Below are 72,089 nucleotides of genomic sequence, written 5' to 3'. Positions count from 1 at the left end.
ACACCATTCTTCTCTGATTGGCAGTTTCTCCTGGGAGTTTGCCTAAATTTGGTTAGTTGTGAGTATTGACTGGAACATAGGGTGTAAAAATTCCAAAGCATACATGGATATTTCTCCCACTGAACACTACAAACAGGGAACGAGTAGTGTGCCAGCATGTCTTCTGTTTATCCTGTCCACTGCATTGCACATCAAAGCTAGAAGCAGGTTACTTGATTAATTGCAATGTAGCAGAATTCTTTGCTAGTATGTGATCAGAGTCAACAAGATAAAAGGATGTTCTTCAGTATGTGTTAGTTGGTGGGTGCAGCATTCAGCATTCACAAAGCTGGGGGGAAACTCTACTTCCTGGCAGGGTTGGTAAGTGACTGGTATTACAGAAGTGAAAAGATGCTACTTCTGTTCACTGTCAGAACTTCTTCAGCTTATGAGGAGATAGGCCAAAATATGGGTATCAAAATGTGGTGAATATATTTGCACTTTATTTTTAAACACTTGTAATTAATGGGAATTAATGTACTTCAGAAATTTAAAATATTTCACTGGACTAAGAATATTTTATAGGACCCTTTCAAGGTCAAGGTATGAAGAGACCTGTTAGAGAACTATATTTATTTACTTATTTTCAAGAATACCCCAAATATATGTGGTATTTTATGGACAAATTAAGACAATATGATACTCTGGAAAAGCTTATTGTCACAGTCTCAGAATGAAAGAATATATTCCAACCACCCCATCATCCATCCTCCTTCTCCTCCCCCAACTTCCACAGCTAGAGGTTTTGAAAAGTGGCCACAATATACGCACCATGCTGGGAGCTGCTGAACCATCCTAAAGCATGGCCATGAAGAAAGTCTGACCCATTTCATACTTTTATTAATATGGGAACTTTGTAGGGAGTTTTCTGGCACCTTTTCCTGTCCACTAAGTTTATAAATCTAACAAAATCAGCAACGTTGGCTGGGCTATCCTTTGAGAGATGTTCTATTCCATGCCTGGTGAAAAAAACTGACCTTCTTCAGAAGGAAGAAGAAATGGTCAAGGGAAAACACATCTTCAGGAGCTTAGAATTGGGGTCCACTAAACAAGGGAGCAGAAAGAGTGCATGCTGAAGGAGAGGCAGAAGGACTAGGAAGTGCATAGGGAAGTCCCTATGATGTAGCTTCTGAGACAGTGCAAACTGATGCTGCAAAGCATAATGGAGCCAAGCTCCCAAATAGAGCTGGTCAGAAACTTTCTGATGAAAAATACCAGTTAATTGAACCCAAAATGTGAGTCAGCTTCGACAAACTTTTGTCTAATCACAGGCAGGATTCAACAGAACTCTGCCTAGTTCCTTGCCAGCTTACCTGTCAGGCCCGGGTTTTCAGGGTCTGTGGCTCTGGGGCAGACTTGCCATGTGGACTGTGCTGGGGCCGGGGCCAGGAACCCCACAGCTTTCAGGGTCCACAGCTCCAGGGCAACCCCACCATGCCATGACTTCCAGGTTTCCACTTTCCCTGCTGTAGAGCCAGGCACCTGAAAGACCTGGGGGCCCCAGCTCTAACTGGGGCTCGGCTCCTGACTCATCAACAGGGAACTGGGAGCCTGGAAACTGTCTGGGGGCTGTCAACATTTCCAGACTCCCTTCCAGAGAGGTGGGTCCTGGGAAGGGCTTCCAGGATCCATGGCTCCAGCCCTGCCATGCCAGGGCTTCCAGGGTTTCCAGGCTCTGTGCCATGGAGCCAGGAGCCTGGAGCTCTGGCTTTTACAGCAGGGCTCTGAGTTCTGCAGCCAGGTCTCTCAAGACTTCCAGGCGTACTGCTGAGGAGCTGAGATCCTGGAGGTCCTGGGATGGGCTTCCATGGTCTGCAGCTGGGGGCAGCCTCGCCATATGCCTTAAGATTTCCAGACTCCTGGGGCAGATGGCATCCTGAGCTGCTCGACCTCCAGCTCCAATCCATCAAAACACTTACGTACAGTTAAATATGTTCTTAAGCATGTGAATAATCTGATTGAAGTAATATGTAAAGTTAAGCAAATGCATAAGTGTTTATTGGATCATTGGTAAGGAGATCACGAAGTAGTACATTTTACAAAACTATGTGTAGATGCCCAAGAAATGCTAACTCCTTTTTCAGGCAGGTTTCCTTTGCATTTTACAAATACAAATATCTGCTAGGTGATGTAGTATTTAAAATGAAAAACAGAATTGCTGAAAGCTGTAGCAAAAATCCCTAAATTCTTCTGGTGTTCAGCTGATTATATAACATGGCATATTGTTCTTCAAAGCTAGTGTGTTACCCACCTGGAGTACTTAGATCTGCAGTGGACAGAGCCAGGATCCTGCAAGCAAATTTGTAATCGGAGCGGGGAGGGGAAGGGTGGGTAATAAAGTGGAATGAAATCCAATTCCCCTACATTTTACCTATTTTTATCTTGAATTGTGCCTTTTGTGACAGGACTGCAATTAATATTGCTTATAAAATAGAAGCCTCTTACCATTAGTCTCATTATGGCTGTTCAGCTTGTGTGACACTGTTAAAAGGGATTTCCCCATTATCGCTGGCTGACACGTATTCCTAATCAACCAGGCCAATTCTGCTTTGTCACACAAATGACGATAATATTTATTCAGACTTGTACTGTTAGCGTAAAAAATGTAGCTTGTGCTCCAGACACAAGCTTCTGTCACAAATGGCCATGGGGTGTATTTATTGAGGTGTTTCCCCCCTTTACAAAAGCAATATTAAATATAGGCTACATTTGCAATCTGTACTTGGAAGCAGGCTATTTCATTGCTTCATAGGGGATAACTATGAAATGAAACTTAAATGCGTTATGAAGAAATCTCACTGGTTAACAATTTCAGGGGCAAAGCTTCACATCAGTTCATAGATTAATAATAATAATAAAGCCCCTCAAAAATAATTTAGAAATGTAAAATTCAGTTAACACACACTGTCCCCCTTTCTAAAAGGTCCTAATATTTATTACAATACTACATCCTGTGTTGAAAGTATTAATAACAGTTGTATTCTTTTTATAGTTCATACTACTGCTAAATTTATCAGGGATACATAAAGCTTATTATTAAAATTATTGATTGAAAATTAGTTAAAACATTGACCCTTTGCTACATTTATAAATTGGTTACAGCATTTCCATTTTGTTAGTGTGAGGCTCAGAAATATCTAATACTATAACATATATGTATAGATGTTATAATGTTATGGGAGTTTTACTTTTGCAAGGGAATGTTCATAGTTCTATTACAGCGCATAGGCAGGCTAGTGTCTGGTCTTAACAGAAGCCTACTCAGATTCTACAAGACTAGGGTTCTCTCAGTTATAATACTGCTGGATATGGAAGTTAGATGGCAGGGTGCTAGCCAAGGGCTTCTTCCTATACACACATTTTCCAGGCGTGCTGAATCTTTGCAGTTATAAGTATTATGGCAGTCACAAAGAGCGCGTAAAGTTGTGTCAGCACTTAGAACATTGTATGTGGTTATATTGTATCCTGCAAAGCCTGGGTGCTGTAAAAGTGGACGACATAATGGAACACACAGAACTATGAACAATCTGGGAAGGCCAACCAAGATCTGGGGGGCAGCTGTCGCTTCTTGCCCCCTAGCAAATGATGCCCCTGATTGCATTCATATATGCTTAAAGCATGTTGAGTTTGAGAGCTATCATATGACATCAGAAAATATCATGAGAGAGGATTCAGTTAATTGTCAGCCAAAGTACAATGTCACTGTGCTGCTCCCAGTAAAAACATATTGCAGTTTTATCAATTTCTGGAACTGCAAGTATCATATGATTAATTCATAGGATATATTGATCAATAATAAAAAAATTAAAACCCCAAACAGAAAATAATACTAGTAACACAAAGGCCTTGGCTACACTTGGGGATTCAGAGTGCTGCCGTGGCAACGCTGTGAAGCGCTAGTGTAGTCGCACCGCCAGCGCTGCAAGAGCTCTCTCACAGCGCTGCAAGTACTCCACCGCTCCGAGGGGAGTAGCTAGCAGTGCTGCGAGCGAGCGTGCAGAGCTGCAGGCGCTGATTATGCTGGCGCGTTACAGCGCTGCGCTCGGGGGGGGGAGGGGGGGCGTTTTCACACCCCTGAGCGCAGCAAGTTGCAGCGCTGTACAGCGCCAGTGTAGCCAAGGCCAAAGTAAGGTGAGGTCGCTAACAATGCAAACGGTGTCCTTTTGCCTCTGCAAACTCATCTCTCAGTAGCTTAGTTTCAGTAGCTCTGATTGTTGCATGAACTTCTAACATGCTGTAACTTAATAGTGAACAGCTTAGTTTAGCACTGTATTTGTTTATTCATAACTACTTCAGAGTTATTAGGTGAAATATTATGAACACCAACATTGTGAGTGAGCAGATGGTAACATGGAGCTAGTCATCTGATTAATAATTTGCTAAGAAGCTGTTGGTTTTGCACACATAAATTATTGGTTTAATAAATACTATTTGAGATAATAGGATGCTGCTGTTGTGGGGGTATTTTAAGCACTCCGAAGCCTAGGAGTACATCTAGTTCTTATATAAATGACTGAAGAAGGGGGCACGTGTAAACTGCAGGTCAGATGCTGTTTCAGAGCTCAACTCTTCTTATGTTTTTAAACTCTCGTTTGTGCTTGTTATGCAGTTTGTCTTAGGGACTCTGTAAGCAATTGGCAGTGAGAACGCAGAAAAGCAAGGTTCCTTTTCCTGCACAGGGCGCTTGTCTCTCCCCCATAGTACTGAAGCCTACAGTGGAAAAATCTGTTGGAGCTAATAGAGGCACAGTGAATACCTCAGGTTCCTGGATCTTCAGCAGACCATGTTCCAAAGCATGAATTTGATCCACAAGACTTGACTCCCTGCAGGAATCTCTGAGCAAACTAGAACAACAAATTAGAAGCCTTGTCCTTAGGGATTCAGACTATGGAGAATGAATATCTGCCTAGAAATCTTACTTGTAGAGAGACTGCACATGTGGATTATCCCACAATAGTGGACCTGGAAAGATAATTTTGTGTGGTGGATTAAAAGAATTTAGTAAAGTGGAGAGACTGGGATCCTGTCATGCCTATTCCCAGTGCTAAAACCACTCACACACATATGGTGCGTACATGGTGGAATATCTGTTGGATCTGCCTTACTGAGAACAATTTTAATTGTTCTTGAATCATTGAATAACAGAAAAGCGGTAAGAGAAGTGGAGAACCTAGTGTTTCAGCTGCTAAAACTGGTGGCTTCTGGGATTTTCAGATTAGACAGTAGCTGCATGAGTTTGGATAACATGACTGTCCTCCATGGTATCCTTGTAGTTTATCAGGTATCACAGATTCCAGTCAAACGTCCAAGAGAAGTGTGGTCATTCTCTGGAAAAACAGACTGTTTGCTCCCTTTTTGGGGACTGGAGGAAGAAGAAATGGGGATGTCTTAAAACCAGCTACCTCATTCTATGATACTGAGTTCAGTTTTAACTGTTTGGTTACAAGGATTTCTTTTTTAACAATTGTACAACACTATTTCTGTATTTTTCAGGAAAAATCTGTTAAACTGCCAGCTTTTGTTTTATCTTAAAGTACTCTGGCAAAAATATATGCTATGCATGTGAGAACTTGCAGGGGGCAAGACTGATGTGTTTGGCACAAAGTGTGACCTAGAATGTGTTCAGTGACATTTTCAGGAGATTAGATGGCAATGGTAGAAGCTAAACCCAAGTTTTTATGTTCTGAAGTAGACTAGTCAAATGTTTAAAGAAAATACTTCAGATTTGTGGCTAATCATGCAAATACAACAGGTGTTAGAGTTTGTGTTCTGCTCATCTTCTTGACAGGTGACTCTTTAATCTCATTCTAGAGGAACTTGAAAACTATTTTTAAGTATGTTTATCGCATGAGAAGTGATTTCTTAGTATGCCCAGCTCTATATACAGAAGTGCTCCTTCACTATCTATTCTAAATGTAAGCCTGTTGTGAATTTTTACAAATGAAAATCCTGAAGGATTAGCAATAGAAGACTTAAGGCCAAATTTTCAAGGACTCAAACTAGCCTTCATCAGTTCAAACATTGCTATATATAGTTATGTATATAGTTGATGGGTTTTACACATGTAAATTCTACCATCTGCACCTGGTTTTAGAAGTTAGTGCTTGAAAAATAAGGCCCTGATTCAGCAAAGTACTTACATACTACTCACATATTTAAAGTTAGGCCCTGATTTCAGCAAGGCACATACCTAAGTGTGCAAAATGGATGGCCACTCTTTGAAAATGTGTCCTTTTAATTCTAACATCATTACAGTTATCACTGTGTGGTTTGAAGAGTAATTCCATGTCTACCTTTAAGTACATTTTATTGTATAGCTATGATAGTATTAAAGACAAAACAAAATATGCAACTCTATATATGTGAATGAAATAAAATAGCCCATTATATTTGAAAACACTGTTTCATGTCTATTAAAGTGCCTTTTTTCTATTTCTTTTCATTACTTTTGAAGGAGCTGTGTATCTGAAGTATGTTTGTTTTTAACATCTAGCCCTTAATTTCAAACACCAATGCAAACGTGTATCTCAGTTCATATTTTCTACTTCTTAGTTTATATACTGGGTTACACAGTGTCCTAGTAGGACAGTGATATTTAAAAATAACTTTATTGTTACAATACATTTTCTATTTAAAGATGGTATTTGTCTAATAAATGGATTCATTATTTTTTCCAGCAGCCACTGACCATCAAAAAGGAATTTTTGTGCATTTCTGTGAATGGGTAGCTCACTGCTTTCATATTGGCTCTAAGCCTAAGGACCAGCAAGTGTATGATCAAATATACTAGAAAACTCCTTTGTCCATTGCTAAACCTTATGAAATTGTAGATCAAAAGAAGTTTCCTATCTTACAAAGACTATGGTACTATTCATGGACTAAAAATGACTGTCAAAGTAATAAAACACCACTTGTTGTCACTGAAAGATTAAAAGTAACAGCTGGATTGTACGCAGCCAACTTAAAAATCTTTCTCTAAGGAAGGTAGATGCTTTAGAAAACTATTGGGCTTTTCAATTTATGTGCTGTAATTGGCAGCCCCATAAACTGCTATTGGCACAAGGAACTAGCAAAAGAAAGAAGCCTTTTCTTTTTCCATTAAGAGAATATGCTGCTCTTTACCTTTTCCCAAACTGGCTTCTGCATTTGGAACAGTGATTTTATACAGATACTAGTGACATTGATGGGCCCCAACCTGTACTCTGTCTTATCCACCTTACCCCTTCTTTCTTTCTGAAATCATTCTGTCACTAGTTTACATCTGAAACCTAAATCTATAGCCTCTTTGCTGTTTTGGCCTTTTCCTCATTTTTTGTCTTCCTCAACCTCATCACCTATCAACTCTGTCATAGTTCTCTTTAACTCAGTGTATCTAAAAATGATTTCCATGTAATTTTAGCAAGATCACAGTCAGACGAAACTCTGCCAACTCCATCTATTCTCCACCCAAATCTCACATTTATCCTTGCTGTCAGGAGCCCCAGTTTTGTACTGATCCCTAAACACCTCTCTGCTACATTTCCTAGTCTTGCAAATGAAACACTACCTGTACAAAGTTGCTATTGACTGCTTCTTTGCTGAATTTCTGATTCAAGATGGCATCTCTTCTCATTTTACTGTCATCATCATTTATAGTTTTATCATTTATAGTCCTCCAGACTTTCAAGTCCTTTTAAACCTCTCTTCTATTCAGGATAAACTAGCTCATCTTTCCACCTGAACTGGGAAACAGGATTATTCTCCCTCCACAGCCATTCTTTAGTAGCTTCTCATTTATTCTTGAATACCTCACAAAACTGCTCTCCAAGTCTTTAATATCTTTTGAGCTCTTGCTTCCTGTGTATCTTTCACTTAGTTCTGATCCCTATTCTCCTCAGATATTGCACTCTTTTCTGCATTAATCTGATATTTCAGAGGATGGTTTATCCTCCTTCCATGCTGACGTCATCATCTAGGGGAAAAAAGTCTTTGTCTAAATGGCTTATTGACCCTTTTCATATCCTGTATTAAGACCCATTTTTTTCTCCCTGGCCTATGACACATAACTGGCTTTTTGATGTATCATGTCCTAATCTTGAGACCCCCAGTTTGCTCATGCATGATCATTGTACTTCTTTTCACTCCTGCTTGGTTACATTAACAGATATAGAGTCAAATTCATCCGTGGTGTAACTCCAATGTTCTCTAATGGAGTTACAGAAGAGGTGGATTTGGTCCATATTGTCTTCAATCTATGTTGGTCCTTGTGTCGTTTACCTGTATTTGGGTTTTGTAAGTATGAATAGGTATGTGTATTGCATAGTAATGTACTACTTAGGCTTAGTAGGGGTGGCCGAATCAGGCCATATTCCACTATCAGGTTTCCAAAATGGAACTCTTACTTCTTGTTCATGCCACATTAGGAGTGGAACACACTGATCTGCTTATCGGGTAACATCAACATTCCAATAAGTGTTCTTTTGGATTGTTAGTTTTTCAGATGGAAAACTTCCGTCAGAAGCAGCGTTATCTTTTGCCTTCCTGATCGTGCTTCAATAAACATGCTGAAAAATGCAGTGTTTTAAAAATGTGTGACAAATGAAATAATTCAAAGCAAATTAAGTACAGAGAGAAGAAGTGTTTGACAAAATTGCCTGCATGAGTAGAGGGAAAGGAGGCACACCCAATCTGCAGTTACAATGCACACAAACTTTCTTTACGTGAATATGTAACAGATATCTGGAAGTCGGCATTTTCCCTTTGTGTTACAGGACCCTACAGCAGTACAAGACCTCATTCTTGTTCATTGCTGGTAGTGGACCCTCAAAAAAAGTGTCAGAATGAGTTCCCATCTGTTTCAAATCTTTCTGAAGGAGAAATAAAGTTAAAAACTAAGCTCTTTGTGACTGATTTATTCACTATCTACTTGAAAGGCAATGGGTAAGAATTAAGGCATTTTTTTGGTGCAGAGGAAATGTGTGGGATGCTGGCTGTGAGCCAATAGCTATTGACATCACTGCAGCGCTTGGAATGCTGTTGAATGAAGTGGGTGTGCACCTTGGAGATCATGTAGTAGAGTTACCTGTATGAGAGGCGAAACTGATCAGGTCAGACAGAAGCAAGAAAATATTGAGTAAGATAAGTTGGTCTAACTGATTTTTCCATGAGAGAACAATCTAATGTACAAGAACTGACTCCCAGTACAAAAGAACATTTTAAAAATTGCCGGCCACACCATTTTCATTCTAGTGGGGAAAAGATGTGCATGCTCCTAGGTATGTCTTTACATCTTCATCTTCTACTCTCTCCCCTTTATACATAGGACAGTCATGAAACAAATGTAAACGTTTTGAAAGTTTGAACTTCGGCTTGGTCTACACTACCCCCCCTAATTCGAACTAAGGTACGCAACTTCAGCTACGTGAATAACGTAGCTGAAGTCGAAGTACCTTAGTTCGAACTTACCTTGGTCCACACGCGGCAGGCAGGCTCCCCCGTCGACTCCGCGGTACTCCTCTCGCCGAGCTGGAGTACCGCAGTCGACGGCAAGCACTTCCGGGTTCGACTTATCGCGTCCAGACTAGACGCGATAAGTCGAACCCAGAACTTCGATTTCCAGCCGTCGAACTAGCTGGTAAGTGTAGCCAAGGCCTTAGTCTTCTTTGCAGCCACAGTCTTGTTTTACAAAAAAATACAAAAAAGCTGTAATGGTGCAGGTATTCAGAACTATGTTGAATGTTTTTCGAGAATATAATTTATTCAGACATCAGTCTTGCTTGATTCCAACTGAATATCCTCAGGAAAAAAAACAGATTTCTGACGTTCTCCTGTAGAGACTCAGTCACAGCCTTCTTAGTATTATCAGTCTTGGTCACATAGTTTAGCTGTTCCACAAATCTGATATGGTTGAATAAGTCTGTCAACAATGGTTCTATCCATTGTAAATCTAATTACCTTTTTGTATATAAACTATCCTCAGAACAGCATGCCTCCTTGCAGATGCTTCCAAAATAGTTGTTTTCTCTTCCACTTCCAAAAGTCTGATATCATAAATAGCAAACTTCTCATCCAAAAAAAAGTTGTCTGTTAAAAGGATTTCAGCCTATAGTAAATGTTTTCATTAGATAAAACTGCCAGTCTTCTTGTCATTCTGTAGACTACTAACTAAAAGAAGGTTTAGGGAATGCTTCTGGATTTCTTGCTGATATTAATGTAGCAGCATCTGCAAGTAACAATTTGTAACATCTTCACTTGGCTAGGAGGCTCCATCCCAGCCTGATAGATGATGACCTGACCTCAGTTATATATGTATTTCCCACTCCCATGTAGGCTACCTGGACATGAAGCTATCAGCCCTTTGAACTAGTAAAGAATGCTTCAGCATGTCTCCTTAGCAATACAGGCTACTGTATGTGCATCCCTCCCATTCTTCATTCTATACACTGCCTTTTCATAGAATATCAAGTCAAGTTCAAGGTCTCGGTCCTTATCTTCAAAGCACTCAGTGGCCTGGCCCAAGCTCCAGTATGGGGACTATGATTGACAATTTTGCTGCTCAGACACCAGGGAATTTTCTGCCATAAGGATACAGCTCATCTGTGCAGGAGACAGAGCTTTCTCAGGAGCCAGCTACAGCTAGTAGAACAAACTCTCAGGAACTAAGGCCCAGCACAAAACCTCACCACCTTACTCTCCATGTACAAGATGCGCTTCTTTGACCCTGCTTTCTCTAACATAAACACAGAGTAGCATGTACATTTAAAAAACAAACACCACAACCCTATTGAAGCATAACGCTATGCTTTCCATACAATTTTCTTGTGGGGGGAGAGGGGGGAGGTTGAGAGAGAAAAACAAACACAACATATGACAATTGATAGTTTTATCTGAGCACCTTTCATTGATACAACAGTGATGAAGTCAGTATAACACCCTGGAGAGCAGAGGAGTAAAGAGTAAATTGGCTGCTTTACTGCAATGAGGCTTCCTATTGGCCTGATAAACTTACTAAAAAATCCCATTCTTTTACTGAAGTCACCCTGTCCCAAGCAGCTAATGCAAATCCACAAAATCAGCACTGAAGAGAAACTACACTTTCTATGCAGAGTTTAAAAGTTTAAGAGATGTCTAAAGTAGGTTTTTAAAGAAAAACAAAATATGCTTCAGAACTGAGAGTTCTTAAAGCCAAGTTATAAACCTCTGAAAACAGGTTTCAGAGTAACAGCCGTGTTAGTCTGTATCCGCAAAAAGAAGAACAGGAGTACTTGTGGCACCTTAGAGACTAACAAATTTATTAGAGCATAAGCTTTCGTGGACTACAGCCCACTTCTTCGGATGCATATAGAATGGAACATATATTGAGGACATATATATACACACATACAGAGAGCATAAACAGGTGGGAGTTGTCTTACCAACTCTGAGAGGCCAATTAATTAAGAGAAAAAAAACTTTTGAAGTGATAATCAAGCTAGCCCAGTACAGACAGTTTGATAATAAGTGTGAGAATACTTACAAGGGGAGATAGAGTCAATGTTTGTAATGGCTCAGCCATTCCCAGTCCTTATTCAAACCGGAGTTGATTGTGTCTAGTTTGCATATCAATTCTAGCTCAGCAGTCTCTCTTTGGAGTCTGTTTTTGAAGTTTTTCTGTTGTAATATAGCCACCCGCAGGTCTGTCACTGAATGACCAGACAGGTTAAAGTGTTCTCCCACTGGTTTTTGAGTATTTTGATTCCTGATGTCAGATTTGTGTCCATTAATTCTTTTGCGTAGAGACTGTCCGGTTTGGCCAATGTACATGGCAGAGGGGCATTGCTGGCACATGATGGCATATATCACATTGGTAGATGTGCAGGTGAACGAGCCCCTGATGGTATGGCTGATGTGATTAGGTCCTATGATGATGTCACTTGAATAGATATGTGGACAGAGTTGGCATCGGGGTTTGTTACAAGGATAGGTTCCTGGGTTAGTGGTTTTGTTCAGTGATGTGTGGTTGCTGGTGAGTATTTGCTTTAGGTTGGGGGGTTGTCTGTAAGTGAGGACAGGTCTGTCTCCCAAGATCTGTGAGAGTAAAGGATCATCTTTCAGGATAGGTTGTAGATCTCTGATGATGCGCTGGAGAGGTTTTAGTTGGGGGCTGAAGGTGACAGCTGTGACGTTGTGCAGTCTATATGGTTTTATAAAAACTTGATAATAAATCAATATAATGTAACTGAGATGGTTTTAGAGAAAATACGGTAATAAGTGAATGTAATGTAACTGGGATATGCTTCATGCAAAAGGTCTCTTGTAAGGTATCATTAAAAAGCTTATAATCTACTGAGTATGATCATCTGATTTGTATAAATGTACCACTCTTGTATCCAAAACTAGAAATATAAAATGTAACTCTGAGGGCCTATTGTAATTGTGTAAAGTGTGGACCATTAATGATGATTTGGAATCTTGATGACTCCCATTGTCTGCAGATGGCTGTATTTACCTGTGAGTCTTTCTGTATATGTGTGTGCTGGCAAGTGAGTAATGAAGTCTTGCAGTGACATGTGATCATGTCACCTGAACTGGAATCCATCTTTAACCTGGTGCTTTTCCAGTGAGGTGGGGGTGGAAACCCAGAGAGACAAAGAGTTCCCGCCTTATGCAAAAGATATATAAAGGGGTGGAAGAGAACAAAGAGGGAGAGGAGCCATCATGAAGAATCCCCTAGCTACCACCTGAGCTGCAACAAGAGCTGTACCAGGGGAAAGGATTGTGCCCAGGCCTGGAAGATGTCCAGTCTGAGAAAAACTTACTGAAGCATCTCTGAGGGTGAGATTATCTGTATTTAGTTTGATTAGGCATAGATTTGCGCATTTTATTTTATTTTGCTTGGTGACTTACTTTGTTCTGTCTGTTACTACTTTGAACCACTTAAATCCTACTGTCTGTATTTAATAAAATCACTTTTTATTTAGTAATTTACTCAGAGTATGTATTAATACCTGGGGGAGCAAACAACTGTGCATATCTCTCTATCAGTGTTATAGAGGGCGAACAATTTATGAGTTTGCCCTGCATAAGCTTTATGCAGGGTAAAACGGATTTATCTGGGTTTAGACCGCACTGGGAGTTGGGCATCTGAGTGCTAAAGACAAGCACGCTACTGCGAGCTGTTTTCAGGTAAACTTGCAGCTTTGGGACAAGTGATTCAGACCCTGGGTCTGTGTCTGGAGCCAGACGGGAGTGTCTGGCTCAGCAAGACAGGGTGCTGGAGTCCTGAGCTGGCAGGGAAAACAGAAGCAGGGGTAGTCTTTGCACATTGGGTGGCAGCTCCCAAGGGGGTTTCTGTGATCTAACCCGTCACAGTGTTCAGTGATGTGTGGTTGCTGGTGAGTATTTGCTTTAGGTTGGGGGGTTGTCTGTAAGCGAGGACAGGTCTGTCTCCCAAGATCTGTGAGAGTAAAGGATCATCTTTCAGGATAGGTTGTAGATCTCTGATGATGCGCTGGAGAGGTTTTAGTTGGGGGCTGAAGGTGACAGCTAGTGGTGTTCTGTTATTTTCTTTGTTGGGCCTGTCTTGTAGGAGGTGACTTCTGGGTACTCGTCTGGCTCTGTCAATCTGTTTTTTCACTTCGGCAGGTGGGTATTGTAGTTTTAAGAATGCTTGATAGAGATCTTGTAGGTGCTTGTCTCTATCCGAGGGATTGGAGCAAATGCGATTATATCTTAGAGCTTGGCTGTAGACAATGGATCGTGTGGTGTGTCCTGGATGGAAGCTGGAGGCATGTAGGTAAGTGTAGTGGTCAGTAGGTTTCCGGTATAGGGTGGTATTGATGTGACCATCGCTTATTAGCACAGTAGTGTCCAGGAAATGGACCGCTTGTGTGGATTGATCTAGGCTGAGGTTGATGGTGGGATGGAAATTATTGAAATCATGGTGAAATTCCTTAAGGGCTTCTTTTCCATGGGTCCAGATGATGAAGATGTCATCAATGTAGCGCAAGTAGAGTAGGGGCGTTAGGGGATGAGAGCTAAGGAAGCGTTGTTCTAAGTCAGCCATAAAAATGTTGGCATATTGTGGGGCCATGCGGGTACCCATAGCAGTGCCGCTGACTTGAAGGTATATATTGTCCCCAAATGTGAAATAGTTGTGGGTGAGGACAAAATCACAAAGTTCAGCCACCAGGTTAGCTGTGACATTATCAGGGATACTGTTCCTGATAGCTTGTAGTCCATCTTTGTGTGGAATATTGGTGTAGAGGGCTTCTACGTCCATAGTGGCCAGGATGGTGTTTTCTGGAAGATCACCGATGGATTGTAGTTTCCTCAGGAAGTCAGTGGTGTCTCGAAGATAGCTGGGAGTGCTGGTAGCGTAGGGTCTGAGGACAGAGTCTACATAACCAGACAAGCCTGATGTTAGGGTGCCAATGCCTGAGATGATGGGGCGTCCAGGATATCCAGGTTTATGGATCTTGGGTAGCAAATAGAATACCCCTGGTCGGGGTTCTAGGCATGTGTCTGTACGGATTTGTTCCTGTGCTTTGTCAGGGAGTTTTTTTAGCAGATGGTGTAGTTTCTTTAGGTAATCCTCAGTGGGATCAGAGGATAATGGCCTGTAGAATGTGGTGTTAGAGAGCTGTCTAGCAGCCTCCTGGTCATATTCCAATTTATTCATGATGACGACAGCACCTCCTTTGTCAGCCTTTTTGATTATGATGTCAGGGTTGTTTCTGAGGCTGTAGATGGTGTTGTGTTCAGCATGGCTGAGGTTATGTGGCAAGTGATGTTGCTTTTCCACAATTTCAGCCTTTGCACGTCGACGGAAGCAATCTATGTAGAAATCCAGTCTGTTGTTTTGACCGTCCGGAGGAGTCCATGCAGAATCCTTTTTTTTGTAGTGCTGGTAGGGAGGATTCTGTGGGTTAATATGCTGTTCAGAGGTATGTTGGAAATATTCTTTGAGTCGGAGACGTCGAAAGTAGGATTCTAGGTCACCGCAGAACTGTATCATATTCATGGGTCTGGAGGGACAAAAGGAGAGGCCCCGAGATAGGTCAGACTCTTCTGCTGGGCTAAGAGTATAGCTGGAAAGATTAACAATATTGCTGGGTGGGTTAAGGGAACTACTGTTGTGGCTGCTTGTGGCATGTAGTAGTTTAGATAGTTAACCTGTCTGGTCATTCAGTGACAGACCTGCGGGTGGCTATATTACAACAGAAAAACTTCAAAAACAGACTCCAAAGAGAGACTGCTGAGCTAGAATTAATATGTAAACTAGACACAATCAACTCCGGTTTGAATAAGGACTGGGAATGGCTGAGCCATTACAAACATTGACTCTATCTCCCCTTGTAAGTATTCTCACACTTATTATCAAACTGTCTGTACTGGGCTAGCTTGATTATCACTTCAAAAGTTTTTTTTCTCTTAATTAATTGGCCTCTCAGAGTTGGTAAGACAACTCCCACCTGTTTATGCTCTCTGTATGTGTGTATATATATCTCCTCAATATATGTTCCATTCTATATGCATCCGAAGAAGTGGGCTGTAGTCCACGAAAGCTTATGCTCTAATAAATTTGTTAGTCTCTAAGGTGCCACAAGTACTCCTGTTCTTCTTTTTCCTCTGAAAACAGAATTTTATAATGGAAATACAGAGATCATTAACTATTGTAAGTAGCTCTATGAATGACACCTTGATAGTAAATTAAATTCAAATTAATATAAAACTATAAAGATTCTTTGACAGCTTTGATTATGTAAGTTGATTTTAGTAGTTAAATGTTGACTTTCTATAATGCGTTCTCCAAATATTATACTGACTGATGGATCATATATTACAATTACCTTGTCACAATGCTATTTTGTGTAAATTAAATTATTGACAGCAATATAATTCTGTATTCACTTTATTATTTTGATTCATTCTTCTGTCAAAACACACAATGACTCCTTACTAGATTTAGAAACAAGAAAAAACTCTTTAGATGCTAACGTATTATTCTCCATGCATTATTTCCCCCCACTCTGTAATAAGGATGGGGGAGTGGGGAAGAAAGCAGCATTTTAATCCTTCTGCAACATTAAGTTTATTTTATACGAAGTTGTCAACTTTAAATTGCATTATAAAGAGAGTGCTGATCAAAAACACATTATCTGCGGACACTTCTAAACACTGGTCAACTTCTCTGGGCATTCTGCTTGCTCTGCTTATAAGCTTTGGTATTTTTATTAACCTGAATTTTCTAACAGATTTTATGACACAAAGGTTACTTTTAAAGAGAGGACTTCAAATAGCAGGTGATAAAAATGTTCAATAATTATTCTTAATGTGTTTCTAATAGATTTTTATAAAATTCTGATTTGCTATTCCTCTGCCTTACTTCTGTCTCTTTCCTTCAATTGTGACATTTCAGGGCAAGATTTAATCTCTTTTTGAATGTCTGTAAAATGCCCAGCACATCATGGATTCTACATAGAAAACATTAATTACTATTATTAGTAACAAAGCTGATGCAACCCTTGTTTAAATGCACAGCCCACCTGCTGTTTGATCCTGCACTTGCAGTTATAATGCTGAATTTGTGACATCACAATAATTTCTATGACAACACACTGATGTTGCAAGTACAGGATTATGACTTCACTATATGGTTAAGCAGAATCATTAATAGCAAGAGGGAGACATTTGAGAGTATGTAAGGAATAGAGACCGTAACAGTCATGTATACCCTTTTTATATTCTTTTTTTTTTAAATTGTTCAAGCATGCAAGAATCTTTGACACTCAGGCCTGGTCTACGCTATGACTTTAATTCAGATTTAGCAGCGTTAAATTGAATTAAGCCTGCACCCATCCACACAACAAAGCCATTTATTTCGAAATAAAGGGCTCTTAAAATCGATTTCTGTACTCCACCCTGACGAGCGGAGTAGTGCCAAAATCGATATTGTCATTTCGAATTAGGGTTAGTGTGGATGCAATTCGATGGTATTGGCCTCTGGGAGCTATCCCACAGTGCACCATTGGGACCGCTCTGGACAGCAATCTGAACTCGGATGCACTGGCCAAGTAGATAGGAAAAGCCCTGTGAACATTTGAATTTTATTTCCTGTTTGCCCAGCGTGGAGAGCACAGGTGACCACAGATTGCTCATCAGCACAGGTAACCATGCAGGCCGATAATCGAAAAAGAGCACCAGCATGGACCGTACGGGAGGTACTGGATCTGATTGCTATATGGGGAGAGGATTCAGTGCTAGCAGAACTTCATTTGAAAAGACGAAATGCCAAAACTTTTGAAAAAATCTCCAAGGGCATGATGGAGAGAGGCCCCAATAGGGACTCAGATCAGTGCCACGTGAAAGTCAAGGAGCTCAGACAAGCCTATCAAAAAACAAAGGAGGCAAACGGTTGCTCCAGGTCAGAGCCGCGGACATGCCGCTTCTACGCCGAGCTGCATGCAGTTCTAGGGGGGGCCGCCACCACTACCCCACCTCTGACTGTGGAATCCGAGGCGGGGGTAATCTCATCAGCTACACCTGAGGATTCTGCGGATGGGGAAGAGGAGGAGGAGCTTGCAGAGAGCACCCAGCACTCCGTTCTCCCCAACAGCCAGGATCTTTTTCTCAGCCTGACTGAAGTACCCTCCCAACCCAGTATCCAAGACCATGACCCCATGGAAGGGACCTCAGGTGAGTTTACCTTTTAAAATATAAAACTTGTTTTAAAAGCAAGCGTTTTTTAATGATTATTTTGCCCTGAGGACTTGGGATGCATTCGCGGCCAGTACAGCTACTGGAAAAGTTTGTTAACGTGTCTGGGGATGGAGCGGAAATCCTCCAGGGACATCTCCATGAAGCTCTCCTGGAGGTACTCCAAAAGCCTTGCCACAAGGTTTTTGGGCAGTGCAGCCTTATTCCGTCCTCCATGGTAGGACACTTGACCACGCCATGCTTGCAGCAAGTAATCTGGTATCATTGCATGACAAAGCCTGGCAGCGTATGGTCCCGGTGTTTGCTGGCATTCAAGCAACATCCGTTCTTTATCTCGCTGTGTAATTCTCAAGAGAATCGCTCATGGTAACCTGGTTGAAATACGGGAATTTAATTAAGGGGACAGAGGTGGCCATTCCTACTGGGCTGTTTGCCTGTGGCTGAAAAGAAATCCTTCCCTCCAGTTAGCCAAGCGCGGATGTGTGTGGGAGAACTGGCCCAGAGCTTTTCACGTTTGGCTAGCAGGGATCTTCCCTGATACCAGCCATGTGGTGGGGGAAGGGATAAAGCGATCATCCAGAGAATTGGATGGGGGGGGGGGGTTTAGTTTGTTTTCTGCTGCTGAAGGTTAACAGGAAAACCTCAGCACTTAATGGGCTTTGCTTGGTATGTGGGAAAGGAGGGCGCAGAAGCCGAAAGACAATGGCTTACCATGGCCGCATGCAAGCCGAATTCTGTTGCCCGGACCTGCGTCTGTGATCTCTAGCAGCAAAGCCACAAGCGCTCAATATTAAGAGGCAAAATGCGACCTTGCACAGAAATCACATGTGCTATGTAATGTGAATAGTGTTGGTCACCTTGAAAGAGTATAAGCATTGTTCTGCAAAATGTATCTTTTTAAAAAATTCTCTCCTTTTTTCCCTCCCTCCAGCAGCTGCAAATTTTTCAAGCCTCCCTCCTCCGTCCTGAAGGCTATCTCAGATAAGGCGTCGGAAAAAGAAGACGTGAGACGAGATGTTCGCAGAAATCATGGAATCCACCCGCGGTGAAAGAGCTCATCTGAATGAGTGGAAGGACACGGTTTCAAAGTATAGGAAAGAAGCCAGTGAACGTGAGTACAGGAGGGACCAACGTGAGGACAGAAGGGACCAACGTGAGGAGAGGAGAGACGCTCGAGATGAGAGGTGGCGGCAGGAAGATCAGAGGAGGCAGGATGCAACGCTGGGGCTACTGCGTGAGCAAACAGACATGCTCCGGTGTCTGGTGGAGCTTCAGGAATGGCAGCAGGATAACAGAGTGCCACTACAGCCTCTCCCCCCCCACCATGTTCCATAGCCTCCTCACCCAGACGTGTAAGAACGCGGGGGGGGGAGGGGCGGAGGTTCCGTACACCCTCCCATTCTACCCCAGTGGACAGCCCAAGCAAAAGGCTGTCATTTTTTTATTGGCCTTTTCCTTCCTGCCGATCCTCCTCCCAAACCCCACCCGCGTTCTCTCCCTCTTTTTATAATCAATTAATAAAGAATAAATTATTTTTAAACGATAGTGACTTTATTTCCTTTGAAAGCAAGCTGGGGGAAGGGGGAGGGTGGGTTCCTTACAGAGAATGAGTCAATAAAGGGGGCGGGTTTTCATGAAGGGGAAACAAACAGAAATTTCACACTGTAGCCTGGCCAGTCATGAAACTGATTTTCAAAGCTTCTCTGATGCACAGCGCTTCCTGGTGTGCTCTTCTAATCGCCCTGGTGTCTGGCTGCGCGTAATCAGCAGCCAGGCGATTTGCCTCAGCCTCCCACCCTGCCATAAAGGTCTCCCCCTTACTTTCACAGAAATTGTGGAGCACACAGGAAGCAGAAATAACAATGGGGATATTGGTTTGGCTGAGGTCTGAGCGAGTCAGTAACGATCACCAGCGACCTTGTAAACGGCCAAATGCACATTCTACCACCATTCTGCACTTGCTCAGCCTGTAGTTGAACAGCTCCTGACTCCTGTCCAGGCTGCCTGTGTATGGCTTCATGAGCCATGGCATTAAGGGGTAGGCTGGGTCCCCAAGAATAACTATTGGCATTTTAACATCTCCAACAGTTATTTTCTGGTCCGGGAAGTAAGTCCTTTGCTGCAGCTGTTTAAACAGAGTAGTGTTCCTGAAGACGCAAGCATCATGAACCCTTCCCGGCCAGCCCACATTGATGTGGATCACCACTTGTGATCCACAAGTGCTTGCAGCACCATTGAAAAGTACCCCTTGCGGTTTATGTACTGGGTACCTTGGTGCTCCGGTGCCAAGATAGGGATATGGGTTCCATCTATCGCCCCATCACAGTTAAGGAATCCCATTGCAGCAAAGCCATCCACTATGACCTGCACATTTCCCAGAGTCACTACCTTTCGTAGCAGCACCTCAGTGATTGCTTTGGCTACTTGCATCACAGCAGCCCCCACAGTAGATTTGCCCACTCCAAATTGATTCCCGACTGACCGGTAGCTGTCTGGCGTTGCAAGCTTCCACAGGGCTATCGCCACTCGCTTCTCAACTGTGAGGGCTGCTCTCATCTTGGTATTCTGGCGTTTCAGGGCAGGGGACAGCAAGTCACAAAGTTCCATGAAAGTGCCCTTTCACATGCGAAAGTTTTGCAGCTACGGGGAATCGTCCCACACCTGCAACACTATGCGGTCCCACCAGTCTGTGCTTGTTTCCCGGGCCCAGAATTGGCGTTCCACGGATAGAACCTGCCCCATTAACAACATGATCTCCAAAGCACCGGGGCCCGTGGTTTCACAGAATTCTGTGTCCATGTCCTCATCACACTTGTCGCTGCGCTGCTGTCACTGCCGCCGCCTCACCTCGTTTTTCTGGTCCTGGCTCAGCATAAACTGCACAAGAACACGCGAGGTGTTTACAATGTTCATGACTGCTGTCTTGAGCTGAGCGGACTCCAGGCTTGCCATGGTATGCAGTCTGCAGTGTTCACCCAGGAAAAAAGGCGCAAAATGGTTGTCTGCCTTTGCTTTCATGGAGGGAGAGATGAGGCTGTACCCAGAAGCACCTGTGACAATGTTTTTTTTGCCCCATCAGGCACTGGGATCTCAACCCAGAATTCCAATGGGCGGGGGAGACTGCGGAAACTATGGGATAGCTACCCACAGTGCAACACTCCGGAAATCGATGCTAGCCCCGGTACATGGATGCACACCGCCGAATTAATGTGCTTAGTGTGGCCGCATACATTCGACTTTATACGATCTGTTTCCAAAATTCGAATTATATAAATTCGGATTAATCCCGTAGTGTAGACATACCCTCAGGCTCAAATTTACATGTCTTTGCACTCTGTTTACTTACTTATCTGATATACATTCACAAGTAATGAGTTCTGCATATGCCTGGGTATAGTAGGTGCGTGTGAAAATCCTTGATTTACACATGGCTATCAGGTGCTGCAAGCAGTCTTCAAAACATGAGCCCTTATCATAGACAAGCAATAGCTGTTTTTGTGGTGGTAATAAATAGCGATAACTAATATTTTAATGATGAAATATGCTCATTCTTTATAATATTTCACAGTGTATTTAATACAATTAATATATTTTGTATTTACAAAACACACAAATTTGCCCCCAGGAAACATGCGCTCAGACTGGAAGCGGTCCAAACAAACATTTGCCAGTCTCTCTAAGGTTTTAGCAAATTTCTGTTTTTGACTTATTTGCTTCTGTACTATTTATTTTCGGATTAGCCTCATATTTGTGCATGCCTGTAGATGGGCAGTCATACAAGTGTCTGATGTTTGTACACAAATGTGAAGTTTTGCTTTTGCAAACTAATGTGGACACAACAAAGGAAACTCTATAAAAAAGTGACCCTTTGTGTGGGCTACTTTATAAAACTGAATGTAGTCATTAGTCTATGTAAACAATTCTGTAATGATGGTCCAGCATTGTTACTAGTCTTTATCGCCTGTTTGGCAGTTAGCAGTACAGTCTTTCTGTAACAATCTCACTTTTTGTTGTCTTTGGCATAGGAACTGTAGTATCTTTTGCATACATCCTTCCAAGCATAATGTCTTATAAAATGCAATTTAATATTTGATCATGCATCAAAGACAGGATTTCAACAGAACCTTCTTATATAAGACCAGCTAAGTAGGTTTGGTTCTTTTAGTAGCACGTGGAAAAAATTCAAAGCCGTGATGTCTTTCCCCTTTGATCTCATTTCTCGGCTGGTTTACCAAGCTGTTCCTAGAAATAAGAGATGGAAAAGACCTCCTAATGCCATTTACACTCCATCTCCCTGGCATGTAGCATTGGTCCCTACTGTACATTTACTAGAATTTTGTCCTCTCTCATTTTAAATGCTCCAGCCTAATACGTCATTGTCGGAGAGTTATAGCTTCCTGACTAAAAAAGCTCTATCAAGTATAGCTAACTAAAAATCCACTATAGAAACTTCACAGCACAGCAACATGTGGTGGCATGTTTGGGTTGGTATAAGAAGACTTGGAGAAATCAAGTTATTAGGTGAAATTATTCTTCCCAACCTTTTTCTATACTTGCCCAGACTAGTGGACTTTACAGCCATATCAAACAACAAAAGATGTGTGCCTTCAGCATCCTACTACTGAGCCAGAAGATGCAACCACATTTAGTTTATGGTGCTGAACAAATATACATCTGTCTTGGATGATTCTACAGTCTTAGTTTTTATGTTGCACTCATCCCCATGGCATGTGAGCACCAAACCCACGTTTTGGCGATGGTCTAGTCTGCCAAACTGGAACCCCAGAAAGATAGGTTGCCAAGTTGTAGACAGGAATGACCACAGACAAGTAGAATTAAAAAACAAATGAACAAAAACTAATAGTTAATTAAGCCATCCCGAGAATTTACTCATTCTTGGAACAGAGAAGAACCTATGATGTTTGTTAAATGGTCTATTTTGTGCATACTACCATTTAGTCTTACAGGCCTACCTTCTCCTTGATTTGTACTTGCTAGTGGAAAGCAGTTTGAGAGATTCTGCTGTAGTGTTTTCAAAGAAAAATCACAGGGACAGCTTGTTCCCACATTATTCCAAATGCAGCTAGCTGGCAGGAGCAGCAAAAATAAGGGGAAAGGAGAAGGAAATTACCAAGGAAGAGAAGAGAGAGAGATGATAGGGAGATGAATGGGAAGGGATGGGAAGGGAAAGAAAGAGACATTCAATAGACACAGAAAAAACAAAGCAAAAATAGAAATAAAGGAAACAGGCTAAATTGACAGAGGATGAAGGCATGAAAGCAACTTAAATGCAAAATAAAAAGGGAACATGTTTACAGATAGAGGATATGGCTGAATTCAATGGGCAGGGTTTTTCAGGGGTTAGGGAAAGTCCTAGCAAATACAGATAGGGAAAATCCTGTGCCCAGGTATGCCCAATGTGAGGGGGCTTCCACCCCCATTGCTCCCTTCTTGTTTATAGAGGGAAGAACCTGGGGCAGCTGGTATTCTCTTGTGTGTATTTTTACTACATTACATCTGGTTTAGTATGTGTTTTTGCCATAAAGGCATGCAATTGGCCCCATCACAGCAAAAATGCACATTAAATCCATCTTTTAACTTGCTATCATATGAATTTTGGCAGTTTTTCCGGAGTGCTCCATTTAAATGTTTGCAATATTGGGGATTGGTTTATGTATGCTCTTATTTTATTTCCTTTGTAGTCCTTAAAGGACAAGAATTATTACTTAAAGGAGGAAAAGGAGAGGATAGTTGTAGAGCAGAAGAAATCTGAAACATGTAAAATACGCCCATGTCCTTGGAGGGCAGGATTCTTAAACAAAACAAAGGAGTGATTTGAGTTTTGTCCTTGTAAAATGAAACCCACCTGACCATATCTAAGTTTAACTTACATTGAATTAAAGGAGGAGCTAGAACCTCAGCTGCTGTGAATCAGCATCACTCCCTTGACTTCAGTGGAACTAGATCAATTTATACCAGCTGAGGATCTAGCCTCAGAGGTTTAAAACTAGTAATATGGTGTGTTTTATTGCTTTCAAATTTGGTAGTTGTTTTATCAGTATCAAGAACTGTTTGCTAGTGTCAGGCAGCAGCATGTTGAACTAAAAATGCCAGTTCATAGAATAAATCTTCTGACAAAGAAACTGAGCACCCCCTGCCTCCGTTCTCCAGAAGCAGAATAGACTTTTGCTAAGATGTGGCTCTCCACATATACTACAGAGAACAGAAAAACAGATTCTGATGAGAACGGTGGAAAGGTCAGAACTGACCATAGCCTGCAAATCAGAGAGGATCACTTTGATTATAGTTTTCAAAGTCTAGGACAAACTGGTTAAACCCAATGGGGAGGAAGTGATCAGGAGAAATAAATTCTGAGTAAAACCTGATGGCCAGAGCAAGTACAATGAGTTCTTGGCAATTCAAAGAGCCTACTGGTGAACTTCTACACACCTGAAGGTATGGGAATTTCTGGAAAACACCAAAGGGAGATGTCCTGTTTTCCTTTGCACTCTTGGAAAACAATGTGCTTTCTATGCTGATTTATCTGTTGATCTGTTAGGGGAAGAGATGTTATATGTGCATCTCACCCCCTCAATTCCAGACAAAAAGGCTTATCTGCCCCTCTAAACCTTTGCTTACTGCCTATAAACTGAATAACATGATATTATAGCCAAGAGATGCCAGGATGGTCCATATCTTAAGGGGAGAAAGGTTAATAAAGCTCTGCTTAAGGCATGGGTGCAGCAACCTGACAAACAGGTTGTCACATGAGACACAGGAAGCCAATTAAAACAGGAATCTTGCAGGAGAGGAGAGGGAACCTGCAGGGGGGAAGGGACTGCAAGCCAGATGTGGATAATTAATGTATCACTGTTTGGAGATAAGGTCCTTTATTGCTTTGTGTTGGAATTATTGTTGCAATTTTGGTGAGGTTTTTTTATTCTATATTTTCCCCACATTGTAGGAAGGGTAAAAATGTGTCTGTATTTTCTTACTGTGACTTATACAGTGCCCATATTTTTATCAGCCAATTCAGACTCTGTTGCAGGAGTGGCCAAACTTACTAGCCCTCTGAGCCACATCCAACAATCTTCAGAAGTTCAAGAGCCAGGGCACACCTGCTGGAAGCCAGGGGTGGGGCTTCAGTCCTGCTCCTGTTGAAGCCCTGATCCCTGGTAGGTGCACCCCACACAGGGCTGAAGCCCTAAAACCCCCTTCCCTGCTAGTCAGAAACCCTGAGACCCTCTTTCCTGCTGGTCAGAAGCTCCTACCCTACCACCATACTGCAAGCAGAGGTCCTGAGCGCACCCCCCTCCCCCTGCAGTCTGGTAGGTGGAGAATGGGGCAGGGACGTGGGAGGCTCTGCGAGCTGCACTTTAATGGTAAAAGAGCCGCGTGTGGCTCTCCTGCTCTATTGGATGGATTCTTCTGTCCATTGAGGCTATTTGTATGGAAAGACTATTGCTTTCCGAATAGTGTAATGAATTTGTTACCACCTACAGCTTTATGGTTGCCATTTTGCAGTAAATCATAACCACCCTTCCTTTGTGTTCTATATGTCCCTCCCATTTGAGCTACAAAAGATTTCACCGTAATGAATAACAGTATATGTCCTATGCCACTGTATGGTACAATTCTGATTTCATCCAGTAGAGGGCAATAGTACACATACAGACTAGCCAGTTCATTACAGTACTGGTGACTTACTGAAAATATTTTTACATGTGTTCCATAGGATAATTCTTTTTCAGAAGCTAAGCAAAAGTGTCATGATTTCAAATTAAATATTTATGGTTGAAATAATGTACTATAATATTAAGAAAGTATGCTATATGCATTTAATAATGACCTGTTAAGTGTTTTTTATTCAAAAATTAGGTTTAATGCAAAGAGTTATAATTTTCTGATTGCATTCATTTTACTGAAAGTTTTCTTCTTTATACTTTTGTCTACAGACATACAAATTTAAATTAGTAGTTTCTTGATTGCACAAGGGGCTGTTTAATTTCTATAGCCTGAATTAGAAAAGGTTATTGACATTTAAATAACCCCACAGGATACCATTATGGCTCTTCTGAGCCAAATCCTTGCAATAAGTCTTACTTATTTCAAATTTAGAGGCATTCATCCTAAGACAACATGCAGCCTTGGATGAAAAACAGTGTGTGGTTTTAAGGTACTATAATTAATGGCAGAATGTGATTTTCCCCCCCACTTCTTCTCCCTCCCCCATTATTTAATTATGTCATTTCCTTTAGTATGTGAACAGATTTGATCAACTCTGTTTTAGGAATGAATATATTTTATATCTACTTAGATGTGTATTAGGGATAAGTAACATGCACCTAGGTAGGCAAGTAAAGGGTTAAAATCCTGGTGAGGAACATGAGGGAAGAACAGGTTATCCTTCCACAAGAAGCTGCTTAGCTCAGCTGCCAGTTATGCGGACAGGGCCCTATAGCTAGTGGTCCTGAGGGAGCAGGGATAAAAGAGAAGGGTTGGTAAACTGGGTTGTTGGGGTTTGTTTTTGTTTCCAGTGAGGAGATGCAGAACCTCCCTCTACCCTGGCTGGGAATGGGCCAAAACCTGCAGTCAATCAGAAAGGGAGGGGGTGGGTGGGTGTAAGGGTATGTTTTAAGCAAAACCCCCTGGTGACTGACTTTATTTGCTCTTCCTTGAGGACAGGGACTAGCCTACTTAATACCCAGAGGGAATGGGAATGTGTAGATCCCCCTGTTTGGGTAACACTTTAGGGGGCCTGTTGTGCTGAAGCAGCATAGACAGACTGATCTGTATAGTGCCATGATAGCAGAGGATGCTTTTGTTTCAACCCTTTCCAGAGGACCGAAGTGTGAAATAAAATCCTGCCACCTAAGACTATTTAGTATTCTGCTGCTTTCTGAGACACTAAACTGGCCCAGTGTTGCCAACTCCTGGACAACCTTTTCTTCTTCCGTTGTTCTTACGCATGGAGTTATGGAGATGAGAATAATTATCTTATTTTCATAGCTTTTGACCAGTGCTGTGGTGTTGTACAGATGCATAAAAACCCAATATAACATTAGATATCACTTCTTAGAATATTAAAAAAAAAAAAAAAGAAATGAAAGGGCCCATTTTAAAAGAGTGGGGAAAGGAACTGATTCTTGTGATTGTCTTTGCTCTTGTTCAGCTAGTGGTGCATTCCTTTCAGACTTGATAGTATACCAGGGGTTGGCAACCTTTCAGAAGTGGTGTGCTGAGTCTTCATTTATTCACTCTAATTTAAGGTTTTGCGTGCCAGTCATACATTTTAACGTTTTTAGAAGGTCTCTTTCTGTAAGTCTATAATATATAACTAAATTATTGTTGTATGCAAAGTAAATAAGATTTTTAAAATGTTTAAGAAGCTTCATTTAAAATTAAATTAAAATGCAGAGCTCCCCGGACCGGTGGGCAGGACCCGGGCAGTGTGAGTGCCACTGAAAATCAGCTTGTGTGCTGCCTTCGGCACACGTGCCATAGGTTGCCTACCCCTGTAGTATACGGTTAGCATGTAAAGCCTTTTAAATAAAAGGTAAAAACCTCTTTATAATTGTGAGAAGCTGATAATGTTAAACTACCAATATACATGGAGTAAGGAATATTTGCTATGCTCTAGGGCTGTGTTTCTCAAAGATAGCCACCGTGGTTCACATGTGGCCATCAGCAGATTTTTTGTGGGGCCACGACAGCCTCCAAAGCATGGATGGAGTTTTGGGGGGACAAAGCAGCAGCCCCTCCCTGCAGCACCAGCAGTTGCTCCTGAATAGCTGTTACCAAGGGCAGCAAGATGCTCTGCCTTGGCGTTTGTTTGTGCTGGCGCCGCCAGCAGGGATCGGCGCCCTGCACCAAGCAACCTCCCTGGGGTGTCTGAGCAGTGCCTCTTGCCTCTGGAGATGTGGGCTGGTGTGCATGGCACCAGAGGCGTCTCTTGTCAGTGGAGGCAGCTATTGGTGTATAAGGTTCATCCGTGTGAGTAAACGTGTAATCTAGCCCTGACAAATTAATATAACAAAACAGGAATTAATGGCATGAAACACAAGGTAACAATATTGACAGAACAAGGAGTAATGGTTTCAAGTTGCAGTGGGGGAGGTTTAGGTTGGGTATTAGGAAAAACTTTTTGACTAGGAGGGTGGTGAAGCACTGGAATGGGAGGTGGTGGAACCTCCTTCCTTAGAGATTTTTAAGGTCAGGCTTGACAAAGCCCTGGCTGGGATGATTTAGTTGGGAATTGGTCCTGCTTTTGAGCAGGGGGTTGGACTAGATGACCTCCTGAGGTCCCTTCCAACACTGATATTCTGTGAACCCTGAAGCAGCAATTACAACACAAAAGGCATTTCGTGTAATTATGGTATCTATCAAAATCTTCCTGAAGAGTATATGTAAATTATACACAACTTTCCCTGGGCTAGATCCTGCATCCCTTATTTAGGCAAAACTCCCTCAGAGAAAAGAAGAATGACTTGATTGCTGTCTACGAGCTATAAGTCAGTAGATGGAATTTACCCCATCTTTAAGAAGAGTCTTTAGCTTAACTTGTGGATTCAGCTGATATTATCTATTTTTGTAAGTTATATTAGCCACCTAGAGAGGTTTAATTCAATATTGTTAATATTTCCTACAAGAAACTATATTAAAAGAAAATTAAAGGTCATCAAAACACTCAAAGCAGGAAATAGTGACGTTACTACTGGATGTGAACCTTTAATTTTTCCCTCTTGTGTATCCATTATCACTCAGTGTTTTATTACTGGTCACATACTATTTCTCTAGTACAATACAATTTTGTACAGTATTTCTCTAACGCCTAATGTACACAGTTGTGGCATCTTGTTGTAATGGGTGATACCACGCATAAGAGAGAAAGTCACATGCTATTTCTCAAATTTCCATAATATGATTTTTTCCCAACAACTTAAAAAACATACAACTCATTGTCAATTTTTCTGTGTGATAATTAGTATTGCTGTTAGCATTCCTCTTATCTTTATCTTGTTATACTTTTTATATAATTGAAAACACTGCTTCTCATTCAAATCTCTCAATGTTTTCTCTGTAGCGTTACAATAACTTACTAACTTTTAAACCAAACTGAATTTTTAAAATCAAAATAACTAACCTCTACTAAAAATTGTACGTTGTATTTTCTTTTTAACTAAGTCTTATGTAAAGCAATATTAACTATATATTATGTACTCTACAAAACTGATAATATCATAGCATACTTCAAAGCACTATGTGTTTACAGGAAATGTAATTATTGTATAGTAATTCTACCAGTCAGTAAAGAAAAAAAGTTAGGCTTGTGTCTTGCTATGCTTCCTTATGAGGTATAAAGAATGCCTGGAATTTTTGGGAGGGTCTTTTAATCATCCATTATTAAAATCCATTTATTCTAGAAGATTCTGTGATGACTAGAGAACTAATGAAATTATGACATCATAAAAACTAAGAACAGTGAAAGCTGAGCAATTGAGAGAGAGTTTGTTTTAGTCAGACTGTTTAAAGTTCTATGTGGATAAAGAACTGGCTTGGAGACAATCTGAATGATGCTAGTGAGTACAATTATTTCTGGATGGCTAGATCTAACAAGGAATACCACAAGGATTGCTGGTGGTTTCACTTTTGTTTACTTCTTCAAATCAGTAACCTGAGACAAGATATAGATTTTATTGCTTTACAATATATGTTAAAAACTGGATTGCAGCCAAATAAATGGGCAGAAAGAGAAATTAGATGGAGGACATTGATTTGTCAATTTTACTTTACATTCTAGGACTACTTTGGGAGAGGAATATACTCTTATGAAGCATTCCCCTGCCCCATAGATGAATCATCTTCTGCCTGGTTTTCAGCATTTCATTCTGCATACCACTAGGATAAGCTCCAAGGACTACAAATCATGGTTTGAGAGTTGCTTTTGTAGCACCTAACTAAACAGAGAGTTCATGGGGCAAAAAATTATAAAGCAGTAAGATTAGTGCCAAGAGCATAGTATGGGAAAACATGCTCTCAGAAATAATACATCACTGAAACACCCATCAATGGAAAGATATAGAAGCTGTAAACTTCAGCACAGTGTGCAGGAGCAGTATATGAATGATTAATTTATAGTGTAAAGTGAAGTTATTTTTAGTACTATAAAAAGGACTGGAACTTGAATAATGAGCTCACTTTTGATTATCTTATTATGAGAGAGAGAGAGAGTGTACAATGAAAGGCAAATGGAGAGATTCATGGAGCTGAGATCACTAAAGATTGGATATGAAGGGAAAGGCCAAGGAAGGGGAGTCCAATAGCTCCCTCCATCCCCCAAGCTTGATGGAGGGAGAGAAGACGGACCTACTAAACTAGACACTGAAAGATCCATGAGGCAGGGTGAGAACCAGGACAGAACAAAGTTGTGAAAGCCAAGAACACAGTTGCAAGGAGTGTGTAATGGACAATGAAAAGCAGCAAAGAGGATGAGGATGGAATATGGGCTCTGAGATTTGGGCAGGAAAAGGTTGATCTAAATCTTAGTGAGAGCAATTTCTGGGAGAGGTGAGTGGGGAAAGCTGAGAGCTGCCTACAGCAGCTGGGATTCCCAGGTGGTCTCCAAGTACTAGCCTGGCCCAGGATAGTTTGGCTTCTGAGATCAAATGGGATTCATTGCATTCAATCAGGTAGGGCTGTGTGAAAGCTGCACTGGAAGGGGTCCAGGGTTGAGTTGGAAAGATACAATTTGAGGCAATGGCTGTCCAGGGCCTGTTCCTCTGAACAGGAGGTGAAGGGAAGAATGGAGAGGAAGCAAGAGGTGAAGGGAAGAATGGAGAGGAAGCAAGTGGGTTCAAGAGTGGGTTTTCAGAGGATGGAGGAGGCCAGGACATGGCTATATTTTGAAGGGAACCGGCCAAAGGGGAATGAAAGACTGAGGAGTTATTTAGTAGGGGCCAGTGAGGTGAGTAGCCAAGAGGAGAAGGTGTTTAGGGATTACAACTAGAAAGCAAGAGAAAACATAGTGTCTCAGCCATAGGCAGGACCGGCTCCAGGGTTTTGGCCGCCCCAAGCAGCCAAACAAAAAAAAGCCACGATTGTGATCTGTGGTGGCAATTCGGCTGGAGGTCCTTTGCTCCGAGCAGGAGTGAGGGACTGTCCGCCGAATTGCCGCCGAACAGCTGGACATGCCACCCCTCTCCGAAGTGGCCGCCCCAAGCACCTGCTTGGTGAGCTGGTGCCTGGAGCCGGCCCTGGCCATAGGGAGAGGAAGTGAGGGGGCTGGAAAGGCTCTTTACATGTCAATGTATCCTTCTTTGTAAACAGAGGGCCAGTCCATGGTTTTCTAAGAGTGGTTATCAAATTCACATGTATGGGACAGTGAACCAGATCCTCTAGCCTATAGGGAGCAGTCAGCTAGGAATATTATTTTTATACCCAATTGTTACCTCTTCTCCTTTAAGTGTAAAAGTCCATGGAACTTGGAATATCAATCTATATTGTTATATAACTGGAGAAGCCCCTGCAGCATTACATCCACACCTACTCAGAGCAGGACTATTTCTAATGCTAAAGGGCAAGGTGTTACAGCCAGGAATTCAACTCCACAGATCAGGGCTCTGAGGGTATGTCTACATTGCCATGAAAAACCCTTAGCCGGCCTGTGTCAGCTGACTCAGGCTTGTGGGCCTTGGGTTGTGGGCTTGTTTAATTCTGGTGGTGGCCTTTGGGCTCAGGCTACAGCCCATGCTCTGGGACCCTCCCATCTCAGAGCCTGGGATCCAGCCCGAGCCTGAAGGTCTACACTGCAATTCAACATCCCCACAGGCTAAGTCCCATGAGGCCAAGTGAGCTGGCACAGGCCAGCTGCAGTGTAGACATACCCTTACACATAGCTGTGTCTGTAGGAGCTGCACAGTGGCTTCCCCTGCTATGCTTCCTTGGGCCCTTTCAGAAGACAACATGCGTGGTCAAGCTGCTGTTGCCTGACTCTTCTCCAGTCCCTCTGATTACCTCCTTTCCTGCTGGATAGTGGCTCTAGTTTGTGGAGTGGCGAGGTGACCTCTTTGCTGAATCGAAGAGGTGACAGCTGGGTTTTAACAGAACAATAGATTTAATCTGCTATACAGAAACCTAGAGTTAACTGTTATTAGTTTCTTATTCTGGGTAAACAAATAATTCTCCACAAGAAATATATGGATACTATAATAAGGGACATATAATTATCCACAAAAATTCCCAAATAAGTAATAAGGGGGTATCTTCATAAAACTCAGATTGTCATAGTGTCCTGAATAGACACATCACATTAATATTAAACAAGGCAGAAGGAATGCAAGGCAAACTAGGGAAAGAATAGGTTAAAGAGTATTTTGATAATTTAGATGTATTCAATGCTGCAAGGCCTGATGAAATCATCCTAAAATACTTAAGGAACTAGATGAAGAAATTGTGGAACAGTTAGTAATGATGTCAGAACTCCTGAAAGATGGGTGAGGTCCTGGAGGACTGGAGAAGGACAAACGCAGTACTGATCTTTAGAAAGGGGAACAAAGAAGACCCAAGGAATTATAGACCAGTCAGTTCAATTTAGATACTGGGAAAGATACTGGAATAAATTAGCCAATTGTAAGCACCTAGGAGCAGCCAGTATGGATTTGTCAAGAACCAGTCATACCAAACCAACCTAATTTCTTTCTTTGACAGAATTCATGGCTTAGTTGATGGGGGGTGGGGTGGGAGTGGTAGATGTGATATATCTTAATTTTTGGTACTTTTTTGGCATAGTTCCACATGACCTCCTCATAAGCAAACTAGGGAAATGTGGTCTAGATGAAATTATTATGGGGTGGTGGTCTTTCAACCAGTTTTGCACATACTTAAAGAGTAGCTGTCAATGGTTTGCTGTCAAATTGGAAGGCTGTATGTAGTGGGGTCCCACAGTGGTCTGTTTTGGGCCCACTACTACAGAATATTTTCATTAAGGATTTTAATAATGGAAATCAGGGCACACTTATAAAATTTGTGGATGATACCAAGGTGGGAGAGATTACTAGTACTTTGGAGGACAGGATTAGAATTCAAAATGATCTTGGCAAATTGGTTTGAAATCAACAAGAGGAAATTCAGTAAAGACAAGTGCAAAGTACTACATTGAGGAAGAAAAAAATCAAATGTACAACCACACATTGGGGGATAACTGGCTAGATGTTAGTACTGTTGAAAAGGATCTGAGGGTTATAGAAGGTCACAAGTTGAATATAAGTCAACCAAGTAATGTTGTTACAAAAAAGACTAATGTCATTCTCGGGTCTATTAACAGGACTGTCGTCTGTAAAAGGTAATTGTCTTGCTCTACTCACACTGATGAGGCCTCAGCTGGAGTACTGTGTCCAGTTCTGGGTGCCACCTTTAAGAAAGATGTGGACAAATTGGAGAAAGCCCCAAAGAAAGCAACAAAAATAATAAGGTTTAGAGGCCTTATAAAAAATGAAACAAAACCTAGGCACGGTCAGTCTTGAGAAAAGAAGACTGAGGGCAGACCTGATAGTCTTCAACTATGTTAAACGTGGTTACAGAGAGGACAGTGACCAATCGTTCTCTATGCCCACTGATGGTAAAATAAAAAGTAATTGGCTTAATCTGTAGCATGGGAGATTTAGGTTAGATGTAAGGAAAAACTTTCCAACTATTAAGGGTGGTTAAGCACTGGAATAGGTTACCAAGGGAGGTTGTGGAATCCCTATCATTGGAGGTTTTAAAGAAAATCCCTGTCAGGGATGATCTAGGATTACCCATTCCTGCCTCAGAGTAGGGTTCCTTCCAGGCCTATATGTCTATGATTCCATCACCCATGCTCTTCTGCAGTATTGATTTCTCTGTTTCCAAAAGTGAGAGAATTTCTACCCAAAAGCTATTGGACACTTTTTTGTACACTATGCAAAGGACCCCCACCCCCATTTCTGCTCAGCTGCCACAAGGCCTCATCTGAGTATCCTGCAGAGGATAGGCCTGGGCCTGGAAGCATAGGTTATAAGGTTCAGATGATGGTCTTGAGTATCTTGACACCGGCCGCCTTCTTTCCCTCCTCCCATTTCTAGCTTTGCAAACTTCTACGGTCGCTAATGGTGAAAGAGCAAGTCCGTGCCTAAAGCGTCACTTTTGTAAGGTCTGTGTGGCAGCTCCTCCTCTCCCGCACCCTGGGCTCTGGGGTGTCTGTGCAGCTGCAGCCGCATTCTTCAGGAGCTGGCGCTGCCGCAGAGCGCTAACCCCGCTAGCGTTCACGGCGGCGCGGGCTCGGGTCACCTGGCAAAGGGAACGCGCGTTCTGAGTGGGCACAGCTGCTCCCTGGAGCGGTGAGCCCGGGCAGCTGCTGCACTAGCTCCCCCCGCCCTTGGGTGAGATGCGGGATTGAAGCAGCCGAGTTTTACGGGAACTTTCCCAGTAGTCCTTGGTGGCAGGTGAGTGTGGAGAGCTGCGCCCCCACCACTCCCCTAGCTGCAGCATCCGCTGAGAATGCCGGTCTGAGGGGCAGTGCGCAGGCTGAGCTCCCTGCCCCAGGCTCAGGGCACCTTTACACCAGGCAGGGTGAAATCCTGACCTCATTGAAGTCACTGGGGATTTGCCATGGACTTTGCCGGAGCCAGGATTTCACCCGCAAGGTCCCCCCGGCCATAGGGGGCACCTCCCAGTCCCTTAACTCCGGAGCAGGGGGAGCTGGAAGTTCATCAGCAAGCCGAAAGCTCCTGCTTGCTTTACAGTCTAGTGCCAACCCTAATATCCCCTCCCGCCCTCAGGCTATGGAAAGAACGATGCAGGTACAACTAAAAGAAAAATCAAAGCACCTACCTGTCCACCCACGTGTGTGAACACTGGCTGCCGCAGAAAGCACTCCAATTCGAGTGGAAATGAGCAACACGTGTTCCCAATGTTATTTTAATATATTAAACATCATGAAGCAGCTGCTCTTGTGTAGCCGGATTTACATGGGCACTCAGTGTTTGTTCAAAGAGGCACATTTAGGAATTGTTTAATTTACTGGGAAGGGGAAGTGTGCGTGACGAAATGCCTAATGGTAATCTCGTGACTCTTAAAACACACATCTAGCCGTGGCATGCCCTGTTCTTGTAGACTTGTCTCAGCCACAGCTTGCTTGCCATGCTGGTTAGCTGAAATATATTGTCTTTGAACTACCCACATATTAAAGGAAGGTAAAAGGAGATCAGATTTCATTTTATTGTATAGTCACGTCCTCGCTAAACAGTCTAATGTAACCCTGAAATGGTTAGTGAAGATTTTGCAAGTTAGTCCCTTACTATGATCCTTGACTTTATAAGCAATCCTGAAGAGATCTGCGTTGAGGAAAAGCCATAACAGATGCTGCAGTAGTCTAAAACCCATGTAAATAGTCTTTGGGAGGGGGCGGGGAACCCTGTGAATATGGTTCTATGGAAGCCAACCAGTCCGGGTTTGCACCATATCCTTGCAGTAATGCGAGCCCAGCATTGTTAGGGGGTGTTTGCATAATTTTAAATGCTCATCAAGGAGGGAAATAGGAATCTGCCTCCATTCTCACTCTTGCCTTTAGTGTCTACTGGGTGTGTGGGTCTCCCGCAACTGCCGGCACAGGATGGCTATGCTTTCTTGACACGATGCCTTATCACCTGAAGCTGATCGCGCTTGGTAAGATCTCTCCCTTGTACAGAGGTATAGACGTTTAACAAATACTATTCAAAACGTTAAGGGGATTGCATGCCTATTACAAGACCCAAAGGGGATATTTTCAGATGCTCAACTCCGACTGAAAGTCAATGGGAGTTGGCTGCCTAAATTCCCACTGTGCCTTTGAAAATTAACTCCACAATTCTTCAATAACTCTTTATATAAACATTTACTTAGGGACCAAATAAAGCCCTACCGTGAATAATTATATAATATCTAAGAAGTAATCGAACTAAGCAAAGAATTGATATGAAATCTCTCAGGAAAACTGGGGAGCCCTATCTGCATGCACGTTATCAGAAAGTGGTTTTATGATGTGCTTAGTTTTCCGTAGTGCTATCAAGGCGGGTGATAGTTCGTCTAACCTGCAGTTGACACCTTTTCCACAGCGTGGCGCTTGAGCAAGAAGTTTTACGAATAGGAGATCTTTCCAGTGGAGACTGTCAGCAGTGCGGTTGCAAGTTTTACACGCTAGTTACCACACGCTGAAAACTGAAATATCTATCTTGTTCTCTTCTGTTTTCCCAATAAAAAGCCAGCTCGTCCTTTTTAACTGTGTTCTGAGATGCCGTTATTGGAAAGAAATGTTTTCTCTTCAGAATAAGTTGGGGAGATAGTTTAGTACCTTCTGTTTGGCAAAATAAAATAATTGGGAACATACATTTCAGGACCATAAAAGCCCCTTTGTTTTGTCCCTGCTAGCTATATTTTTCTCTAGGAGTAAGAGTGCTGCAATAATCCTCTGCAGATGAGTGTTCTACTTTCAAACTTGCCGGTATCAAGTTTGTTTTATGTTTAGATTAAGGAAGCGGACATTATCAGGTCCCTATCCAAATCATAGGCCCAAATCTGTGCTACTTTGCATCCTGTATGGCTATTAATAGGCTGTGAAAGGCAGTGCAGAATTTGATCCTCTATATCTAATGAAAATAAACTGCACTGGTCGAAGTAACCTTGTAAAATGATCACTGATTATGTATCATTAAGGAAAAAGTTATCCCCATCGGCAGCTTTATTTACAAAATAATTCAGTACAATAACTAATTTCTAAAAATACGATAGAAACCAGGTTTTCCATCAAGAGATGCAAGAAAAGTGTCTTATGTAGCATGTATTTCGCAACTGCAGTGACCAGAGAAGTATACAGATCTATAACAGTGCAAAGGCTTCTCAACTAGTTACATCCTTATCTAAGAGAAACCAGTTACTTCAGTGGACGTTTGGAGGAGATCATTCCGGAGAAAGACCATAACTACTCCAACTCTGGGTCAATCTCCTAAAGAAACTGAACACCCCTATCTAGGACACGAGCCAGCTTAATTGGAAATCCAGGGAATCTATAGTTGGAGGGTTTGGTTAAGAGGCCTCCGCTCTTTCTGCTGGGACAAAACTACATTAAGCTCAGCCTTGTTGTTATTCTGTTACTCTCCTTCAGTGGCAGCCACAACAACAACAAGAAAAAGTTCCGTTTTCGCTACAGTATAAATAGATTACACACTTTCCAAAAAAGCAATACCACATTCACTCTTATCAGTGTCTCTTTCCACCAGCAATTCAGAAAAAAGAAGTCAGATTCCGTGAATGTAGCTATTTTCTGATTCGTCGCTTGCGGTTAAAAGCTGATAAAAAAAGTGAGTAGGGGTTTGACTGTACTGTCTCGGCTCCGCTCGTTTTCTTTCCGAAGTTTAATTTTCCGGAACGACTCCTAAAAAGGCATGGAGAGGCGGAGCCCTCAGGGACCGGATCCTCGCCTTTTTAGGCAAGAGCCTAAGAAACCGGAATATCCCTCGCTCGGTGCTTCGTGCTCTGCGAGCGAGACAAGCACCTCCCACAGGCTTTCCCGATTTGCGTGCACTGGATCTATTACTATATTTATAAAAAGTTACGGTCCGTTGCCGAAAATCCGCGGCCAAGCATCAGCCTGCCTGTGAGAGGAGCAGCTGCAGCGGGCCCGGATCCGACTACAGAGAGACCGCATGTTAATCTCCCATGTGATGATTCCGCCCGGCTCGCCCTTCCCTGTTCCTCAGTCCTTATATGGGCAGTGACGTCCTGGGCATTCAGGGCCTCCCCATAAATACTTACTGCAACACTTTCCATCTACTGAGAGCTGCAAGTGATTAACAGCTCTGCAAGGGACACTGACTGTTACAATAACACTACAGCAACTACTGGGCTTTTACAGAGCAACACAGAGGCAGTAACAGACTTTAAGTATAAATTTACTTGTTTTTTTTTAGCGTGGAAGAAACAAATAACCCTACAGTATTAACACTACAAGTAGTGAAAGTTGTTTTCAAGGTTGTTTATTGACCAAATGATGACTGCCAAGACCGTAGACAAAATTCCAGTAACTCTCAGTGGTTTTGTGCATCAGCTATCCGAAAACATTTACCCTGTGGATGACATCGCTACCACATTGCCAACTTCGGTCACAATCTTCCCCAATGCTGATTTAGGAGGACCGTTTGACCAGATGAGCAGTGTGACAGGAGGTAAGCATCACTTTTTAAGCTGTGCATGTGCAGGGTGTTTACTTGTCTGATTTGCGGTCCCATTGTACGCTGCTGATCACATTTAAGCGAAACAGAAAGAAAACTAGAAAAGAATTTGCTGATTAGGTCAGTGGCAACATGTGTTAATGTATACATAACTCTGAGTGCTTGTTTCTAATTCGATTAACGTCTGCATGCTGAGAAATAACAGTGTAAAGGACTACAGCAAGTTGTCCGCAGCAATGTGGTCAGGCTACTCTAAGGCATTCTGTAATCCATATTGTGTGTGCATTAAACTAAGTTGGGACTGGCGAGCTTCGAAATTAGTGCAATATATGTCCCTTGTAAATTAAAGCGTCCAGAGGGAGAGAAAACCCCCGCCCCATATAGGCAGGTGGACACCTGGAAGTGAACTACAAGACAGTATTTGACCGTATTGATAACATGCTTTTTAGAAGGGCGAAGAACATGGTGAAGCCATAGTCCTGAAAGCAGCCAGGTGTCCTTGGGAGTGGAGGGTGGCCGTGCACTGACCGATCGCCTCTCTTTAATTCCCAGATGGAATGATCAATATTGACATGGGTGACAAGAGGTCCCTGGATCTGCCTTATGCCAGCAGCTTTGCCCCAGCAGTTTCTGCTTCCCGCAATCAGACTTTTACCTACATGGGCAAATTCTCCATCGACCCTCAGTACCCAGGAGCCGGCTGCTATCCGGAGGGGATCATTAACATCGTGAGCGCTGGGATCCTGCAGGGGGTCAGCACCCCCTCTTCATCGGCCACTTCTTCCTCCACAGCCTCTTCTGCCTCCCCCAACCCGCTGGCCAGCAGCGCTCTGAGCTGCAGCATGGCTCAGAACCAGCCCGGAGACCTGGAGCACCTGTACTCACCTCCGCCTCCCTACTCGGGCTGCGGGGAGCTCTACCAGCAGGACCCCTCCTCTGCTTTCCTGCCCGCCTCGGCCGGGGGCTCTCTGCCCTACCACCCGCCCCCGTCCTACCCTTCCCCCAAAGCGGCCGCGGACGGCGGGATCTTCTCTATGATCCCGGATTACCCGGGTTTCTTCCCGCCCGCTCAGTGCCAGCGGGAGCTGCACGCCCCGCCCGAGCGCAAGCCCTTCCCGTGCCCCCTGGACTCCCTCAGGGTCCCGCCGCCGCTCACGCCGCTCTCCACCATCCGCAACTTCACCCTGGGCGGGCCGGGGGCCGGGGCAGCAGGGGGAAGCGGGGAAGGCGGCCGGCTGCCCGCCAGCGCCTACAGCCCGCACAACTTGCCCCTGCGGCCCATCCTGCGGCCCCGCAAGTACCCGAACCGGCCCAGCAAGACGCCGGTGCACGAGCGGCCCTACCCGTGCCCGGCAGAGGGCTGCGACCGCCGCTTCTCCCGCTCGGACGAGCTAACGCGGCACATCCGCATCCACACCGGCCACAAGCCCTTCCAGTGCCGCATCTGCATGCGCAACTTCAGCCGCAGCGACCACCTCACCACCCACATCCGCACGCACACGGGCGAGAAGCCCTTCGCCTGCGACTTCTGCGGCCGGAAGTTCGCCCGCAGCGACGAGAGAAAGCGCCACACCAAGATCCACCTGCGCCAGAAGGAGAGGAAGGGCGCTGCCGCCCCCTCCTCCTCCAGCGGGACCAGCGCCCCGGCCGCGCCCCCGCCAGGCGCCGTGTGCAGCAGCAGCGCCGTCGGCTCGGGGAGCCTGGCTGCCTGCGCCTCCAGGACCAGGACGCCCTGAGGCAGCCCCCCTGCGCGCGCACTATCGCCTGCTCCCCGGGCGCCACGGCATAGCGCCGAGCGCTGCCCGGCCAGGCCCGGCCCGCCCTCACACCTCCCGCCCCGGCCGCCGGAGAGGGGCTGGATCCAGCCGCAGAGGGGCTGAGGACTGACTCTGCAGAGCGCGGCCTGGCCAGCACGGGGGGGACCGTGTATGCTCGGCTGGCGGCGGCCTGAACCGCTGTGCACTTTATAGCTTCGTTCACTGCCTTGGGGCTGATGTGCCGTGAGGAGGAAGCGGGGACGGGCACACGCTCTGGGGCCCTTGACTAGGAATCCAAGTGGTTGCGTGTAAATGTAAATCCTTTCAGCAATATCAGTGCAACTAACTTGGAGCACAGAAGTGCAATCTGATGGGACGGGACAAGGGACAGGTGGTTTCCAGAGTTTTAAATGGCTATTTTTCAGCGTATATTCACTCCGATTTTGTGTATTTTTTGATGTGCACTGTTGAGTTCTCAGCCTTTGGGGAAGGGGGGAGGCAAAGCATTTATGTGATCTATCAAAATGAGCGTCAGAGAAGTTAATTTATTGAAGGTGGGATGTACGTATATTCTCTGCTGTTAGGATGCATGCAAACGTGTTGAAGTGTCCTTGGTGCCTTGTGTGATGTAGACAGTGTTTCAGTGTCTGCATGTAAATGGGTTGCCTTATTAATTACGACAGAAACGTGTTCAGTCCCTGATCTTAGTATGGCTGTACATTTCTGCACATTAATATTTGTATTTTTTAGAAACTATATTTTTGTATGCACTGTTTTTGTGACTTAAAAGTGTTACATTTGTAGTCAGATTTCAGATGAGGATGTAAATAATTTTGCTAGAGTTGGCACATCAATTGTCCGCTCGGAACAATAGCTGAAATAGGAATGGTATAGTCTAATAATACACAACCACTCACCAGAACTCAAAGGAGAGATGGTTTCTTTATGAGTATTCTGTAAATAAATACTTTTTCAACAATAGGTTCGGTGCTTAACTCGTTTATAAAAGGAGACAAATATCTTAACGATGCTAAGTTGAAAACTGTTTCTTTAGGTTTATACAGACCAAGGCACTGGTTAGTCACCTCCAATAGGTATATAACATTTATTTTAGGTGATTCACAGTACAGTTCTACTGTAAAATACATCAATCACTCATCCGTATTTTAGATTTTGAGTGAAATACTGGCCCAATTGAAGCTAATGACACCCCTCTTCCCCACCCAATGATTTCAATTAAGCCAGGATTTCACCCTGTCTGTAGCCTTCCGTTTCCAAAAGAGCACGGGACGTGTGGTTTGGGTACGTACACTTTGTACTGATTGTGAGTTTCCTGGAGTCGGTTCAAATAATAGACGCTATTTCCGATTGGGGAGACTCGCCAGTAGTCCCCCCCCCCCTTTTTTTTTTTTTTTTTTTTTTTTTTTTTTTTTTTTGCACTGTGCAAACTACCCCCTACGGAAATGCAAACACTCCCCCGTCCCCAGTGTACAAACAAGCAACTGGTAGAGCGGTGGGGACTTCCCCTAGGAATAAATAGAAATGCTAATCTAAACCGGTGAACTGTATTTTGACTCATTATTGTTCCGTGATTTAAAGCAGGCTAATTAAAACTCCCAAAGTGGGCTCTGGAAAATAAATACCATCATCTTAGTGCCCACTCGGAGAAAGCTAGTCTCAGAGCTGAGATACGAGTCAAGATGTGTGCGGCTTTGTGGAAAGTGCTCAAGAGCGGTCACGGTGCAAAGAGCTTTCAGTTTCCACAAACAAGTGCCGCAATTGAGTAGCATTTGTTTAGAACAAAGTGCTCTGATATTAGCCGCTATGACAGGCCTGCAAAGATTAGCTGTAAGTACAACTGTTAAACACTTGCCAAGTTCACCCTGGGTATAACGCCATTGAAAGTGGAATTGCACCAGGGCAGAGCTTATAGACAGTGATGGCTTAGAGATCACCTGTTTCGATGGGTTTGTGGCACCCGTCACTGGCAGTCCATCTGTGGGCTATGTTCATCAAACACAGCCAACCTGCAAGTCCCTATCCAATGGTCACCTCAGTGTTCCCTAAATTCTCTTGCCATACTGCTGGGTAGATTGTGGCTACAGAATCAAAGAAATGTGATGGCTCTCCCCAGTATTTACTCAAATAATTGCCAAAGACTCACACAACTTCATATACCCAACAAGCCTAAAAACAAAGGTTAAAGGTAAAAGCTTTACCAGCTGTAGCAACAACATTGCTCACCTGACCTGTCTGTGAATATATCTCACTCACTACTGGAGTTTCTTCCTGGGTTCAGGAATTACTTTGTCAATTGTACAGAAAATCTGGCATGCTTTCATGCTGTACAGATTGTTTGCACATTCACTGTGTACACCCCTTCCTGTGAAATAGCTGATAGTATATTATAGACAAGTGTGTATGTGCTTTCTTTAGATTACCTGAAAACATGTCTAGTACTTATTTTAATTAAATCAGGTGACTCAAATTTCAAAACAAGCTGATATTGTTCAATCAGAATTGAGCCTTTTACTGTCAGAGGCAGCAAACTGCTCCTGAAAGTAATTCTTAGCTGTATGTGTATGATAGCGAAAATCTTGATGTGGACCTTTACAGAAGGAAAATCACATAACATTTAAAGCTACTATGTAGTTTTTCTTCTTTCATTATTCAGATATGCTATGTTATACTATATGATTGTTGAGGCTGATCTTAAGAGATGCTGACGATCCACGTCTCATTTACTTTAGCCATCTTTACTTTCCCTAAGCCAAGGTTCTGTGTGAATACCTCCATAGGCTAGGTAGATACTTAGTTAGAACAGAGCTCCTTTGGCATACACTATGAGGTCCTAATTCAGCTCTTTACACTGGCAAACCCCTCATTAATTTTACAGGGGAGTTAGCCACAGTGGGAAGTACTGAACTGGGTTCGCTACCTGCACTGGGTTCAGGTGACCAAGAAACTAGAGTAACATGCATAATACACAAAGCCTGTCTTTATATGAAATGTTTTGCTGCTATGTATTCTCTGATGTAGATTTGTAAAAGCTGCAGTAGTTCTGCAAAAGTTAACATGATTGGTAGGCATAGCTATGATGTGTTCTCTGCCATTTCCAAACTTCACTTATTTGCCTGAAGTATATTAAGAGTTTAAAGCGTGGGTGGGAAGAAACAGGACCACTAATTGCTTTACACTCCAATAATTCAGGGGGTGGGTGGGTGGGTAACAGAATAGATATAATTGTTTTTTTAAAAAACCTTCCTTAAAGGGCTCTACCACAAGTCAGCTGTATGCAACTTTCAGCTCAGTGCAGCTTTTTGGCACTGTAAACTGCTCAATGCATCCCAGAGTAAAAAGGCTGACAATCTCCACTAGAACAGAGTTGAACATTGAAAGCGGTTTCCTTTTTTCCTGAGATTGATCTTTTCCTTAGCAGCTCACACCACGCACCTGAAAGACCAGGACCTTTTTATTGTGGGTGACTTGAAACTGAACAAGAAATAAGTTTGATTTTGTTCAGCTTTGACTAATTACAATCAGGTCTCTATTTGCTAATAGTCAACAACTACACAGCTGTGAGAAAACATAGCTGCCAGCATTAATAGGTACCAGATCATAGGTACTCGAGGGAATTAATTTTTCATTGCACCATGGCTTTCAGTATACTTCAGCATTGCTATCTCATACCATATAGAGGTGGTTTCCAAAAGACACAGTTGAATGTTTAATGACTGATTTAACATAGGAGCTCCAAGACCTGTATGGATGTTGAATGCCACCCTGTGGGAAACAAAGCTTTCTTGTTTAGCATCAGTAGCTCACTGTATTACAGATAGTCAGTGATCTGGTTCTTTCGATGTGCTAAAGTTCCAAAGCCCCACTGATTCATGGGCAGGGCAGGGCAGCTTTCCTACTATGACTGCAGCTCTGCAATGGCTAGTTTGTCCAAAATATACCACAGATCTAACTGCAGTTGTATTAGTGCATTATATACTCTTGAGTCAGAACAATTTAACATGTTAAAAGATTACATTCCTACTTAAAGGAGAAAAGAGGCATAAACCTGACAGAAAAAGGATGCATAATAAATAGGTTGATTTAAGAAAAACTACAGATGATCAATGTGGCTACAACAGAAACTTTAAAACAGCTGACACTACATTCTTAAGTCCATGCCTTTGACTCAGATTTACACCTGTCCTCAAATGTCAAAATATTGAGACTAGACAGCACTTTGACTAGATGGGGAGCGTAGAAAGTTTATGAAAGGAAGCCATAGATACAGCTAGATTAATGTCACAGTGCCCTGGCATTTTCACTGACATAACAGGAAAGACTCATTCTGATGTATAAACTATACATGAATTAATTTAAAAATAATTCACAACAGACCTTTGTGACTGTAAGAGAAAAAATATATATTATTTTCACCCAGCTGGGTTCATAAGACTTTTACATTTGCAAGGGAAAATAATCAGAGGCCAACTGTGAGATATCCTGTATTTATTCTATAGTTCATCATCAACAGCAGTAATTTTGCAGTTATGAAAACAATACCCACGCTGCAGTGAGAAAGAACAGCAATACAGACTTGAGCCTTCTGTTTAAAGTTAGTAAGAGCATTTGAAGTAAATTCTAATTACTAAGTATATGAAGGTTGCAAAACCTGTTACACAAAAAGCCTTTTCTTTAATGCATCTTAGTTGTTTGTTTCTTCCTGGCACTAGGACTTGTTTTAATACTGGTCCTTTTAGCTCCACTTTAATAAAGCTTCTGCTGTGATTGTTGCCAGATCATCATGCAAGGTAAGGCATTAAAGTCACATCCCATTAAACATCATGACTAGTTTTTACATATGGTGTAAAACTGACAGCAAAAAGAGAGAGCAGAAAGACAAGAGAGACTAAAACAGGTTAGATAAAAATTCTCTTTGGAGCAGTTTGTATTTCCAGTAGAGCTGCTTGCACCCTACATGCTGTTTTCCATAAGGAATTCTGAAAAAAAAAGTCTTCGTTAGTGTTACAGAACAGAGAATGAGACTCATATTACAATATACTGAAGAACTGCATTACCACTAAATATAAGAGAACATGTGATCTCACTGCATATTTATTATTTAAAGCTGAGCTGCAATGGAATTCCAGGAGAAGCAAGTATGGCAGCTGTAGAAATCAGGCACTTTGAAGTGCCAAAAAATAAATGAAAAATGCATGAAATAACATCTTCCATTTTTCAGAAAACAGATTTGAAATTGTAGTGTGTGTTCCCGTGCATTTCATATCCAATCTTTTGCAGGCAAGAACAAGCTCCTTGAAGTATTGTTAAATACAGAGCCACAAAAGGATTATTTTAAAACTCATACATAAGCAACTATACAGGAAAAACAAACCTGCTTTTAAAATGCACAAAGCAAAAAAAAAAAAAAAAATAGTGAAGGGAAAACTTCCAGAACAAGTTCGTATATCAATTATGAAGAGGTTAAGTCAATATTTTTTCTGTTCAAGTCATTACTATGAGACTAGGAAAGTCAAGGCTACCCAAGTTTGGGTCTCTGGTAGAAAGTATGTATTAAGATATGCAGGCACATAAAATCTTTCCCTGTAGTATAAACAGAATATTTCACTAATAGAAAAAGTATCTCCATTGTTAGAAAGGTCATACTCTCTATCATAGGCAAACTAAATCTCAAAACTGCTTACACCATAGAAAAGCAAAATTCACTGTTTTCTTTACACTATGTTTATGAAAAGCCTTATGAAAACAATTTTTATAAAGAGAGAAAACACAAGGCTTATAAAGCCTGTAATGTTCTGTTATGTATCAAAATGTAGGCCTCACTTTCAAAGGATGTCCTCAGGTCAAATCTGGTCCCAAATTTAAAGGATTGTGTTTATATACAGCTCTAAGACCACTAGAAGAATTCCCACAAAACATTTAAAAAGCAATGAAGTTTAAAAAAACAAATTCTGTGTAGTGTTTCCACCTAACACAGGGCTGCATGAGCGCTTTAAAGTGAAATTGATTAGAAGCTGTTCTATTTTCATTAATCAAAGAAATGTACAAACATAAATAGCAAAGAATTTGACAAGTTTTCAGTTTTAATCTTATGTTTTATGTAACTTAAGGAATGTTTAAAGTAGTTTATCTGACAATGTCCCTTTAAAATGTGACAAACCTTAATTTATAATTAACTGTAACCTTAGAAATGGCTAGTGTTAATTCTAGGAGCATTTCCTGGCCCAAGAGTTTTCAGTGTCTTGCTAGTTCCATATAGATCTTCTTGATGCTCATTTCAGAGACAGTCCCCAACAAACACAGAAGATTCCCCATTTGTTTATTACCTTGGGTTGTTGGGATAAACTCTATTCCTACCCACAAAGTAGGGAAGCTGCATTTGAGGAGTCCCTGTCAGTGGGACTAGACAGGCTGGAAATACCACCTTTGAGTTTTCAGATCACTTACAAACATGCCTTATAGAAGAGTGAAGTTTCTTATTGCATTTATTCTCTTAACTTTAGGAAGGAGGGGAGATGAAAGAGGGGTTTCTTAAGTGGTTAGACAAAATACTGATATTTACTTTAACATTCTGTTGTGTGGAAGTTTAAACAGTACTACTGTTGCAAGTCTTCATATCAGTCAAAAGGAGAAAAAAAATCCACTGGGTCGTTTAGTGCCCTCCACTCAAAAAGCTTGACAGTAAGCACAAAGAGGTTTTAGTTTTGTAGCTTTCCTGCAAATACAGTCTATGTCATTAACAGCGGTAGTTCTGGCTAGATATTGCTATTCTCATTAGTCAGGAGTAGGAGATGCTCAGCCACCATTAAGCAGCTAAGTTTGTATAACTGCCTTGATCAAGCACACCAAATCACCCAGGGTTATGATTTGGGTTTCCTGTGTGAGTTAATTGGCTGGTGTCTTTCTGATGATTTGGACAGGGAAATGGTACCATTAATCTGCCCCAGAAACTGCTCTCTTATGTAGGCCATTGGCAGAAACACACAAGGTTTGTTCACCCTTAGTTTAGTGGCAATCAGCTCCTCTGGAGCATGGTCTGTGCATAAAAAGTTGTTTCTACTGCAATTATCCATTGGTAGAGAAGCAGTACCCTAGAAGAGTGCAGCCCATGGCCCCAGCAGCTGGATGCTTCATTGTTGGAACTGATGAGTTGAACTGAGAAAATGATAGCCCAACACATGCACACATATACTCTCCCAACGCATCCAACTGCCCCAGGGAGGCTGGGGAGTGGCTTTCCGCACCCCCGGACTAGGAGATAGGCCTGCTGTAGTGACTAGCATTACTTCAAAGGCGGCTGGGAGGGGAATCGTGGCTATGGCTTTTGTACAGCGAGTGCAGCCTCTGCGACATCTCGAGTGAGCCACGGCACAAGCCAGATCCTCCCGTCCCGCTGCTATCGGCTCTTCGACCTCCTGCTGGAGGAGGAGGAGGAGGGGCCCCCTATTCCAGCGGGCCCCACACGATCCCTGCCGGGGAAGAAGTAGTCGAGGGAGGGGGGAGCGGTCCGTCCTCTGAGGGCTCTGGAGCAGCCTCACCGTGAGAGGGGCCGCGCCGGCTTCAAGGGGAGACCTTGGGCCCGGGGTAGGGCTCTCCGCCACACCAGAAATCCGCCGCCTGCGGGGTCTCCACCAGCCACACCTCCCGGGGCAGGGCGTGGGGATCGGCAGCGGGGCCGGCGGACGCCTCCAGCAGGCGGTAGTAGTGGCAGTCCCGGCCGTTCTCAGGGTCGTAGGGGGGCGCCAGGATGTCGAGGAAGGCGGCCGGCCCGTCCACGGCGTCGATCTGGTGCAGGTTGTCGGTGTGCGGCGAGAGCAGGCAGGGCGGCGAGGCCGGCGTGCAGAGCTGGCGCGAGCGGAGCAGGGCGCGGCGGCGGGCGCCGGGCGGCGCGGCGGGGGGCAGCGGGTCCAGGCAGGCGATGCGCAGGCTGCCGTAGAGCACCTTGAGCATGCCGTTCATGCCCGGGTGGTCGTGCAGCGGGATGCAGGCCCCACTCCGCAGCAGGAACACGCCCATGCTGAAACTCTCCGTCTCGCAGATGTGCATGTAGCTCACCGGCGGCACCGCCCCGACCCCGGCCCCGGCCCCGGCCCGCGAGCAGCCCGCCCCCGGCACGGCCGCCGGGCCCCGCGGGACGAGGTGCAGGTCCTCGGCCCGCACCTCGTTCAGCAGCTGCTGCAGCCGGTGCAGGTTCTCACCGAAGCTCGGCCCCGGCGCCGGGCTCCGGAAGGTGATGCGAGCCTGTTTGGCCACCCGCTGGATCAGGGAGGCCATGTTGTCCCGGGGCATGGTCGCTCCTAGGTTAACTCACTCGGCAGTGCCCGCCCGGGCGCTGCTCTCCGCCGCGCTCCCCACCCCTACTCCATGACGCGCCCGTCTGCGCTGGCGCGCACGGCCTCTTGCATCATGGGGCTTGTAGTCTTCCCCACCCCACCCAGTAGGCTCTGCCCAGTGCCCAGTCTTGTGCCTGCCGGATGGGCAACGCGTGGCTAGCGCTGGGGGGCTGTAGGCTGGGAACTGCCTGGCTCTGCTGAGCTGCCGCGTTCGCAGGCATAGGCACTGCCGGGTAAGGAGGCTTTCAGGGTGGAAGAGAAAACTACATCTCCCAGGGGACTGGGCCGGTGCGTTTTCTGCTGCAGGAAGAGGGCCATTGAGCTCATAGTCCTCGAGGGCCTAAAAGGCACCAGGCAGCGAAGCGCTGAAAGAGCTAGACGTCCTAGAAATGCAAGCGCTTAGCAAGGAATGCGGCCACCTGTGTCCCCTGCTGTTGCAATCAGAACATGGCTGGGCTGGGGGTGCAGATCAGGACACTACACAGCACAGCAAAGGTTCCACCGTAAAGAAAAGCTCTAAAGCTGTTTGAGTGCACGGGACGCCCTGATGTGTTGCAGCCTGAAACATATATAGATATAAATACCTTCAGAAACTCAGGAGGAGAGGCGTGGTTCAATTTTTTTCAATATCCCCGGGAGCTGGGTGTAGCTGCAATCCCAAGGTTACGATGCCTAGACCTGTTCTTTCAATCAGGTAATGGCAAAATCAGATTATTGGACATGCATAAATAAATTTATTCAGGTGCATAAGTATTTACAGTGCTGACTAGTAACATGTACATGCACTTACTAAAGCTGTGTTTTTCTGTGAGCAGCTCTCTCTTCTCCCAGTTAGGAATTCTGCATTTGTTTCAAATGCTGCAGCCTTAATATTTGGGTGTCCAATTTGAGAAACCCAGGGGCCTGATTTTTATTGTTCAGGCCCTAAATATCTCAAGTTGGGTACTCAAAACTAGTGATCATTTATTTAAAACTTTTGCCAGTAAACTGTTTTTCTCAGTTTCACAATCTATAAAATGGGGAAACAGTATTTATCTATCTATTTCACAGTGGTGTTATGTGGCTTAAATTTTCAATCCTGCAAGTTATTGTGTGCAGCTGTACCTCTGTACCTGTGCAGAGTCCTATTGACTTTAAGTCAGAGGTCTTCTTGTGTGCAGTTACTTGTAAGATCAGGACCTACTTCATTAAAGAGACACCAATAACTTAAAAATCATACGTATGTCTGAACTTTTTTTTACCCGATGTTGTTATAAGTAACACCTAAATTGACAGAACAAATATTCTCTCTTTTCAGTTTATTTACTCTGTGCAATGCACAACACTTCGTGTACAGTCACTAGCACTGTTTCCTCTGGGTAGTCAGTTAGTCACTAGTCCTGCATTGTGATCAGTTTTTCTAATAGCAGACTCCCTTTGTGGATCACAATGTAGGATCAAGAGTCCAAACAAATATGCAGATGAACTGGATAAATTTTAAAACAAATTTTAAAGTATTTGCAGGACTGGTCCCTTAGAACGACATAAACAAAAGGGGAAAGTAACTTTCTCAAAACAATGGGGGAGAGTATTCTTTTTAAACATAAGAAAATGTAATTGTAAATCTAGAAAAATTGGCAAAGAGCTCAGGGGGAGGTGCAGTCCCTGAAACTACTTTTTAATTTATTTTTGAAATTTAATGATTTAAAGTTGATATGTCATTTAATGTTTGCAAATTGCTGTGATTCTGCAAACGACTATGTAGATATTTTTATTAGTCCCTATTCATTTGTTATAACTAAACTATTTTATTCTGTAAGCTTTATTGCTAAGAACTTCGGGTTTGTTGCTTTTTAAAAAATCTAACACTTTATCTTCTTTTAGAGAATCTGATTGTCTGCTTAGTACAGGTAGCTGGCGACTGCAAGCATTTTCTTTTTTTTCCTCTTCATGGGTATCTCTACCCTCTTTTTTTATGTCTGATTAAATTGTTTGCCTGTCATTAACAGAAGCTAATCATCAACAAGAGCATTGGTTCCAAATGATGACCTTTGAAGATTCTGAATATTGTCGAATGGGGATGAGTGGCAGTCTTTTTACCCAGTCATGCCATGGTGGTACAGAAGTGGGACTGTCTCACAATCTGATGTAAAAAAGGTGCATCTACCTTGCTGGCACATGACATATAATTATTTTCTATGAAATATTAATTACTGCCTGTATATATTCTCGTATAGGATAAGAAACAACTCCTGTGTTGATAGTGCTTTTCTTGCTCAGCCCCTGACAAAGTTGTTGTAATTGTATTGCACAACTTGGTAACAAGGATAAAGTATATGTGTTTTCAGTGAATACATTTGCACTAATATTTGTTTTATTACCTTCTTACAATTACACGTGCACAGAATAACTTATCTTCTGCCTAGAGAATATTGTAAAGTTATTTGAATGCTTTTGAAATTAAAAAAAAATGATTTGTATGTTTAGAATATAATAAAGAAGACAAGCTGATTTTGATTTGCTGCAAAGATTGGCTGAATGGTAAAAATTTTATTAAAGCTAATGTTAAAAAAATATATATATAATACATAGGTTGGATTCTGTACATCTGGGTATAGTGTTTAGATTATCCACAAATACAGAGTTTGTTTTTAAGAGTCATTATTACATTGAATAAGAAACCAGTGGATACAGCTTGTCAAATTCAACAACTTAATTTAAAAATGAAGAACGTATTTTGTGGACGAATGATATACTTACTCAATGAGATATGATTTTAGCAATAAGTTATATGGTGTCTGTCCTGCCTGGGGTATTGCATCGTGTATGGCAGGGGTTCTTAGACTTTTGTACTGATGACCCCTTTCACACAGCAAGCCTCTGAGTGCAACCCCCTTTATATACTAAAAACACTTTTTAATATATTTAACACCATTATAAATGCTGGAGGAAAAGCGGGGTTTGGGGTGGAGGATGACAGCCCGCAATCCCCCACATATTAACCTCGCAATCCCCTGAGGGGTCCCGATCCCCAGTTTGAGAACCCCTGGTGTATGGTGTAATGTTAGGTACAAGTCTGTAGGCTAAGTAGTGCAGGCTTGCAATGACCCAAAGAAAGGTAAGATACTGTCATGCACACACAAATCATTGTATTAAAAAATTCCATCAAAACCACAATTTTCTTTTTCCTTAAGTAATTCAGTTTATTATATAGCTAAAAATACTTGCCCAAAGTTAATGAAATATTAAATCCTTTACCTCTTTAGTTAATGTTCTGACAGCTTCCTTTTTTTGTAGCTAGCAGTGTTTGCCCTCTCCTCTCCTTTCTTATCTGTCCTTCATCTCTAGGCTGAGAGAGATTTTAAAGTGTATTTTTTTATGCACGGCATATCACCTAAAGTTTAGAAATACTCTGATTCTAAGGTGTTTCTTAACCAGATAACGAGAGTGAGTTTTGAACATATTCCTCCTCTCTTCAATGCCAAATAAGTGCTGTTTGGGGCACTGGATGGAGATCAGGTGATGCATATTCCACATCTTTCCATTTAGAAGAGAAGGAGCTGTGACAGGATATTCTCCAGAAGGATGCTCAACTTTGGAATTTGCTCATGTTCTACAGGTCATGTTGCAAAGCCCTTTTTTATTAATTAGGTTCTGGGCAGGGCTGAGAAATCGGAGTTTGGTGGGCTTTGAGATTTCAATTGAAGTTGAGTGCTTTGTGGGAATTGAGATGGGGTGTTTTACTTATGATTTATTGATTGGTTGTTTTGTTGTTGGGGAGGGGGAAAAGTGGTCACCAGTTAGTTGGTGTTTGAATTGCTGTCATGGATTAACAAATTTATTTGGGCATAGGCTTTCGTGGGCTAGAACCCACATCGTCCCACAAAAGCTTATGCTCAAATAAATTTGTTAGTCTCTAAGATGCCACAAGTACTTCTCGTTGTTTTTGCTGATACAGACTAACACGGCTACCACTCTGAAACCTGTTATGGATTGTGAGTTTTCCGCCAGAGTGCCTACAGTCTGTGAACAGGCATCTTTCTTTCTTTGTGTTTAGGAGATGCATGATGGCAGGCATTAGAGGCGCTGGATCCTTTCTGTCTGTATTCATAGTACGTGGGTTAATAAGCTGACAATCCATTCATCAGAAAGTTGGTTTGCATGTGGAACTCTGCTAGAAGGGTTGGTACATGCCATACTGAAGCCCCCCTACTCAGCTCTATTCTGCAGGACCAAACAATTATGGAGGTGTAAAAGCAATTATTTTTAGCAGTTACTCTAGCCAAGAGCACAGTATTAATGATAGATCCTTTCAGTCATAGACACGCTAACTCAGGACAAACATTTGTTTGGACATTTATGCTCTCAACGATCACATTTTATGCTCCTAGATAATTGCTTGAATGCTTACTCTTCTACCCATCGGTTCCTATTCTGTGTTGCCAGGTGAAACAGTTTCACTGGAGTAGAGATGCCAAGTTCATAGGGTCATTTAAGAAGTCTGAGTCACGTTAGCACAGAAGACCAGGATCCCGGACCCCTGGGTTCTAATCTCAGCTCTGCTACTGATTTAACCTTTCTGAACCTCACTTTATCACTCTGTAAACCTGTGTATAATACTTGCCTACTGTGATGCTTCCTGGGGGTACTGAAGGCTGTGAGGTACCTTGCTACCACCTGCCCTTAGCACAAGGAAGCCTTGTCCTGTGTCTGCCATGGGTCAGCTCCACAACTCCACTGTCCACAGGCAACACAAGCACTTCCCTCTAGGTTTCGCAGGCCCTACTATCACTCCACAGGTTTGTGATGGGCACATTCCAACCCTCAAGCCCTCTGAACGTCTGGAGTGTCCACTGGACGCTCACAGTATTCACAGATTCACTGCTTCCAAAGAAACGGTACACCTCAATTTACTACTTGCACCTCAGATCACTGCTCTGCTTAACACACAACACTTAGATCTATTTATAGTGAAATCAAGCCTCAGTTTATTTAACAGAGCATAGAGAATCAAGTGGTATTAAGTAGAAGTATGCATTCTGGAGCCTATACTTAATTAACCAGATACTCTTATGGCTTGTAGAATGTTGCTCACCCAAAATTCTTGCAGCGGTTTTCGGTCAGGCTGGCTGTGATTCTCCTTTCTTGAGACAAACTCGCTGTCCGTTTGCCTTCTAAATGAAGAATTCATTGTGTCTCATTGCACTCCAAGAAACATCAGACATGTCCTTTGTCTTTATTCATATACAGGACACCCCCTTGTTTGTTGTTTCTTCCTGTAGATTTCACATTCACTCAGTCCACACCTGAGTATACAAATAAGCATGCAGTATGAGGCACACAGTACACAAATGACCAGACAGGAAGATGGGTGTCGGTTACCTTCTGCCTGAAAGGAACATTTCAGAGGTACATCACCTCCTGGTGACCTGCCTTAACTCCAAGACCGTAAGACCATAATTTTCAATATAGATACATTACTTCTTAAATATTATCTCTGCATACATTTCATAATGATTATGATGTCCAGTGGGATTTTGGCTCTGGGTAGAGACCTGACATGCTTCCTTTTGGTGAACTATTATGCAGATATCCAACCCATGGAATCCTTGTAAAACCCTATTCACCTTCTGTGTCCTCTGCCAAATTAATTTGGCATCAAGGGGTCGTTGGGTCACACCTACTTTACAGAGAGCTTGTGAACCTTAAGTGATATTTGTAAATTCCAGTGAGCTCTTTGGATGAAAGGCACTACTGAAGTGTATATTCTTATTATTATTATTGTTACCATTTTATAATGCCTCATCTTTGCAGCAGGATTCCCCAGGCCATGTTGATGATAAATTTTACTTTCTACAATTGATCACCTCTTGATGCTTAATATTTTTATTTAATATATTTATTTCAGTTTCTAACAAAGACACACAGTGCCTTTCCAATCGTTTATGGCGCATGTACATCAAATAAAATATATCACATACACATTTTCAGAATATTAATATAAAAGTCCAATCCATAACAGAATCAAGCCAACCCAACGGAATAAACAAATCCCACTTTCTGCTTCAAAGCTGATTTCTTCACCGGTCCTCACCCACCTTGAATGTGGGGGGAAAAGAGAGACTTTGCAGCCTACTTTTATGGAGGGGGAATGTCCAGGGCACTTAAGACTGCTTTGCATTGTCAATGTGATGGCCAGGATCTGTAAAACCAGTGTGAATCAGAATCCAGCTCCAGTCTTGGTTTCCTGCTCTGTCCCTCCTCCATGAGACATAGATCGTGCTTAGATGTGCATTGCATGCTTTTACGGCTGTCATCGTCCTTCTTCTGCATTTTCCCATCCTCTTTCTGCCATTCCTCCTCTATTTCTTCAGTGCCATTCCCAAAGACTGCCAGTTTCTGTCTCTCAAATTTTCTTTTCCAAACTGCCACCCTCTTCTAGAACTTCCCCTGTGTTCCTGAAGTATCACTCACTGACTGCTACTGTTTTCTAGGACCTCCTTCCCAGTTTTTGTTAACTTGTTCTGATACTGATTAACTACTAAGGGTGTGATCAGCTCATAGAAGTTATAGATACGGGTATTGGTCAGGTAGATCAACGACCATGAATGGACATACATTTCATTGTATAATTTCAGTTGTTAGCTATGGTTAATCAAATGTCACAACATTGGACCATCTCACAAGGTATTAAATCATTGGCTAAATAATTTAAAATTAGACAATTTTTCACATTGCTGTGTATACACACAGATCTGCAATCCTCAACAAAGTGATATCTGTTTAGAAAGCTGAGCTTTTTTAGCAATATTCCTGTCAATGAATTTGTAAGGCAACACAACTTTTTAAAAATAGCAACCACCAGTTGAATGGATGACTATGAACACAAGCCAAATATGCTTCAGATTAGGAGAACAAGACTAAAAAGAGAGAGAGCCAACAGCATTTCCATAATATTTGCTGTCTCTCCAGTAATGGTTTACAGAGAAAAAGAAAATCTCTATGTAGCTTGAAAGCTTGTTTCTCTTGCCAAAGAAGTTGATCCAATAAAATATATTACCTCCACCCAATTTGTGTATCAGAGTAAAATAAAGTCAGTTATCAATTATTTTTAGGAAAATGTATATAGCACTGGGGAAACAGGAAATTAAGCAGGACAAATTTATCCCTGATGTAACTGCACTGAAATCAAAAGGCATGAATTGGGTTCATATATCAGACTTCAGGCAGATCTTACATATATATCTAGATTCCCACACGCCTATTCCACTGCTTCACTGATATACATCCTGTATATCATTAGCCACATAATTCCCACTTTGTTATGCTCATCATTTGTTGTGACCTCTGAATTAAAGGCACAATTAACTTCTATATAAAACACATTAGTAGTGAGAGCTATGTTGACAGCTTGTTACTGAACAGCAGGACTTGTGATTTAGAGGAGGAAGGTGAGTGTAGCTGGATGGTCCTTAGTGCATGACTTAAGAGAGAGAATGGGCCCCATTCTGTTCTCAGATAAGTTTAGCTCCATTGATTTCACTGGAGAAAGTCTGATCAGAATCAGGCGTAATATCTCTGATTACATCAGAGAAGAGTGTTAGACTGCTGTGATATACAATAAGGCAATCAAGGTCCTGCCCCACCTTCTGCACTGTGACTGTCCAGGATTGGTTCTGGGGGAAATGCATGCTCCTTTAAAAGTATTTAGCCATTGCTGCACCTTCATGTTCTGCCTCATAGATCCTGGAGGTGTTCTGCTTGCAGGAAGAATGTCTCCAGCCATAACAGAGGGTGTGGCGTTTGCCCCCCAGTGCTGCAGCGATGCTGACACAATTTGATGCTTAAGCTTTACCAGGTAATGCCTTATTTGAATGAGACAGTGAATAGAGAAAACATAGGAGAGAAAGGGGAAAAATACCCCTCTTTCTTCAGGGAAAGAACTTCAGTTGAAATTCTGTCACTTTCCAAGGGTTGTGCAGTGTCCTTTTTTATTTAAAGATGGGCAGATTACATAGGTGATCATAAATATGGGTCCTGGAGGTTTTGTCTGGCAAACGCCAAAAATCCTGTGATCTGGGAAAGCCATAATAACAAATGCTAGGTAAACATGGAAAGAAATTTGGCCCCGAAGATACTGCCGGAAGCAGATATGTATCTAGTCAGAGGTTTGGATGCTCAAGTAAGGATTTATTAGTTCTTCCAAGATCCATGAACACTGAGTAAGTTTCATTTTGAATCTTGCAGCCTAAGCCTGTGGCATGCATCCATGGAGTTAGTAAAGTGTTCCTTTAGTTGACATTCGTTTTACTGTGTGTTCAGATACTATCAAAACTAGAGAAACTTGCATGAATCTTTGAGGCCATAAAAAGCTATATTCTCCTCCTTCCTTACTACGGCATAATCATCTAAATAAAAAATATATCAACAGGAATGTGTCCAGATACTGTTTTATGAAGAATGTAATTAGAAACAAATGAGAATTCATCTAATTAAATTGGATCATCTTGCAATGTACTGCACACCATAATAATGAGACACTTTTTTAGTCTTGTAATTGACAGTAGTAAAGACACAATTAATAATAAAAAAAAAAGTACTATGCTTTCGATTTTTCCCTTGTGCCTCTTTATTGCTGGCTGCATTTAAACCAGATGATATTTAGTTTACATAGATGCATTCAGAAGTAATATAATGTACAGGAGTCATTTACATAAATAGATTTTATGTACAAAACTCTTAACTCAGATCCTGGTTTTATATATATATATATATATATATATATATATATATATATATATATATAGAGAGAGAGTAATGACAGATGGGTCAGTGTGGCTGACTGAGTACTAACCGCTGCTTCGAAAAGGAAGAAGCAGCATGAGATACCACATAGTGCTTGCTGTGAACAGCAGCCCTACAAATGGGCTGAGAGACTGATCAGATCTGCAGTTTTCTAAGCCATGCCTCCTTAGATCTGATGGTTTCATTCAGCAGATTTATTTGGTGGGCCCCTCACCTAGTTCCCAATCTTGCACCCTTTAAAATCAATGGGCAAACTCCAGTTGGCTTTTATGGTGCAGAATGAGGTGCTTATAAGAAAGTATTGCCCAGTGAGTGAGCTGGGGGGAAAGCAGCTCTCTTTCCTCTTCCCCCACAACTCACCTTCAAATGACAGGACAAGATTTTGCTCTAAATGTCCAAGGAAAGGCGCCATTGAACACTCACTAGGACTTGCTTCATAATTCTCATCAACTGCCAACATTTACAGTCGGACTTTTATATTTGTGTCTCAGTCCATGTATGTTACTCCCATTAACACTCGTGTCAGGAAGAGAGCCTATACTTTGCTTGCTTTCATAGACCTGCAATATAGAAATACATTTGTGTTACTGTAGGCCATGATTCTACTCCCATTGAAGTCAACAGGAGTTTTGCAATGGATTTCAGTGGCATAGGATCAGGCCTGTAGGTTTTTACATTTATTCTTGGTTCATGAAAAGTTTTAAGTGCAGGGCTACCATTGCTTCTGCTGTGTCACCTAGTACAGTGGTTCTCAAAGCCAGTCCGCTGCTTGTTCAGGGAAAACCCCTGGCGGGCCGGGCCGGTTTGTTTACCTGCCGCGTCCACAGGTTCGGCCGATCGCGGCGGCCACTGGTTGCGGTTCACTGCTCCAGGTCAATGGGGGCTGCGGGAAGCGGTGTGGGCCGAGGGATGTGCTAACTGCCCTTCCCGCAGCCCCCATTGGCCTGGAGCGGCAAACCGCAGCCAGTGGGAGCCGCGATCAGCCGAACCTGCGGATGTGGCAGGTAAACAAACCGGCCCGGCCCAGCCCGCCAGGGGCTTTCCCTAAACAAGCGGCGGACCGGCTTTGAGAACCACTGACCTAGTAGCTGTAGGATTAAAATAATGGTATCATCCTATTCCCTTTATTCAAGTGAGAATACCCTGCTTTAAAAATAGTGATCAGATTCTCCTTACTCACACCAGAGTCACACTGGTGAAACTCCGCGGGCTTCATTTGAGGTACTTGTGATTGACACTAGAGGCGAATCAGGCCCTAGGCCTCATATATCTCATGTCCCAGAGTATCATGACTGTCTTAATAGTTGGTACATACATCTCTCACTCAAAGCTTTGAAAATATGCCTCTTAGGAACCAGAATCTCCTGTTTTGGGAAAATACTGGCACAAATTCTAGTAGAAAGACGTATGAATTCTTTTCAGGAAGCACTGCATTGCAACGTGGCAAGTTTTTCTCTGAAAATCAGTTATTCAAGAATGGTACAGTTGGGCCCTTTGTAGGAGAGCTGGTACTCTGCAACATTCAAGGGTCTGGATTCTCCACTGCCTTGCACCATGTGGAGTCATTTGCATAATTTACATTATACAGTGTAAAATGCTGCTAAATCAGAATGGTCAAATTTTACCTCCCTCTGTGCAGGTGTAAATACGACTACATAAGGTGCAAGGCAATATAGACTGTGACACTGGAAGTTCTGCAACTGATCCCACTGCAGGGGGTTGCTGCGAGTTTTGTGGGCTGTTAGTCTGCTAGCACACTGGCTGCATCATGAGTGTGGAGGCCAGTACCGTAGGTACTTCAAGCGCTCAGCTCTACCCGCTGTAGCTGTCGCTGGCTTCCCTTAAACAGTTGCACCATTTTTTTTTTGTAAGGGGGTTGCTCTGTTAGGACTGTCAGAAATAAAAGATGCACGTGTGCCCTCTGTGCAATTACAATCAATGACCAAAACAATCGTTCCTAACCCAGCCCTTGTGGGCAGCTCAATACTGGGGTCTCGAGGCAAGAGTCTCCTGCCTGCAGGCCACTGCCCTGGATTCTCCTTCTGTGCTTTCTTAGCCCTCTAGCTCTCCTGCTGCTGCGGCAACCTCCAGTCTGCTGTTCCTGCTCTCACCTAGCTGTCAGCTCTCTCGAGACACCTTTCCTTTTCCTGGACTCTGAGGATTAGAGGAACCATCTACTGGCTGGATGATGTGGAGGGTTAACACAGTGCCCAGTAATGAATGCTACACTCACTAGTCATTACATTTGTAATAAATGAGTGACACACAGGAGTGCTGGTTAGAGACCCATCCTTATTTTCTGTCATCAGTCACTTGACTTGGGCCAATGTCACAGAGGTTAATATTCCTGTCATATGACTGGGGTCCGTGTCCACTGACAGTAATATTTACAGAGGTGACATTGGGAGTCGCCATGGAAACTCTTCGGTTGCTCTCAGATATGCCTTTGAGTTCTAGAATTGGGAGCTGGTTGGTGGCAGGTTAAATTGGCCAGTTGCTGAAGCTAAAGGTGGATTTTGCTTTTAGCTTAGAGAACGAGGTCTGAAGAAACAGTATTAGAGAGCTGTGAATCCCACAGATCCTATGAGTGCCATTGAGGTAAATATCTTGGAGAAAACGTGGCTTGAAGTTTTGAGGACGGAGTAATTGCTGGAGAGGTCAGGTTGTTTATTACACAAGCCTCTATCTTGGGAGGACTGAAGAAAGGGATTATCTTCTTTGTTTTTAGTATTAGGAAATATTTAGTACATTTTGTTTGTCTGAGATTGGATTCTTTTCATTTTGTTGTGTGTAAATACTGGTATAAAAACATTTCTCTTTTGTTCTGTCTTCCCTAGTCGGAATGATGCTTGTTAGCAAAATTAACTAATGGGGGTAAGTAACCTGTTTTGGTCTGCCGTTGAAACAGGATCCATTTTAAATTAAGGCCTTGGAGGGATACCATGGAATTCTGTTTGCAAGAGTTATAACAAAAGTGAGTGGAGCTGGCAGCATATAAATCAGCAAACAAACCCTTCAATCCACACTTGTTACTGACAGAACCAGTAACTGCCAACACTATTACTTTGGTGAAAAAATTACTGGACCAGATTCTGCTCTCATTACACTGGTGTAGATCCAAAGAATCTTTGTTGACTTCAGTGGGATTGCTTTGTATTTAAACCAGGGCAAATGAGATCAAAATCCAATCCATTGATAATAGTTCCTTCTTGGTCTGTGTGTATTGGGACTGAAATCAGCTTTTATATATATGTATGATTTATAAAAGGTGAAATTAACATTTAATTGGTGTTAATACAGGTTGTTTGGTACAGATTCACTAGTCTGGCCAGGGGCCAGTTTAGTCCCTGTTGTGAGTTAGAGCAGCATCTGTTACCTACTTTGTGATATGCATTTTTTATTTTTTTTATACAAAAATGTTTGATTCATTATTTTGCTTTTGTATCCATTATCTAATATCAGTCTGAATTTGTGTGAATTCTAGTGATATTTAACTGCAATGGGGATGAGTTGTAACCATAAAGGAAAAAGGGAGTTGACTAAAAGAAAAAATTGCTCATTTATGTCACAAACATATTTTACTGTAACTAAAATTATAGAATTGTTTAGAATTTATGGGCAGAAGCTGAAAATTTCATTAGAAGCCTAGTTATATTAAACTCCCTTCCTTCGTAATACTTTGACCATCTTTTCCCATAACATATTTTGACCATCCCTGCAGAAGAAAAATGGATGATCTGTTTAGTGGACGTTAGAAATTTATTCATCCCTGGCTTAAATAATTTGAGGACAGGGAAGTTACACCAGAGATGAATTTGGCACTTGAGGTCAGATTTTCAAAATGCTTTCAACCTCTAAAACTTCTTTCCACAGTTTGACAAGGATATTTTCTACTTTTGCAAACAGAATTTTTACATGCAAAACTAGTAGTTAGACAAAATGATATTAGTGCAGACAGATCCAGATTTTTGCCTTTGCAGATATGTGAGTCCAAACTGATGGGGTATGTTTGAAAATGTGTAGAGCATATTCTGTCATTGAGCCAGAAGCACCAATCCTATTGGCACCATTGGAAAGTGCACATATAAAACAGTAGTATGTCTCTTTTAGGTTTCTGCTTCTGTGAGTTTCAGGTTATGTGCAATAACCGAACAATGCACTTTTCTGTGTAATTGACATTATAGTATCCACCATACAGTATAATTTGTACAAACTGGAAAAGTCATCTGTTACTATATGTAACAGGAAAGCATCAGGTGTTCAACAAGAGGGAAGGATTTGGGAAGAAAATATAGGGCAGTGATATCCGAACAAAAACTTTTACAATTTTATTTTAAAAACAGGTGTTATGGTTGCTACTACCCAGGCCTACTTAGCATAATCAGCGTTAGATAAACAGAAATAACTCAGGCAAAAGTACTGGGCAGTTGTTTCATCAGGATGAAATATTCTCTGTGAATTTTGCCTACTTGCTAGACCTATTTTTATCAACTTGAGACACAATTATCTTTTTTCCAAGTCAAGCTATCAATCTGATTTTCCTCTCATGTATATTTGTGTATGTGAACGAGTTCCAGCGTCTGGAAACCTGGATAAGCTGTCTGAGTGAGTTAACCAGTATAAACAGTCCACTACAGAACCTTCATCAAGTGTCCTTATTGTTGTTTATGCTCTAGGTACATCACCATATAGGAGCAGTTATGTGGCCTTTTATACTGCTTGCAGTCTTCTCAGGGCATCTAGCTGGTGAGCTAATTACCTCCATTAGCTCATCAGGCTCCCTGGAGATACAAGAAAATATAGGGCAGTGATATCCGAACAAAAACTTTTACTGATCCCTTCACCTCTTCCAAACCCAAACTACCTAAGTCCCTCCTACTCTAACCACAACAAGGGTCCTGAGTGTTCTAAGTGACCAGGCTGCTGGCTTCCAAAGGGCTCAGTTTATAGATACTAACAGCACCCTCTCAAAGTGTACATCAAGAATAACTCTGTTGATTTCAACAGAGTTACATTGGTGTTAAATGGGTGTAGTGAGTGGCAATTCAGGCTCTTAGCTTTTTATTGCGAGAACATATATATTGTAGCCAAAGTAAGGTTCAGTTTCACTTTCCACTTGTGACTGAGTTCCATTTTGATCACATACAATATATAGAGGTAGTGATGACAAGGATGTGGGAGAAGGATGATCTTGTGGTTAAGATTCTGCACTGGAATTCAGGAGATCTGGCTTCAGTTCCTGGTTCTGCTACAGAGACTTCCTATGTGACTTGTGCAAGTCTCTTAATCAGCCTGTCTCAGTTCCCCAACTGAGTGTTTGAGGAGCACAGTTCTTCGTTGTTCCTACCATTTGTCAGTCTTGTCTTTTTAGATTGTAAGCTTTTTGGGTCACAGGCTCTGTCTCTTACCATGTGTTTGTACAGCACCTTGCACAACCAGGTCACTAGATGCTACTGCAATACAAATAATAATTAATGACTTTTCTTTGGGTCTATAGTCAGGTATTGAATTGAAAGGATAGCTAGTGGCTAAACTTGCTTCAGTAGGTGAAATTGATAAAATGGACAGTTCTCATGAGAAGTTCTAACTCCCTGCGTCTGGCACCAGATGACACACACTGAGATATCAGAAACATCTTATTTTAAACACCACCTCTAGATCCGTTGTTCGTCAATCTGATCTGTGTATTTCTAAAGCACCCATCATCAAGAAATCTAGATGCCAAATATAAAATTAATAATTTCACTAAATGGGCCAGATCATAGCTCATCTCAGGAGCAGTGGGTAAAGAGGTAGATTAAACCCACCTTTACACCATGTGCTCTTGTGCTTCAAGAGTTTTGGGACAGTTTTGGATTTGTGTAGCAGCAGATCCATCAGCCCCTGTTTCCATAGGCACCGACTTCCACTGTTCCCGATGGGTGCTCCCCCATCCCTGCACCGCTCTTGCCCCACCTCCATTCCACACCCTTTCCCCAAGTCCCCGCCCCTGCCCCACCTCTTCTCTGCTTCCTCCCCTGAGCTTCTCTTGCCTCCCTCCTGGAATGTCCTAAGTGCTGCCAAACAGCTGTTTGGTGGTGGGAAGCGCTGGGAGGTAGATGGAAGAGGCGCGCTCAGGGGAGGGGGAGGTAGGGTGGAGGGAGTGAGGGGAGCTTGGCTGCTGGTGGGTGCAGAGCACTCACTAATTTTTCCTTGTGGGTGCTCCAGCCCCAGAGTACCCACGGAGTCGGCGCCTATGCCTGCTTCCATTCCTCTCCTGACTCACCCCTGCCTTGACTCTGTCTAGCCCCCAGACCCTGCTGTTCAGAGTTATGCAGGGTGTCCTTGCAGAGGTTGATGGAGCACAGGTGGAGCAGATGTTCTTGTGAGGTTTCCACAAATCCTGCCCCTCTCCCACCTCTGGTGACAGACCAGGCACTGGCAGCCATGGGGGAGGGCAGGGTTATTTTCCCTTTGTAACAATGCTGACATAAGATATTGTGTCAGCATTAGAGCTGATGGGGAAAGTGTGTGAACCAGGCATGAGTTGTGCAAATAGATGAACCTATGGGATTATAGGTCATTATCTTAGCATCTTTGCACATGGGATCAGAGAGATAAATAGGCACCCAAGGAAAAGCTACAAAGAAGGAATAAGAAGTTTTACTGAAAGAAAATTGCAGTCACTCTGGGCAATGTCTGCCTGTCATCGTTGACACAGTAGCTATTCAGCTGTACGTATATTGCTGTCTGCTTTGCAGAGGACAGATCATTAATTACAAGGCATGGCAAACTGCAGTATACTTAGGGCTCATGGGTGATGACAGGCTGACATCACCCAGAATGACTGCAAAAGCAGTGTGGTGTCCAGCCCTACATACAGCTTTTAAAACTGATAAGAACTGTTACCCAAAATGTCAACCTCGAAGAAAGCAGTTAATGTGTACATGGAAACCTAATAGTCTTCTCTCTCTTTGTCTGTCTCTCACACACATTTAGCGTTTGGTTAATTTAATTTCTGATATTAAATTAAATGCCATTTTCAAATCTCAAGTGCTGTGGGGATTTCCCATGTCAGCGGGATGCAAGGCAATCCTGTGCACTTCTGCCTTGGGGAAGCCCTGGAGCATACATAGCGTGAATACAGAACAGCTGTGGGTCTAGCTGAGGTTGCCAGACTGCTGAGAACCTGGTGATCAGCAATTTCTGGGAAGATTGAGGACCTGTTTTGGGCTGAAGGGACACTATTGTGGATCAGGGAGATGAGAGGGCCAACCTAGGAAAATGGTGTATGTTAGTGGGGCAACACTGAGCAGTGGATGTTGCTGAGCAATGGATGCAGTTGTTCTTAGGATGGTGGGATTATCTACTGATTGTAGTTGGGAGAGTAGGCTGCAGAGCCGGGGCAAGAAGGGGTCACCTGGGGCATGGCCCAACCACTTTTTGACCTGCCACAGCCCAAGTCAGGGCATGCAATCCAGTGGCACCAGGGCCGGGAAGGGAGCAAGATGTCATGGGGGAAGGGCCCTGCCTGCATGCTGCGGTGAGAGCCAATGGGCCGGACCAGGGAGCAGGTCAGCCCTAAGGGACAGGAACTGCTGTGGGATAAGTGCAGTGCTGGCTCATTCTCGAACCCCTTCACCTTTGGGCAGGACCTGGCCTCCCGTGAGTCACACCACAGTCCCCCCACTTTAAATTTTGTCCCGCAGCCCCTGAGTTGGAGGGAAAGAGAAAAAGTGATTGTGGATCATATTGGGCTAGACAGATGGATTGGGTGAGGGAGGGAGAATCTGATTGGGTGGAGACAGTTGTAGTAAGTATCCAGACTTTGAGTTTTATCCCTAAATCAATGCTGAAATGTTTGAGATTTCTCCACCACTGCTTATTAATACATGAGAATATCTTTATACTCTCATAGCTGGAGTGACCGTGAATGCTGCAGATCCAATGTACTACCCATAATACTGAAAATTTGCCCCTTTAGCTTGTAATGACCATCTGTAGATCTAATACTTTCATTTGGAGATGGAAGTGGCATACAAAATTATACTGTTCAGTGAAACAAAGGTTTTCCTCTGCTGTTCTTATGGAAATACAAACTGATGATATCACTTCGTAACTGGGGTGGAGGGAGGGAGAGGGGGATGAATCACCTCTTTGCTGTTCATGAATCACCTCTAACTACTGTAGAGGGCTTAGTACAAATTCTAAAACCCAAAATCATCATTTCAGAAACCTGTTAACGTTGCTAAGAGACAACAATGTGATCATCTGTCACACAACTTACTAAACCCAAGCATAAAGTAAACAGTGAATAGGTAAGGACAACCTACATCTTACACTATCCACATAATAAACATGAGCATAAATATTCAGAGCTCAGTTCTTCTCCATCTGCCTTGTACATTCCAATAGCGCACAGCAGCCAGAAAGTTGGATAACTGGCTCCCGGAGGATTTCCATGGTGTAAAGGGAAGTCCTCAGGCGGCATAGAGCTGGTGTAATGGCTCATGGAAATCCAGTACAAGGGGCATTTTTGGGGGTAAGAGGGTATTGTGTGGCCAGGGCACCTTTATGCTCTGGTGATGACCAGAGCTGGACTGATGTCTTGTGGGCAGCAGGGTGTAACGTAGGGTATGTCTACACTACCCGCCAGATCGGCGGGCAGCGACTGATCCAGCGGAGGTCGATTTATCGCATCTAGACTAGATGCGATAAATCGATCCCTGAGGGCTCTCCTGTCGACTTCTGGACTCCATCGCCACGAGAGGCGCAGGCGGAGTCAACGGGGGAGGGGCAGCAGTCGACTCACCGCGGTGAAGACATCACGGTAAGTCGATCTAAGTACATCGACTTCAGCTACGTTATTCACGTAGCTGAAGTTGTGTAACTTAGATCGATCCCTCTCCCCCTGCCAGTGTAGACCAGGCCCAAGAGAAACCCAAGGTTGCTTTCCACTGTCATCAGCCTTTAGCTAGCCCCAGAGTCAAGGAGCTACAAAGGAGGCTTAGAACGATCTTTGCCCATCTGCTTCCTCAGTGTGGAACCAGGCCACTACTGTTATCAACCATAAAGAAACACACATTTCATCAAACACAACAACCCTTAACTCTGATATGTGGAGTGTTTTTTAAACTATAATTTGTGTACCTTGATTTTAATAACTAATATTTTCTTTTTAAGGCTTATAGTAAAATGTGAAATATTATTAGTTAATAGATTTATCATTGGAAAGTAGATATTTTAGAATTAAGTTTCTTATAATGACTGTTTCCTGAGAGTGATGTACAGTGTGTAACATTGTCAATATAAGATTTCAGAGATTATTGCTCCCAGAATTATTGGATAGTTTGTCACAGATAGCAATGTCTGCTCATGGAAGACAGAGGACTGTAATAATATAATATTGCTAGTCAGACTGGGAAGTGTTGGTAGTGTTATGAGCCTTATGTGCATATGCATAACTCTTTAATACAGTGATGAATGCAGTCTGAATACCTACACAGATACATTATGGTCTCGTATGGCAAGACCAGAGTTAAGATTGCATCCATGTTTTTTTAACTGTGTCTGTAACTCAGTGTTGCACCTTTTTTTAGAACCCATTTTTGTAAACATGCCATGGGGAATTTGAACCAAATTTCAGTCACTAATTAATACATGTAATGAATGATCTCCACTGTGTATTTTGTGGTGTTGGTTTTTTAGGATATTTGGGAAAACTGGAACATTGAAAACGCCTGATTTTTCTACACAGTGCACATTTGTTGCCCATTGCTGTTGCCTGAGCAGTATTACTGTGACATCAGAGATAATCAGCCACTCTGCACTCACTCCCATCACTTTATTTGCATACTGGGGGAAAGTCACTATTGCCCTGGTTGCACTGGCAACGGCTGCCTTTGATAACTGATTTACCTCTGACTGCCCAGAACATGATTACCAAAAAGGGTCCCAGGAGGGACTATAAGGAAAGCAGGCTGAGTTTGGCTAAGCGCCTGCTGTGCTCCTCTGGGTTTGTACTGGGTAAGTAACACCATACAGAGGGTCATTGTGTGTTACTTTCCTCAAAAGGGTTACATGAAAAATAAGATACAAAATTCCAGCTCCTTTTCATGGATATAGCTTATCTGCTTCTTACAAACTGGGGGCTCCAGCTTTCTGAATACCCACGTTTTTAAACTATGGGTATCATAGTTGTGAGTCCCTACTCCACTTTCTGTTACACAGTTAAAACAAAATGTCATTTAGAAGTTGCAGTAAAACAGACATTACATTTTTAAACAACATATTTTGCTTGAATATAGTTTCATTGCTTTCAATATATTGGTCAACATGGCACTGAGTGGTGAAATATGAAACTTCACAAAGATAACAATGGCAACAAATTACACATTGAAGACCACAAATGTATAAGTGCTTTATTATATAAAAAGATTTTCTTTCTTTTAAAAACTAAGGAAATCCACAAACAAAAAGTTTCATTTAACATTAGTTAAGGTTTCTCTCATCTATAAATTAGACAATGAAAAATTAGGAAATACAAAGTTATGGATTTAAAAGGATTAAAAGGTTGCATAGTCAAACACTCTCAAATTAGGAAATGACTGAATGAATATTGCCCATGCCAGTGCCCCTTGTGTGTATGAATTATGATACAGCATTGATTATATGGCCCATATTATTTATTTTACAAAAGACCCCTCTTGCTCTTTCTGATATTCCCTTTTTAAGCATAAGTTTTACATTCAGTCCTTACCTGCTAATAATTCCTTTGGTCCAAGGTCAGCCTCCCGTTGTAAACTCTGCAACTCTACAAACTGATCTTTTTTCTCACTTAGTTTAACCTGATACACTACAGCTCAGATTCTGTACATGCACTCAAGCTTCAAATCAGGTTGATGTTAAGGGAACGAATGCCTGTGAGAATTTACTGTTTGGAACTGTCTGCCTTTATTTTGTAATTACTGTAGGGTTATTTGGTACCCCATATCCCAATTGCAAATGAGTGGCTGTGGAAATGTGTTGAGTTAATTGTTTCTTTTTCACTTGCAAATGCTCTGAGAATTTTAATAGCAATGTTGCATTATGTTTGTGCTGTACTCAGAAACATAACTGAAATTGACTAAATAACCCCAGACCAGGCTGCTAGTAAACTTGCTGTTTTTTTTTCCTTTGCCGTTTCTGTACTTTAATCCATCTCTAAGGTTCTCTAATGTGCAGGTTGTTATGGTTTCTGAATATCTACACTATTTTTCAGGTGTCCATTAAAGCTGCAAGAACCAGTGTGTGACCCCCCCACACCTCCCAAAAACACTCACTCTCGCTCTGTCTGCCTCAACTCCTGCAATTCTGGGGGAGAAATCTGCTACTTAATGTCCCTTCTCCCTCCCTCCCCCCGCTGTCAGTGCTTTAATCTCCATCCAATCATCTCTTTCTGTTATTAACACAAAAAAGCCCCATACTCTGAAAAAATTACAGTCTAGATAAGGCAAGAATAACAAACACAAGACAAAATATCCAGTAATGGCTAAGGAGTTGGGCGTCTGGTAGTTACTAATTATGAGCAAAAGGCAAGGAGAGGTTGCCTGAAGAGATTAGAGGAGGAGAGAGAGGATGCTTGGCCAATAAGACCAGGACCTGATTCAGTTTTACAGCCATATAGCTTCATTGGCAGAGATGTTATCCCAGTTTTACAGTGATGTGAGAGCTGAATCAGGTCCAGGAATAGTGTTCTGGGCATCGAGAGCAGCATGATATATATATATGGCACATAGCTGATGATGGGAAACAGAGACAAAAGGAGCAGCTGGTAAAAGGGAAGAGCAGAGGGAGCTGGAGTGTGAGTAGGGGGAAATGAAAGCAAAGATGTAGGTAAGAGCAGGATTATGTATGGCAGGGATCGGCAACCTTTGGCCCGCAGCCCACCAGGGTAAGCCCCCTGGTGGGCTGGTTTGTTTACCTGCCGCGTCCACAGGTTCGGCCGATCGCAGCTCCCACTGGCTGCGGTTCACTGCTCCGGGCCAGTGGGGGCGGTGGGAAGCGGTGTGGGCCGAGGGATGTGCTGGCCGCCGCTTCCCGCAGCTCCCATTGGCCTGGGACAGCGAACCGCGGCCAGTGGGAGCCACGATCGGCAGACCTGCGGCAGACCTGTGGCAGGTAAATAAACTGGACCAGCCCACCAGGGTGCTTACTGTGGTGGGCTGCATGCCAAAGGTTGCCAATCCCTGATGTATGGTCTTGTAGATGACTGATCCAAAGCCTACTGAAGTCAGTGGAACTTTTTCCATTGACACAGTGGGCTCTGTATCAGGCTGTAAGAGTTTGAATTTGATGCTATAGAGAATAGGAGCTACAATATGTCTGTGCTACAATTGGGCCCATATATTAAATAGTTGCCTTGTCTCAGGGTCCTGAAGTTCCATCACATCCATGGGTCATCAGTGTTCTGAGGGAGCTAACTGATCACATGAGAGCAATTGTTGGCAATGTTAGTGTTAGCCAGAGCTCACGACACTGGACAACTGCCAGTCTTGCACAGTTTTAATGGGAGGCAATCAAGGGAGCAAGATTTTCCCTGAAGTCAGCTGGTGCACTCAATAAATATTCAGTCCTTCTGATAGAGTTTATCCCCGTCCTAACCTTTCACCAATGGCAGCATAAGGTTAATTTTGATGGCTCCCAGTGGACCTGCCCAGAGTTTGCTATGGGTGGGACGAGATCACAGCTTTTTCCCCAGCCAAGCAGTAGGAATGTGTATAGAGAGCTCTGCTTGACAACATTTAAGCAGTCCTGACGGCAGACAGAGATTACTCAGCTGCTTGCCGCTCTGTTGGAGAAATTTGAGGAGTGCCTTGCACATATGGGGGAAAAGAGACACACTGGAAATTCACTAATCAAATAGCACTGCTAGGAAAACTCCAGGGTGATGCTTTAAAACAATTAATTTACAAAACCAAACCTAGAACTGGCAGCAGCAGTAACAATAACTCCTTTCCTTCTCCTAGCCATGGCGGCCTCACAAAATCAGACAGAAATTAGAACATGGCCTTACAATCACTCTAACAGCTACTGGTTAAAAAGAGATTCACAGCTCCAGAAATTAATTAGAAATAGCTGCTGAGGAATAAAAAGTGTGTAGGAAGAAGCCACTTTCCAATATAATTGTTTGGGAGCATTTTGAGGATCAGTCTTTCAACCCTGAAAGATTCAAAGACACATAGTTCATTAGCTGATAAAAACATCAAAACTGAATACTCAAGTGATGTTCCAACATAGGAACTCACTATGGCCTGGATTCAGGAAAGCATCGCTAGTCAGGAAAACAACTGAGCATGTATTTACGAAATTCCTGATTAGGGTTAGATTTAAGCACGTGATTAATTTCTTTCCTGAATTAGGGCCTAAGACAGATCTCTCTGCTAAATACAGCTACTCCATATGTGATAGGAGAGATGGCTGGCTGGACCAACTGCCTCAGAGGGATTTGGACTTAGCAGTTTACTATCTCATAATGTGGTAGGCATTTTGTCTGAGTGAGCACAACTGCAGGAGTGGGCTCTGTGTTTGGCTCACCAAACCAGTTCTGAGGGACTGATTGGCCTCATTATTCTTAACGTTTGTTTACATTACAGTAGCACCTGGAGGCCCCAGCTGAGATCAGGACCCCATTGTGTAGGCACTGCACAAACACAGAGTAAGAGTTCTTTCTCCAAAGAGCTTCCAATCTAAACAGACTAGATAGAGGGACAATAGGTGGCAGAAAGGAACTATCATCCACAGTTTAGAGATGAGGCATAGAGAGATTTGGTCATTTGCCTAAGATTGAGAAGGGAATCTGAAGCAGTGCTGGGAACTTAACCCAGATCTTAGAATCCCAGATCAGTGACTTACCAATGAGACCATCTTTCCTGTTCACTCAGAACTACTGAGCACCCATAATAAAGTCACCAGGAGCTTCAGGTGCTCATTACTTGTAGCCCCAACTGGTTTTTGGGTTGTGTGCATTTCTGCTTTAGGAAGCGGGGTAGCTGTGATTTGTTAGCTATGTTACTACTCAGGTAAAGATCTAATTATTTTTTCCCCAGATCTTTCAGAAATTCAAGATGATGATGATGATGATTTTAATTTCTTGAGTTTCAGAAGTCAGCCATTGACACAGGAAGAAAGGAAAGAACTTCAGCGGGAGTTTACCTGAGTGAGGAATCAAGCCTGGACTCTGCATGCAGTTTCTGTACTAGTTTAATGAAGTATGGGAATTGATAGAATGTGTTAGAAACTTCAGATGTCTTACTTCTTCTGCCTGCCCCATCCAGGTCTCGTCCCACCTTTTCCAAGTCATTATCCAAGAAGTATCAGTGAAAGCCCAAGCATCCCTTTTGCTCCCACTTTTTGCTTTGGGGGGAGTGGTGGGGGAGGAAGGAAAACAGCAACACTGCACAAGATTGACGCATTCCCCTTGGATGAGTCAGAACTAATTTATCCATTGACTCTGTGATCAGTTAGAAATCAACAGCTCCATGATATGGTGTGAAACTGATGATCACTTTTCTATTCTTCGCACTACTGGAAAATTTGATTTGGGCAACCTCGCATTACAGAGACGCATGATCTCCCTGGGGCTGAGTGGAATACTAGGCAGTCATGATAGTACCAACCATCATCTCCAGAGACCTTTAATTCCTGACAAATCTTTTCTTCTTGAAAGTAACTGTGGGTGGCCTCCCTTTTTTCTAATTTCAGTAAATTTGGTACATCACTTTCTAGTTATGCAACTGATGCTCATGTTTGTATGAATAGCTATTAAAAAAAAAGGAAAGATCAGATGTTTGTTGTTTCATTTCCAACATAAATCAAACTTTGTATTCACATTTCAATTCTAGTTTAGCCCCAGGAATAGCTTTAGTATTGCTAAGTGTCTGGAGACTATTGACTACAGAGACATGTTTTTAAGCAGGCTATAATAGTTTCTACAGCTGTTAACAGTTCATAGAAGAATGGCAGCATTATTCATCAGTGTTTAAAATGTGCATGACTTGCATTGCACAGAAGTCAGTTTGGAGAATGTCAGAATTTTTTTCTGAAACTCTGCCAGGAAAGTCTTCAATAACTAGAGAAATTCTTTTCACTGGTGAAATCAACATGCAGCACATTGTGTTATTATAATTGCTTAGAGCTCACCATGAAAGTTGTCTTTGTATGTGTGGCTGTACGGCTAGTACTGTTTTGTTTTTATTTATTCTGCATTCTTTATTTTAATGTTCTTTCCTTTTTTTCCAGAC

At 42.7% G+C, this 72,089-nt stretch overlaps 2 protein-coding genes across 3 annotated transcripts; one reads left to right on the top strand and one right to left on the bottom strand.

Moving 5' to 3' along the window:
- Positions 1-37,573: 37,573 nt before the first annotated feature.
- EGR2 (early growth response 2) lies at positions 37,574-40,675 on the top strand. The gene is made up of 2 exons (XM_054035183.1): positions 37,574-37,931; positions 38,490-40,675. Exons 1-2 carry the CDS (start codon positions 37,754-37,756, stop codon positions 39,671-39,673), a joined length of 1,362 nt encoding a protein of 453 aa, XP_053891158.1. The 5' UTR covers positions 37,574-37,753; the 3' UTR covers positions 39,674-40,675.
- A 3,508-nt stretch (positions 40,676-44,183) lies between these two features.
- Positions 44,184-48,053, bottom strand: ADO (2-aminoethanethiol dioxygenase). 2 transcript variants are annotated; one of them, XM_054033824.1, is made up of 2 exons: positions 46,039-48,053; positions 44,184-44,691 (listed from the first exon to the last, which is right to left on the bottom strand). In XM_054033824.1, the coding sequence occupies exon 1, from the start codon at positions 47,999-48,001 to the stop codon at positions 47,273-47,275; it is 729 nt and encodes a 242-aa protein (XP_053889799.1). In that variant the 5' UTR covers positions 48,002-48,053; the 3' UTR covers positions 44,184-44,691; positions 46,039-47,272. The 2 variants fall into 2 exon arrangements, with proteins under 2 accessions (XP_053889799.1, XP_053889800.1); XM_054033825.1 differs by having other exon boundaries at positions 46,275-48,053.
- Positions 48,054-72,089: the final 24,036 nt, after the last annotated feature.

This window comes from Malaclemys terrapin, chromosome 7 (genome assembly GCF_027887155.1).
Source record: "Malaclemys terrapin pileata isolate rMalTer1 chromosome 7, rMalTer1.hap1, whole genome shotgun sequence".
Classification (NCBI taxonomy): Eukaryota; Metazoa; Chordata; order Testudines; family Emydidae; genus Malaclemys; species Malaclemys terrapin.
The sequence above is the reverse complement of the archived record's forward strand: the minus strand, read 5'-3'. Positions and strand labels throughout refer to the sequence as shown.

What these genes read in the sequence shown, in the direction of transcription:
- ADO (XM_054033824.1), bottom strand. Translation starts at nt 48,001, where the DNA reads ATGCCCCGGGACAACATGGCCTCCCTGATCCAGCGGGTGGCCAAACAG.
- EGR2 (XM_054035183.1), top strand. Translation starts at nt 37,754, where the DNA reads ATGATGACTGCCAAGACCGTAGACAAAATTCCAGTAACTCTCAGTGGT. An exon ending in GATGAGCAGTGTGACAGGAG is followed by an intron (nt 37,932 to 38,489) that starts GTAAGCATCACT and finishes TTTAATTCCCAG; the next exon opens with ATGGAATGATCAATATTGAC.